This window comes from Pelobates fuscus, chromosome 12 (assembly GCF_036172605.1).
Source record: "Pelobates fuscus isolate aPelFus1 chromosome 12, aPelFus1.pri, whole genome shotgun sequence".
NCBI classification, from domain to species: Eukaryota; Metazoa; Chordata; class Amphibia; order Anura; family Pelobatidae; genus Pelobates; species Pelobates fuscus.
This window is the reverse complement of record NC_086328.1, coordinates 61,676,266-61,748,354: the sequence shown is the minus strand read 5'-3', so window position 1 is coordinate 61,748,354 and position 72,089 is coordinate 61,676,266.

Here is a 72,089-nt window from a genome sequence, read left to right as displayed (position 1 = left end):
GAGGGGTGCTGGGGAGAGGAGGGCTGCTGTGTGGGGGGTAGGTGTACTGTATGTGTGTGGGGGTAGGGGTACTGCTGGGGGGTAGGGGTGCTGTGTGTGGGGGGGCTAGGGGTGCTGTGTGTGGGAGGGTAGGGATACTGCTGGGGGGTAGGGGTGCTGTGTGTGTGGGGGGTAGGGGTCTTGCTGGGGGGTAGGGTGCTGTGTGTGTGGGGGTAAACGTTTAAATAAAAAAAAAGAATATTAAATTATCTTCTCCCCCTTCCTCTTACCTTTAATGAAGGAGGGGGGGACACAGTCATCCCTGGTGGTCCGGTGGTGGCAAGTACTGCTTCCGGTTCGGGAGGCAGGGGAGGGATCTTTGAAGCAGCTCCCCTGTCCTCCCGCGCGATGCTGTGTGGAGCGTTGCCATGGTAACGCGCGGCAATGCTCCACACAGCTTGCTCGCGGGAGGACAGGGGAGCTGCTTCAAAGATCCCTCCCCTGCCTCCCGAACCGGAAGCAGAGTAGGCGCCTGCCGTTTCAGGCAGGCAGGTGCCTACTCTACAGTGATGGCAATCACTGCACTAGGGCTTTTGAGTTGGGCATATTCACCATATATGGCCCATAGTGTCTTCGTCCTTTTTGCACCTCCAAGAATTGTAGGGACAATTTGGATATATGTGAGCCAATTTGGAGCTTACCAGATATCCTGTATAGAGGGGTTTCCTTTCAATTTGAGATGGGAGAAAAACAATGCATGGCCTCTGCGGCTAATAGAAGAGACTTTCCAGTTTTCCAATTAAAACTCATTATCTAGGTCTTTTTGCCAAGCTTCCATAAAGCTAGAATTGTATTTGGATGCATTTCATTTTACATTGTTATGCTATGAAAACATTCTTTTATTGGGACAAAGCTGAAGACATATCTTTTTGAAGGGAGAAAGTGGTTGATGTAGCCAATTGTGGTTGGCATTAATTTTGTTAGAAGCTAAAACGGATTTATTTTGTAGGTAAGAAAATGTCATGTTGTTTTCGAAATGGCATTGAGTCTGTAAGTCTGCAAAGGAGCATACGCTGTTTAATTGATTATAAGACACCCATGGTATAATTGATATACATGTGTGAGGCACTCTGATATCCACAGTTTATTTAAATTGGGTATTCCTATCCATAGGGAAGGTATTGCTGTGGCTTGTGGAAAAGGAGAAAAATTACATAGTGATGGGTTAACCATGTCCCAAACTTTAAGCATCTGAGTGGTGGATGGTAACATGTGTAAGTATGTTGATCTCATACTTTTAGGTAGCCACAATTAGGTGTACTACTCCCTTAGACGTCGACAAACAGGACTCAATATACACCCATTGTATAGATCTTATCAGTGATTTTAAGGAGGTAATGTGGCTCATATAATAAACTTTAAGATTCGGGAGTCCTAATCTACCTTGTCACTATTTTTTGTAAAATCGGCACCCCGTGGATTGCCTAGAAGAGCGCCTAGTGACATTTATACCTGTATAGTGAGCGGCAAAAATTATTCTATAAACTGCAAACATGAAGGTTGCTTCTGTCCCTGATGAAATCTGCTTTGACGAACGAAACACGTAGGGCGTATTTATTGCTGCTTATTTGTATTTATTTTGTTTGCTTGTTTATCATATCCTGGTCGATTTTCATCTGAGGATCTGGTGTCTATATCTGGTGATGTGATATGCTTGCAATATTTTATTTGAATATAAGTGCATTACTTTTATTAAAACATATGGCTATATAGTACTGCACAATTATTCATTTTCATGAATCCTGCATTAAAAATGAATTAAAACTCAGAAAGAGGAGGATACTCAATTTGAATGATAAGTCTACCATATCTACACTTTTGTGAGTGGAACATTGAAATATCCTAGTCCCTATAAACATACTTTATTGCCTTATGTCTGTTATTCTTTCTTTTGTAGATGCTGTGTTATTGGTATTCCAACTAATCAAATCAGTGCCCCAATGCAAGCTTTCAGCATGGCCGTCTGTAACGGACCGTTCGCTCACAAGGTGATAAAAACCATTTAGGCGATAATCCCCTTCCAGATAGACAAGCAGCTACTGCAAGTGATACTGGAGAAACTGACGGAAGCCAAGCACAGCGAGATGGACACAGGTTTCTTCAGGAAGGAAGAGATTCTTTATTCGATTCACCAACCGGGACTCAGAGGGACTAATGTCACCAAAATACAACAAGATCTGAGCCCCGAACAATAGTGTAAGTCTCTTATATAGGCATATAACTCCACCCATACTAAGCTCCACCCACACATACTCTTACCCAATCAATCGAACAAGGACTAACTTCCTGTTTCACCACATGGCTTGCCCAGCACAATGGAGGAGGGGAATACTATATCCTGTATCCTTGCACATGCTCCGTACACTACTGATTGTATCTTTGCCACGTGCAACCAACCGACCGATACACCAGTATATGCACGTACACATACCACGTGGTAATCTCGGCCTACTAAATTTATTTTTACCGAGATTCCACCACACAAGCACCAATCTCCCGAACTGCAAACTGTACGAATCTTCCAACTCCCGAACTGCACACACTTGAATTCCCCAATCTCCCGAACTGGAAACACACGAACCCTGGAATAGCTGAACAGGAAAAGCATACAATCCGCTTACACTCCTGGCAATCAGCATACAATCCAATTCCCCCAAAAACGAGACGACACTTCGGTTTGAGGGTCATGCAGAATCTGAGGTGCTGGCACACCCAGCCTGGTTTTTATTACAGTCTTTGCAAATACAGGACCGCCCACAGGGAGGTATAAAACAACCAATCACATCACAGTTACATCCCACATATTCCCTCCCCTTATCCTAAGAGGAAACTCAATTATACATACAGTTAAAACATACTTTTTACCCAACTTTCATAACTCTAAAACCATACATCATATTCACATAAAAATTACATATTCACAATCAATCCATTCAGGGGAACAACATATTAAAAAAATATCCTGGAGATAATTGAGAAGTAATTCAATTATCTCCCAGGACAGAGACCAGACTCCATTATGCACATGGTGAGCACAAAGCATTAAAATACTATAAAATACACAAAGTCACATTTTATACATAAAACACAGACATGTCACATAGCTGGGATCTGAGCGCACAAAACTACCGAATAGCGCTCAGATCCTATTCACACAGTTCAATTGCCATGGAGCCGAAGTCTTTAACTACACGAATGGGCTCCATGGCATAGCTATCTGGGTTAACACATTCACATAAAGTCGGGTCCATAGTCCAAAGGCAAAAGGCGGGCAAGCAGACCCTCACATATCTTTATTCAACAGCCTGATTTCCAAACTTTCAAGCCACAATACTGCTGTAAGAAAGTCTGATTCCCGCCCTCCCCTCCCCACCCCATGCTCATTATTACATTTATAGATTGTCTGTCACACCCACATTTTAGATAAGTAAAAAATAACAGGTATACACACTACCTCTTATTAGTACACTCCTGCACTTTCTTAACCCATCAAATTTAATATTTACCCTACATTCACCTGCTCTTGATATTCCAATTATTTCCAATTTACTTTTTCACAGTTTAGCAATGATCTGTCTTCTCCTCCTCTTTATTTCCTCGTTCTCCCTCAGTATAAAAATCTCTCCTTACACCCACTTCACTCACCCCCCCCAACCACTTTTACATGTGCCCCTCTCTGCTACACTCCCACCTTCTCTCATCTCATGCCTTGTACTAATTTTTCTACTCTCTCACTCCTACCCACAAATCGATCTCATTCTAACCCCATGCATACAAAACCCATTCACACCTCCTCTCTCCGTCTGCTTCTAGCGGCTGGTGATGCCTCTCCCAATCCAGGGCCCTTCACCTTTTCTCCACAATCCTCATCACAATACCATGCCCTTTACACTCACTTACCAACATTCAATGTGCACTCTGGAACGCCCGCTCCGTCTGCAGTAATTTAAAATCAACAGCCATACACGACTTTTTCATCTCAAACTCATTCACACTACTTGCATTTACAGAGCATGCTTTGTATTTTATGTGATTGTTTAAACTGCAGAATTTTCTCTGATGAAGTCCAAGTTGTTTGGACGAAACGCGTTAGATTGCAGTTATTTTTAAATTTTACCGATTGAATTTTTCAAGGCTATTTACTGCCTTTTGAATAAAGAAAAAAATTTTTTACACTTCAGTTGGCATTCTTCCATTTCCTGTGAAAGACAGAGCAACCTATCCGTGGAAGGCAAATACCATTTCAGCCCATTGTGGGCTTAAAGGCGCATTACCCTACACCATCTCGTGAGTGCAATCTTTGTGGGTTAAATCCAATTATTGTTAATGTACTTCACTATGTGCTATGTATTCTTTTTTTTCTAGTTATTCAGCTGTATCCCATTTTTGTCTATACCCATTGCATTTACAGAGACCTGGCTGTCCCCCTCTGACAGCACTACTCCTGCCTCTTTATGTTTTGGTGGGCTAGAACTCTCTCACACTCCCATACTCAACTGTAAAGGAGGTGGTGTAGGCATCCTTCTCTCCCCTCAATGTACCTTTCAACCAATAATAACTGCCCTGCCCTATCCTTTTCTTCTTTTGAAGTTCACACTGTCTGCCTATTTAAACCCACTCCTTTAAGAATTGCCCCCTTCCCTCCCCAGTCATCCTAGGCTATTCATTGAGCACTTTTCTTCATGGCTTCCCCACTTCCTCTCATCTAGCATTCCTTCCCTTATTCTTGGGAATCCCAATCAACAACCCCACCTGCACTGATGCCTCTTATCTGCTCTCTCTAAGCTCCTTCTTTGGTCTCACGCAATGGTCCAATTTAACAACCCATACAGCGGGAAACACTCTTGATCTCGCCTTCACCAATCTCTGTACCGCCTCTTATCTCTCCAATATTCATTTTCATCTATCTGACCACCATCTGCTGACTTTTGACATCGGCATACCCAATTGACACCACCGCCTGAACTTCAATCTCACAGAAACCTCCAATGTCTTGACCTAGAGCATTTCTCCACTAATCTCCAAACTCTCCTTTTATCTATCTCAAACCTCACCTGTCCTAGCTCTGCAACCTCCTTCTACAATTCCACCTTCTCCTCTCAACTAGATATCATGACACCTCCTACATTTAAACGCCCCCAACAAAAACCTTGGAACACCAAGCTGACTCAATACCTTAAAAAATGCTACAGAACTGCTGAATGCTGTTGGAGAAAGTCTCACTGTGCGTCTGACTTTCTCCACTATAAAATTATGCTGCGCTCATACAGCTTGGCTCTTTCCTCTGCAAAAGTAAATTACTTCAATACCCTCGTAAAAACACTCTCCCGCGGAACCAAACGACTATTTCACACATTTAACTCCCTATTGTTCCTCCTCCACCTACTAACTTGTTTGCCTCATTTTGCAACTCACTTCACTGACAAGATCTCTACAATCAGGGAAGAGATCTCTCGTCTTTCTTCTTCCCTTTACAATACTTCCCCTAAGCTCACTCTCTCTGCTGTTCTATGTTAATTCGCTACAGCAGAAGAGGTTTCTGCTCTGCTCTAGTCCTCCCGCCCGCCACCTGCTCCCTAGATCCAGTTCCCCTTCATCTCATCCGTACTTTGTCTTCTTCTCTTTCTCTACCTCTCACTAAAATTCTCTCTCTCTCTCCTCTGGCATATTTCCATCGCCCTTCAAACATGCAACTGTAATCCCAATTCTAAAGAAGCCCAACCTCGACCCTAACTACCGTCCTATATTGCTACTGCCTTTTGCGTCCAAGATCCTTGAAAGAGCTGTGTATGCGAGATTTACAGACTTTCTCAAGCCCAGCTATCTGTTAGACCCGCTTCAGTCTGGTTTCCGTGCTAAGCACTCTGTGGTACTGACCAAAGTATCCAATGATCTACTCGCTGCAAAATCTCATGGTCACTCATTGACTGACCTCTCCTTCATGCCTCATGTGCAGTCTATCACCAAATCCTGCCGCTTCCATCTCAAAAACATTCTGCGCATCCGACCCTACTTAATACCAGGTGCGACTAAGGTGCTGGTCCATTCCTATGCCCTTTCTCGCCTTGACTACTGTAATCCGCTTCTCAGTGGTCTTACGTACTCCTAACTTGCGCCGTTACAGTCTATAATGAATGCGGCGGCAAGGCTCGTGTTCCTGTCCCCCCGCACCTCCCACGCGTCACCCTTCTATCAGTCCCTACATTGGCTTCATTCAATTTAAAATTCTGGTTCTTGCTTTCAAATCTCTACATAATGCTGCTCCCACCTATCTATCCTCCCTAAAACACAAGTTTTTCCTGTCTAGGCCCTTACACTCTGCTGAAGACTTACATCTATTTTCTGTCCGTACTCCACGTCTAATGTTCACTTTCAATACTTCTCAAGGGCTGCACCGTTCCTGTGGAACTCACCCCTCCTCCATGAGATGCTCATCCAGTCTCCACTACTTAAAAAAAATCATTAAAAGGGCGGGGGCGGGCCCAGCCGCCGATCACACTGGTCGCACTAAACGTGAGCTCCGAGCAGAAACACGTTTACAAGCAATATTCCACTGCCAAATCAAGCTAAAAACCACTGAATTGGTGCAGCAGAGCATCGGTGATACCCCTGGATCCAACCGGGTGGAATTCCTAGCTCAGAGAAGTATCCTGAGACTACCCACGAGCTGGGGCCTACCTGCGGGCGCAAGCGTGGGAGAGGCGGCCGATCTCCCTGCAAGCAGTCCTGCGGGACCACGCTACGGTGCCTGAAACCTCCGTACCCACCCCCCCCCCCCCTGCCGGTGAGGGATATCCCGGCACAGCCAATCGACATACAAGCCCTACTGTGAGACGACTAGTGGAACCAAGAATCAAGAAATTCACCTGATCCTGAGCATCGCACGATACCACGGCCTGAGCTAAAATGGCGACAGTATCGCAGACTACGACAAATCAAGGCCTGCTGGAAAGCTTCGACCAGCGGCTTGAAGCAATCTTTAACGACTTTTGGAGGAAGCTGTGGCAAAGAGGAGCACAGGACGGGAGGAAGCGGCAGCAGACCGTCAGGTGCCGACCCTCGCCTCCCATCCACCCACACCGCGAGGCTGGCAGGACTCGGAGACCCGGATCAGCCCCCAGACCAAAGAGGCCGGGGAAAAAGCAGAGGGTACGCCCGAAAGCCACGTCCTGCCGGGTATTGCCCAACGCTCACCACTGCCTTCCAAGACCGAGAACCCAAAAAGGGACAACCCGGATACTCAACCCTTACCCTCAGCGGGGGCAATTACGAGCTCAAGCGGCGACAGCATCTTACCGAGGCCACGCTTGCAGTGGTGTAGGAGACCGGAGCAGTGGAGATCGCACAGAGGCTTCCGAGATCCCCCGGGACTGGTGGAGCGACCAAGTGAGGACTGTCCCAGACCTGTCTCCATACCCAACTCGGACAGACAGCAAAGGTATCGGGTGACAGCCGGCCAGAGGGGGTGTCTGGCACAAGCTACAGACTGGGCACTATGAGGCTTTCGGCTTCCCGTCTCTACGGCACAGTGTCACCCTGGCGCCCATCAACCATTGACTCTAGATGTTATATTGATGCCTGTCTTCCTTGCTCAATTTCTTTTATTTACCTTGCCATGCATGTCTCGAGTTGAGTGGATATACAGCAAGCTTTTTCCCAGTTTCAAGCTCACCAACGTGCTATATCGCTGCATTCCAGTTATACTAAAATTAAGCGTGTTCCACACACTCGACTAGGTGCTATAACCAGCACACCCAGTTAGCCACACGCCTTTCTACTCTGCTATATATATATATATAATAGCTGAAAATGTTAGTTCTTCAGTTTAGAGCAGGTTAATGCAATTGTGCTGTTATTTTATTTTAATGCCATGCCAGTACTCAAGAGCATAGTACCCTTATACTATCTCAGTCTATGCAAACCAGGGCCTTGGCCCCACATTATAGCCTGTTATGTCTTATCTACAATTACTCTTAAATTTTTAATTACTCAGATCTTACGCTTAGATCCAAAGTTAAGCTTGTTTTACTATACTAAAAAAGTGCAGCATACCCATATGTCATGTCTGTTGTATTTTCCTATTATGACTACCGCTGCCATCATGGCACCACACGCATGTATGTTAATCGATTGGAGGGGAACTGCTATACTGCGGAATTACCGTTCAGCGGCCATGCGTCAATGTATCTGACTCCTGCAGCATGTTGGTGGGCATCTGCCGCTGCGGATCCACACCAATTTGTAACCCCACGTCCGCCCCCGGTATTGACGACAGCGGTGTGCGTGTGACGTCACGTAAAGGACGAGCACGCACATTCTGGGGTCAAAGGCCTGGTACAGCCAATCGGATCTGAAGGAGGCTTATTTAAACTCATTTTGCATTTTCCTCATTGCCCTGTCATGGTTTTCCGAGAGTGTGTTCCTTTATTTCTGGTTATTGACTTTGGCTTCATTTGACTTCCCTGTATTCTGGTATCCCTGACTTTTGGCTTTCCCTTATCGTTGTGTCTCATTCTGTGTCCCCGACCTCTGCAAGTATTCTGACTATTCTCTGGTACGCTAAGTCCGGCCATTCTAAGGCCCGGTAAGACGTCACCTTCATAGCCCCTTGTCGTAGGAGCCTCTCTCCATAATCAGCCTGGGAGCCATGCAGCAGTTAACGGGGACCCACGTCCACAGAGATTGAACCCTTAGGTTCACTGATGACTGCCCGCAAGCCCTGTGGGGGCAGGTGCCACTGTGGGGAAGCAGAGTGGGGGACCGGGAGTATCATCCCCGGGGACATTGTATCTTACTACTCTGTACCCATTTCCTAATATTTCATCTGATGATTATTAATGTCTATTGTTAAATGTATATAGTTTGCTTTTTTTGGTGATACCCCGTCATGAGTACAGCAGACCCTAAACAGACTTCGGTCTAAGCCCACCCCCTCCGCTTCCCTCGCTGAAGCCACTTCTACTAACGTACACCAATATATCATAGGCACCCCGCACCGGAGGGCTTGCAGTAAGGCGATCCGCACAACATACCAAACGGTCCCATATGGACACAACATAGCTTGCGCAAGAAGCCCCACACCTTATCACAAGTGCAGACACTGTGCAACCCGCCCATCGGTTCTTGCCCTTGACGCCCTGCTCGCACGAGTGATGAGGCAGAGCTAACCCAAGATACCTGGGCACCTACCACGCACACAATGTTCCTGAAACTGTAACCTCCCTATTAATATGCAAACACCACTTATACAACTTAAACCGGGCTGCAGGGGTTGTGATGTCTGCTATATTAGGTCACACGTAAGTCATGTGATATATCCCTAGTATAGAAAAATGGTAAATTCATAGAGGCAATTATTATTTATGTGGCAAGTCAGTAGAGGAGATAAAACCAAAAAATTATATTTGGCTTGTTGTTTTCTGAAACACAAGGGAGTTGCTACTTATTGTGTCTATAGGTACACCTTAGCTCCGCCTCTGGGAAGGCCGTGATGAATCTAAAGGGTATATATCAAGTGATATTAAAAAGGTCTTTGTACTTGCTTGGGCCAAGATCTAATTTTGAGTGAGTCACCATTATTCTTGCCAGAGACCCCTTGGGCAGGAGTTGTACTTTGAAAACCTAAAAGTTAGTTATTAGGACTTCTGTATTTTATCCTTTTTGTTTTTATCTGTTGTTGGTGTAAATAATTTGTTTATCATATCATTTTATATGCACTGTGATTTTTTTTTGCTACCTTTGTCTGGTTTATGGAGTTCTGCCTTTGTCTGGTTAAGAATCACGTTACCTGAAAAGACTAATTAGTATTTTTGCAATTCCTTAAATATTGTGCTCAGTAATATTTTGTGGGTTTTATTATTGATTTACCCGGGGGAACAAGGCACATTTATAAATTGTCATGGTGGTGGCAGCATTAAAATAGTAATAGTTATATTATTATGTTTACGTGTAGAAGGTGCTAAAAGGGGGATTTTGTCATTATTTCCGGTGTAGTGCAGACAAATGGTGAACCTTAACCCTTTCACCACCACAACCACATCACGCACACTCTTCGAGTAGGGTGCGTTTGTGACATGTTAGGGGGCTATGCCATTCCAGGCAGGGGGTGTCCTACGTTATCTCCATGAAAACTTGCAATATCTCGCCTCTAGTGGCCATCATATGACAACTCCACACAGGATGACTCTTCTCCACTGACTAATTATTTAACTGGAAAATGTTACTTTGTACATACCAATACTCCTTTTCCCCATTTGCACCACACCTCTCGAAGATTAACATACTATCTCCTGGTCTGGGTAACTACCCATAGACCGAAATGACACTGTCCTTACTAGACCTGGCTACTCTAGAATAAGACCAGATACACCCCTTCGTGTTCCCTGTTACCACCACTCATGTACCACCCTCTTACCCCTCCCACCTGTTCTCTCTTCCCTCCCTCTCCACCCACCCCCAAAAACCGCCCCACCTACTTCACTCTTTACTCCTTTAGGACTGCCTCGGCACCCGAACATCAAGGACCTCCCATTGCACAGCATATATGGGTGCGGCCCACCCCTATAGGAACACACTAACCATCATGTCGTCTTTCCTGCTCTGCATATCGATCAACTATAAGGGCTTAAACAATATCTCCAAGAGGCATCAACTTCTACGATGGGCGAACAGAACTAGGGCACAAATTATTCTGCTCCAAGAAACCCACTTTACCCAGGCCAGACCTTTCCCTCTTCTGAGCTGGTATTACAACAAATACTTCTTGGCCAACTCACTGAGCAGTAAACAAAACGGTGTGGCAATCATGCTCCACAAATCATGCCCCCTGGAAAGAACTGCATCGGAACTGCAGGGATGCTATGTAACCATAGCAGGCAGGATCGGACCCCACAAATACGCCTTCACCTCCATCTATGCAACCAACACACCATCAAGCTCTTTCTGGCAGAACATACAAGCCCACCTCCTACTCTTTTGCTCACACCACCTAGTCGTAGGCGGAGATTACAATGCTACCCTATCCCACTTCACAGACAGGCACAGGGCCCAAGCACACCCACCTTGCCAACCCCCCCACAGCTAAAGCGGACAAACTCCTCTAAAAGTTAGTGTTCACACGCACCTGATAGATGCTTGGAGATCTCAACACCCTACTTCTCTAGATTGCACCTTCTATTCTCACTCTCACCAATCCCACTCTTATAGAGGCCTATTTTTAATCTCCCCTTCTTTGGCACCACTGCTCAAATCCACCTCCATTGGTTCCATTACTTTGTCGGACCATGCTGACAACCATACAGATCACGCTTCCCAACATGGCAGAAACCTGGTCTTGGCGCATTAATCCTATACTACTACACAACCCGGCGATGCGGGAATCCACATCCCAAGCCATCTCAGACCATGTTAATCTGAACAAAGACTCGGTATATATATCAGAGCGTCCTGTGGGCCGCTCACAAACTGGTCCTCAGGGGCACTTTGATTAGCTTAGCCTCACACAATAAAAAGCACTATCTAGAAAACCTTGAACGAACTTAAGCTGAGCTCCACACCCTAGAAACCAAACTTAAGCGCAACCCTTCTTCGGAGCTAAATGCACAAATAGCCAAATGCCAAAATAGCCAAATGCTCAGCTAAAGCACTCCAGTGGACAAAGCACTGGAGAATTATTATGAGAAATCCAATAAAGCAAACACACTGCTAGCCCACAAACTCAAACGCAGAGCAGACCACAAACACATCAAGAAAATCAAATCCCCAAAATTCAAGAACTACCTGAATGTATAGCCAAAATCTTTCAAGAGTATTTCTCCTCCCTCTACAACCACAGCCCACAAACACGCCTCAAACCTGAAGAGATCGCACATAAGATAGATGATTATCTGAAATCAATCAACTTACTGACTCTTTCCCCAGCAGGAGACAACAAATTAATCATCCCAAATACGCCAGAAGAAATAGTTAACCCATTTAAAACACTCAAACCAAACAAATGTCCTGGCCCGGACAAATTCTCGGGTCTCTATTACAAAACGTTCACATCCTGTCAGGGTACCTGTGGTCTCTACCTCCGAAAGAGGTAGAGACTTAGCTGTTCCTCCATCCAGACGGTCTGATGGCTCCCTTCCCCGCGGTCTATCCGGTCATGCTAGGCCGGCCGCGAGGGAGTGACTGCCTTTTACAGCATCTAGGCAGGAAGTAGTCATCAGGACACTCCCCCGGAACGACCTGTCAGTCAATTGCTGCAGGACCAATCAGGACGCCTCGGAGGCATGGTTACTGCTCTGAACAGGGTATTTAACAGAGCTTCTTTCATTAGCTCATTGCCCTGTCGTGGTTCTAGCTTGTTCTAGTCACTCAGTGCTTGTGTATTCTATTATCCCTTTTGGTTTTGACCCGGCTTGTTTACCTTACTCTGCTTATCTCTGTTACCCTTGATTCGGCTTGTCTCTCGCTTACCTGTCTTCTGTTACCCTCGACCTCGGCTTGTCTTTGACCATTCTATACTGTACTACTTACGTTAGTCCGGCCATTCTAAGGTCCGGTATACGTATCTGGCTACTGTTTGTACTCTGCGTGTTGGATCCCTGTCCCGATCCTGACACATCCATACTGATACCACACTTATGTAACCTTTTCAGTTCGCTCCTGGATAGTGAAACATTACCACACGACATGTTAAAGGCGGATATATGCCTCCTCCCCAAACCCGACAAGTCCCACCTGGAACCAGGTCACTACCACCCCATCTCACTGTTGAACATGGATATAAAAATATTTGCGAAACTAATGGCAGATCGAACTAAAACCAAACATCTCCAACAGATGTGTTAGTGGTGAAAATTGTGTATAGCTGCTCTGTACACTAATGTGGATTACCCTTTATTCCACATGCAATTAATATAGAAAAAAAGAGTATGGTATATAATTAATATATGAAAGGTTATTAAGGGATAATATTCAAGAATTCCTTGAGAAGTACATGGTTATCAGCAAAACTCAGCACGGTTTATGTCAAACTAACTTGATTGCGTTCTACGAAGAAGTAAGTAGAAGTATAGATCAGGGTGTTGCAGTGGATGTGATCTATTTGGATTTTGCCAAGGCATTTGATACAGTTCCACACAATAGATTAGTGTTCAAACTCAAGGAAATCGGTCTCGATGAAAATGCTAGTTCTTGGGTAGAACATTGGCTTAAAAACAGAGTACAAAGAGTTGTCATTAATGGTAAATTTTCAAGCTGGACAGAGGTGGCAAGTGGTGTCCCTCAGGGGTCTGTTCTGGGACCCCTTCTGCTTAACATGTTTATAAATGATCTTGAAGACAGCATTGTTTGCAGATGACACAAAACTCTGTAAAATAATACAATGTGAGCAAGATATTACTTTGCTGCAGAGTGATTTTGATAGACTGGAGGACTGGGCACTCAAATGGCAGATGAAATTTAATGTTGAAAAATGCAAAGTTATGCACTTCGGCGTAAAGAATACACAAGCAACGTATACCCTTAATGGAAGCGAATTACGGATAACAACACACGAAAAGGACTTGGGAATTGTTATAGACAACAAACTATGCAACAATGTGCAATGTCAATCAGCAGCGGACAAGGCCAGTAAGGTGTTGTCATGCATAAAAAAGGGTATTCATTCTCGGGACGAGAATATCATTTGCCTCTTTATAAATCACTGGTAAGACCACATATTGAATATTTTGGGCACCTGTTCTAAATATTAGAATATTATGGCACTAGAAAAGGCGGGCTACAAAATTAATAAAAGGAATGGAACATATCAGCTATGAAGGAAGGTTAACACATTTAAACCTATTTAGTTTAGAAAAACGTCGCCTGAGAGAGGATATGATAACATTATACAAATATATTCAGGGGCCAATACAAACCATTGTGTGGAAATCTATTCACAAACCGGACTTTACATAGGGCACGAGGTCATGCCTTTAGACTAGAAGAAAGAACATTTCATCTAAGGCAAAGGAAAGGTTTTTTTACTGTAAGAACAATAAGGATGTGGAATTCTCTGCATGAAGAAGTGGTTTTATCAGAGTCCATACAGATGTTCAAACAGCTACTTGATGCACATTTGCAAAAACAGAATATTCAATTATATAATTTTTCAACTATAGGGTAATAGCTTCTTGATCCAAGGATAAATCTGGCTGCCATTCTCGGGTCAAGAAGTGTCACGTCTAAACATTTGTTATGAAGGAACACAACTGCAGATTTCGTATAGTTTGAATATTTATTATAAAAAGTAAAAGGTATTGACTTTAATTCCAATTTACAGGTACTGTAGCTTTAAGTAATAAACGATAACTGAAGTCCACAATTATAGGCACTGTAGCTTTAAGTAGTAAACGATAACTGAAGTCCACAATTATATGCACTGTAGCTTTAAGTAGTAAACGATAACTGAATCAGATAGAGTCCTTTAGAAGTAGTAATTAATTAGGTGATAAGAAGTTACATTAGCGGTTCCATAGACTTTAACTGAAGTAAGATAGATGCAGTTAACTGAGACAAAGTATGAGTTGAAGTTAGCTGTAACGGGTTAGTTTTAACGAAGGACTTTGGAGACAGGAAATAACAGCTTTGAGATGCAACGCTTATCACAGAGGTTTTACTTAGCTTCCGGCACATAGAACACTGGTTCCCGAGATTTCCTCAGAGGCGGTTTATCCTGAATGGAGAGAGTTCAGCTTTAGTCGTGGATGAGGAAAGGTGAAGGGAACTTGAAGTCTTCCAGTCCGGTCCGGTAACAGAGGGCTTTCACAACGATGTTGCAGCCGGTTCGTGAGTACGGAACGTAGTTTAATAATCCAGCGTCGATCAGCTGGTGCGGTCAGATTAAATAGGGAGACCGTGTCATAAAGAGGTGTGGCTAAGCTCCGTGGAACCAGGAAGTAAGAGGATATCATAATTAAGGCATGACAAGAAGGATTCCTCCCCCCCCCCCTTCCCCCCAAGTTTGTTGCAAAATTGTAAGTGCTTCAAACTGAGTTTGTGTTGCCTTCTTTAGGATCAACAGCAAAAAACAAATATGAGGAAGGCTGAACTTGATGTACGCAAGTCTCTTTTCAGCCTACGTAACTATGTAACTACATGGGATAACAAATTAGGGTGCTGCTTAGTTGATGGCTTCACTAATTTGGTACCTTGATATGGTATTCCCCTACCAAGCTAGAGCACAGATTTAAAAAGTGATGCTGTTGTGCAGGACATAAAATGTGCTGTCCTCTGTGACTTTCAAAAGCACAGGCAGCACTTTTCAAACCCTACAATCTTTTGCTAAACAATATTCTTACTGTTGTGCAGGATGTGAAAAGTGCTGCCGTTGGTGGCTTTGAATACCATTGCATTGATGTGTCAGCACTTTTTCTCACCCTGCATATCAGTATGCTAAGTTTATATTTTTCATTTTTTTAAAAAACTATTTCTCGTACTGCTGTGCATGGCATGAAAATTGCTGCCATTGATGACTTTTTAAACCACTGTATTGTGTTGGAAGCAATTTTACCACATGACAGGAGGCTTCATATTTGCATATCTTTCTTTACTGAAAACTCCAGCAGCATAGAAACAGTAACAACCAATCAGAGAAAATATATGGTGCCCATAAAAGGCCCTGTCTATGACATCACTTCCTCTTTCTTTGCTGCTCCAGCCATCAACAGGTCAGAGTAATTTTACCTCTCTGGTTTATGTACTTATATTGTCTTTTTATTGTATTATTCCTGTTTTTTCTTATATTTATTATTGTATTATTATTACTGTTTTTTCTTATATATTTATTATTGTATTATTATTACTGTTTTTTTCTTATATTTACTATTGTGTTATTACTGTTTTTCCTTATTCACCCCTATCTACCTATACCTGTCCCCCTCCTGTTTTCACTTCTCAGTCGCCCTGTTGGTTTCTTGTGCCTCTGTTACTTTGTTTTTTTCGGGCTGCCGGTCCGCGGGCGTCACGGCTGTCCGTGCCGCGTTCGCCGCGCGGACCTGCCCTTACTGACACAGGGGGCTGGGTGGGGACGGGTGGAGGGTAGCTGGGGTTAAAATTTTCAGTTTGCCGCCCTTTTGTTCCCTTCCCGCTCGCAGCCGCGAGCGGGTAGCTCTCTCTTACCCACGCGGCTGGCGGCCATCTTGGTTCTCGCGGCAAAATCGCGAGACCCGCGACGGCCGCCTCTCCTCACACTCGGCGGTCGGGGAATCACCCGATCGCCGCAACGGAGTTGGGGGACCCCCCCTCAGGGACCCCCCCCCCCACCTCTGCTCAGTCTCAGGAAACCGGACAGCTGGGATGGCTTAGGTGACATGCTGTTTGCCTGCAAAGCAAACAGACAGCTATTCCAACTATATGAAACTTATAGTTATGAAACTCATAGTGTATATAACTTGAAAACGCAATGGTTCTAATTAGACTGTTTTCATGGCATTAGTGAAATTTTTCTTATATATATATATCAAGCAGGAATGGTGGCTCAGGAGATAAGCTGCCTGCATAAGCAAGCAGACAGTCAGTCCAACAAAGCACAAGTTCGAACCCCAGCATGGGCACCCATGGTAACTTAAATTTTTCCTGTTCCCATAACCAACAATATATAAGGACCTTTTATCAAATATTGGTAGATAACATTCTTTATCTATGTTAAATGTTATCAATTAGTTTAATAAGTGTCCTATTTTACCTATGTACCAGTTTATAGGGTACAAATTGAAGTTTGTGGTAGGCTTTACTCTCCATCCTGTGCAAGGTCAGTAGGTATGATCACATTCTGATGGTGGTCCTGTTTTTTATTGTTCGGTACAAGATAGCCAATGCAGGCACAATTGAGTTTTCTTTGGTATGAAGGCTGTACTATATACGATGTACATACCTTCACCGACATACTGCCTCGCTGGTCCCTGCAGGGACAGATGCAACATTATTTCCCCTCAGGGGATGAAATTCCGCTATACCCTTCAAAGGGAATATTATACTGATTGCCCGGCACAGGGTTATATTACATTACTGTACACAAGGGTGCAACATTTATGTGGGTGTCCTCTGGGTATTTTTTCATGGCACACCACCTGGGGTGACCCCCAAATATGCATGCAAGGGCGCTGACGGCCCATTTCAATTGATGTGGGTGTCCTCTGATTGCCACGGCACACCACCCGGGGTGAACCCCGAGGATATGCACAAGGGCCTGTATTGTCAAGAGATAAACGAATACAGCCCTGATTTCACTGACTACGTGCATATACAGCCCTCTCAATGCCTGTCAGTTTACTTTAAAGCAACAGTACCATGCTAGATACGGTGGACGGCAGGACCACTAAGGAAACTGAGTGTACTGCGTAGTACCCTTCACAGGGATACATATATATATATTTATGGTGCCTAGTGTACATATTGAATGTGGGTGTCCTCTGGGTTATTTTTACATGGCACACCACCTGGGATGACCCCCAGATATGCATGCAATACTCGCAAGGTACCAATAATTATAATGTGGGTGTCCTCTGGGTACTTTTTTCATGGCACACCACCTGGGGGACCCCCCAGATATGCATGCGAGGTCACTGACAGACCATTACCTTTGATGTGGGTGTCCTCTGGGTTTCCATGGCACACCACCTGGGATGTACCCAACCTAACAGTCGTGGGTCCTGCGGTGGCAGACCTTATGGAGACAGGCCCCACGCGCCTCTATAATCAGCCTGTATAATTTAATACCGTACATACAGCTCTGGCGTACATTTGTGGTGGACCCGGCTAACCTGACCGAAAAACCACTACCAGTCGGTCGCGCCTGCACCGCGGCTCCCAGTAGCCAGATTTAACTAATAGAGGTGACCCTTCTACACTTGGCACATGTATTCATACTCTCAAACAAACTAAACAGGCAATTCAAACCATTTTACCCGGGTGATCCCCAGTTCTACCTGGAGTCTAGTACCCCTTCATGTTGACCCTCAAACATTACTCCCACTGACCACCACTGTCTCCAAACAGGACGGGAATGAGTCATGGTGGACACTCTCAACCTTCCCAAGATTTCTAGGCGAGGACTAACGCCGCTGTATTGGCCTCAGTGGAGAAGTTTCTGTTATGGGCTCTGCCCCACACCGCTTGATGGAGGACACTTCCTCGAAGTATGTTAGGGACACCTGACTCTGTGACAGCGGCCGAGGCAGGGATAGCAATAGCGGCACTAAACCAGAGTGACCGAAGACTGACCGTTCCTGGATGAACACTATTGGCTGCACAACCCTCTGGGGATGAAAGTATGCGCACGCCTCAAGACCAAATACCCCAGACCACTGCTACCAGACAAAGTGGTAGTTGCGCCCGAGCTCAATAGATGGCGTACTATGCGCCGACAGACACAATCCTGTCAACAACACATTATGGGACATTATGGGACTTAGGAGCGACAAGAATTCGGCCCAAAAGCACAAGTCCTACTATTTGACGTAGTGTTCATGACAGAACTCAAGGTGCACGTCAATCTATTCATGTCTCCCCTTCGGGGAAAGATGTATTTGGGAGGACTGATCGGTAGCGGAACGAGCCGCCAGCCGCTTCTGGGCGATAGTTTCCAGATCGTATACACAGTCCTCATAGTTTTCTTACTCGCTTCTCTACTAGTGAGTCGACCTACATAGCTAACTGTTTCCAATTTTACGACCGGCAGCCTCTGTTTTACGGAATTGGGAGACGATTACCAAAGTCACCGGGGTTCTCCAGACACTACAAGACTATGACATAGAATTTCTTCCGCCTCCATTACGCATGCTGACGGAACTGGAACGCCTCGTGGAAGGGCGCAATCCAATATGCACCGGAGGGGAAGGCTTCCTCAACTAATGTTTTCCTGGTCAAGCAGAAGCCGGGAGGCTACAGCAATGGAACTCCTACGTGGTATACAAACACTTCAAGATGGAGGAAATTCATCTGCTACAAGACCTCCTAAGCGATAACGACTGGTTTACACATTTGGTAGTACACAAACAAAGATCGCTTCTCCATCTGAGTTGGGCCAATTCCTCGGTTTCGACATCGGCTTGGAGACCAACGTTCCGCGTCGGTTTAGGGCAAAGATCGCCTCTATAGGAATAGAGGTCAGACACACTCTACGGTTGGATACGATTCCTCTCAGGATAGTCGCCGGATTGCGGGATTCCTCTCCTCCTCTCCTCCTCCATACAAGCGATATTCCCTGGCCCACTACACTACAGGGCCATGCAACAGCTGATGGCGAGATACGTACGCACCGGCACTCTTGCGACCACTGGATCTCACTGTCAGCAGAAATGAGGACGGAATTTCGATGGTGATTACCTCACATGCAAACTTGAATTGGCCGAACGATCCTTGACTCTTCCTCCGGATGCGAAGCGGTGGACGTACCCTGCAAACGTGTCCCAACCGTTCTCCACAATAGCAAGGGTGCTCCGATACACACGTACCCACTAGATATCGCTCCTGCTCAGGACACCCCTCGGGCAGATCAACCGCGGTTCCCGGATCGCCTGGAGATGTCTCGCGAAGACCCTCTACTGCTCCCTGACTTTCCTCTACGTCCGACGGGACCGTGAGGGGAAGCTCATTCCCTTGTCAGGGAAGGACAACTGGCACTAGTGGCCTGGACGGTTTTTAGGGGCTCCTGGTCAGTCCACGACCTATTGCATCAACTGAATCCTATGGGGCTCGTAGGCTCCCGACTCCAGGAAATGCTATATTTCTGCCTGGTCGGCCTGGAGTGATTGGTGGGTGGAAAGGGATTCTGACCCCTTTACTGCACCTGTCACGCTGATCCTTACTATCTGTCACTCCTGGTCTCGTGGGGCGGTCACATCGATCCCTCAACGTGATCGGATCCGCCATATCGGTGGCGCACGTTCCGGTACAGGGCGGACCAGTAGGTCAAGATCCACGGGGTTGTCGACTACTACGGGGTGCCGAATTATCGAGACCCGGCACCCAAGTATTCACACCTCTGGCAGGTGGACGTGGTGCTGTGATTCCTTGAGGGAATAGCAGGACAATCCTTACTTGTCACGGAAACAACTTTCAGCCAAACTAGCCCTCTTGTTATGCCTCGTCTTATTTAGACGGGTGACGGACATTAGGGCTTTCGATATGAATGGTTTTCTCTATGACACCTGAGGGGATTACCTTTACCATATCGAGACGAACTAAGTCCAGTTCATCTTCGGTGTCATACCCATACTTTGTGTCAGACACCAAACTAGGTGTGGTCGGAACGCTAATGGAGTATACCGAAATCATTCCCCCTTCGTATTCATGCAACGGGTCTACTCCTGACTTCTTACGTGGAACCTCATGGAGAGGTGCCTACCGCTACACTGGCCAGATGGAGCCGCTGGCTATTGCACCTGGCGGGCGTCGAACCTTTTTCGGAGCCCACTCGGTCAAGGGAGCGGTGGCCCCACAAGTCCTTTTTTGGACGACGCTTCCCTAACCGACACTACACGATGCGCAGTTTGAGCGCGAGAGGGTACGCTTAGAACGCTCTGTTTCAGCAAACATCTCATACTTCCTTCACACTGGTCAATTCTAAGCTTTAAAAATGCAAATATGAAGCCTCCTGTCATGTGGTAAAATTGAAGATTATACTAGCTTTAGTGTACTAATAATCTTAATTTTAGTAATGACAGGAGGCGAATATTTCCCACCCTATAGGATCCCTCCCATGTTTTCTCGTGTTGAACAGAATATACACTTTATGTTCAGGAAGGTAAGTACGTTATGGTTGTATGTTTGCTACTTAGATATGTGGCTTGAGAGACTTGTATAGGTTGAATAATTAGACATGTACCTTGAATTATGTTGTATTTATAGATTCTTAAATATCATTGCTTTAGAATTAATATATATGGATATGTTACTCATTCTAGTATCCATTGGTATATCAGATTCTTAATGTTTATTGTATGCGGACAAGTTGTCACGCCAGAGTCCTTTCACCTTTTTCTTATTCTTACAGCGTGGACGTCTTCTCCTCAAGACAAAGACTCACCTCCCATAACTCTACATCACGGAACTACTGGAGTTGATTATTCTACTATGTTGTGGAACTGTTGAAGTAATATGGTTATGTTTATTGTTGCTATTTATTGTTTCGCTTCAAAGAAAGAGGAAGTGATGTCATAGACAGGGCCTTTTATGGGCACCATATATTTTCTCTGATTGGTTGTTACTGTTTCTATGCTGCTGGAGTTTTCAGTAAAGAAAGATATGCAAATATTCGCCTCCTGTCATTACTAAAATTAAGATTATTAGTACACTAAAGCTAGTATAATCTTCAATTTTCACATCCTACCCAAAAGTTTTTTTAAAGGATTTTCTTTAAGAATTGGAGAACACAGAAAAAATGAAGATGCAGAAATTGACATGCCTCTATAGAGACACAAAAGCAAGTCAATTACTTTATAAAGAGGCTTAGTAAGTATAAGCCTTTGTATAGATGAATAGGCAAACCCATAATCTTTCTATGCTTCTGTATAAATCTATGCATTTATACAGAGGAATAGGCAAACACATGCCCTTATGAAGAGTTATACAGAGGCATAGCAAGATCTTGCTATGCCTCTGTACAGTCAGGGCCGGCCTTAGGGGTGTGCAAGCTGTGCAGCCGCACAGGGCGCCATGGAGCAGCGGGTGCCCTGACAGCCAACACAGCTCGTACATGGCCAGCCGGAATGTAAAAATAAAATTTGCGGCAGGGGGCGGAGCTTCCCGTACCGTGGGGCAGAGCTTCCGCGTGACAGGGCGGAGCTAAAGGTGCTGGATAACTGCTGCAGGGGAAGCAGGAAGGAGTCCCTGCTTCCCCAACAAACAGTATCCAGGAGCTGCATTGCCTGTCTGCCTCCACAATGAACAGAGGTATCTATGTGTGATTGTCAGTGTGTGTGTGGCTGCCTGGGGCTGCCTGCGTGCGTGTGGCTGCCTGCGTGCGTGTGTGTGTGTGAGAGACTGCGTGTGTGTGTGTGAGAGACTGCGTGTGTGTGTGTGTGGCTGTCTGCGTGTGTGTGTGTGTGGCTGTCTGCCTGTGTGTGTGTGTGTGTGGCTGTCTGCCTGTGTGTGTGTGTGTGTGTGTGGCTGTCTGCCTGTGTGTGTGTGTGTGTGTGTGTTACTACTTGTACCTGTGTGTTTCTGCCTGACCCTGTTGATGTGACTGCCTGCGACTATGTGCATGTGGTGGATTTGACAGTGTATATGTATAAATGTGTGCATCTGACTGTGGGACTGTGTGCACGTAACCGTGCACATAACTCAGGCCTAAATGCATGTTTTTATCTGAATTAAATAACCATCACACACAGGCAATAAACCCAGCACAAATATCACATACAATTAATACACGCATATCACACACTGTTAATACACCCATTACAAGTATCACACACATCCAACACATAGCATACATATCACACACAGTCATCAGAACTATCACATACACAGACAACAAATACATTACATCATGTGTGAGTGTCTGCCTGTGACTGTCTGTGTTTGTGACCGTGTGCATGTGACTGTCTGCCTGTAATTGTATGTGTGACTGTCTGCTGTAATTGTGTGTGTGTGACTGTGTGCAAGTGACTATGTACCTGGGACTAGGGGGAGCTGATTGGAGGGGGGCCAAACACAGGATCCGCCCTCGGTGCCAAATGCCCTAGATACACCCCTTCCTCTGTATTTCTCTTCAGAAAGCTTGTCCATGCCTTTGGATAAAAGCTATGTTTCTGTGTTCTCCAATTTTTAAAGAAAGGGCAGCATAAATCATTTTAAAAACTGTTTTGCAGGGCATATAAATTGCTAGCACAACAATACAGTGGTTTTAATGGTCACCAATGGCAGCACTTTTTACGCCTTGCACAGCAGAATGAAAAGAAAAATATATGATTTAAAAGAAAAGGGAGATTACAAACTTTTAGCAAACTGATGTCCATGGTGTGAACAGCGCTGGAGTTTTCAGTCCTGCACAACAATTTTTTTTTCTCAAAACAGTTAGAATTGTTGTTGTTTTTTTAGCAACAGTTGTGCAGGGTATATTAAATGTTGCCACATCAATACAGTGGGTTTCAAACCCACCGAGGGCAGCACTTTTCACAACATCATTTAAAAATACAACCTATTTGTCCAAAAAACAAATAAAATCTTTTAGCAAACTGATGTGCAGGGTGTGAAAAGTGATGCTTTGCCAGTAGTGATTTTAAAAGTCAACAAAGGCAGCACTTTTCATGTCCTGCACAATATAATTAATTAATAGAAATCGTGTACCAAATAACCGTGATTAGTGTGCCTCTAATTACTTTGTGTATATTTTTAAAGTAGCCGCTTCACACTCTAGGGGGGAGTCTCCCTCACCCCCTATAACCAAACAGTGAAAAAAAAAAGTTTATATATGATTGGATAAACACCTCTCTGTGGGCATATATTAAAGTGGAGCGCTCGAGTGATATATATGATAATATTAGTTACATATTGATACCGGAGAAACTGACGGAAGCGAAGCACAGAGAGATGGACACAGGTTTCTTCAGGAAGGAAGAGATTCTTTATTGGATCACCGATCGGGACTCAGAGGGACTAGCGTCACCAAAATACAACAAGTTCTGAGCCCCGGACAATAGTGCAGGCTCCTTATATAGGCACATAACTCCTCCCATATTAAGCTCCACCCGCACATTCTCTTGACCAATCAATACAAATAAGAATTAACTTCCTGCTTGACCGCATGGCTTGTCCAGCACAGTGGAGGAGGGGAATACTACATCCTGTATTCTTGCACATGCTCCGTACACTACTGATCGTATCTTGCCTCGTGCAACCAACTGATCGATACGTCAGCATATTCACGTACACATGCCACGTGGTAATCTCGGCCTACTAAATTTATTTTTACCGAGATTCCACCACATTCCCCCCTTTGATGCCTCTTGATATTTCACAATTACTTGAGGCATCACTTAACCTTGGTTTGCATACACCGCAAGTTACCCTGAACCAGACCAGACTTAACTTATGATGTGAATCTTCAACGCTCATCTTCCTGCATTGGTTCTCCCTGATCTAGAGCCTCATATTTATAAATTGCCATTATCTGTGCAGCAGCCTTCCTCTCTGCTATATTTTCTATCAGGCTTTGCACAGACCTAACTACTAAGGGTATAAGACACGGCAGGAGTAGACACAAGATTAAAATCAGTAGGACTCCACCTACCACTGCCTTAAGCCCTCCAAACCACTCATACCAGCTACCAAACCAACTACTTGGATTATACCCTTTCCATACCTGAGTAGGCACATGCGCTAGTTTAACCATATGGCTAGTAAGCTCAGCTATTGCTTGCCCTTCGTCATCTATTTGAAGACAGCAATTGCTCAGGTTAAACTTCCCACATACACCTCCCTCTACTGCCAAAAGGTAATCCAAGGCTAATCTATTTTGGTAGACTGCTGTCCTCATCCTGGTATTATGCTTCGCTAGAAGATTGAGCGCTTGTGATGTCTCGTTAGTAATAATCTTAACCACCGCCTGTAATCTTATAATACGGTTGAGCATATAAATAGGGGTTCTATAACCAAAGGTACCATCTTCTGCCCACGTGGCTGGCCCATAATAATCTATGATACGCTGGGGAGGCCATTCATTATCTTCCCAGGCACCTATCTCTATGGGTCCCCTTTTCTTCCTATGATTCACATCATACACTTTAACACCTAAAGTCTCACCTGTTTCAATCGGTAACAAGAAGAAGGATGGTTTGAGCATACCCAACACACATGCCCCTTCCCAGTCCTGTGGCAACTCCGAATAGGCTTTATTACCACAGATCCAGTACAAATTTGCTGGGGCTCTCCAGGTAGATGTGATGGATAAATCAAACCACACATCCTTTAAATTGGCGTATCTAGCAAACGGGTTAGATGGTTCTGAGACATTTGAAGCCGACCACCAAGTTGTATTCTTTGTATCATCATCATAAGCTTTTTGCCCTAGACAAGTTAATTCTCCTACAGAAGTATTATACATTATTCCTTTCCTTGCTATGCAAACATAACCTATGATGGAGGTCTTTAATCTCCACTCAGATTTACCTCTAACACTCATATGATAATCGGCTTGTGTAGATATTAGTTGGTCAACTGCCTCAGAACCGGACATTACCTCCTTTGCTTCCCAAGGCCATTGGTCTCCCATGTTAGTACCTCCACACACATAGCAGTTGGTAACATTAAGACTACCGGCAATACTTTCAGCTAAATCAATGAACAGGTTTTTAGCATTATGGGGGATCTTATTATCTATACTCATCTCTTCATAAAAGGAATGGTATACTTGATGAGTTTGGGAGGATACCGTATCAGTCTCTATCCCTATAAACAATACTGTCCCAGGATCTAAACCCGTCCCGTATATTTGAAACCCAAATAAATTGCCATATTTGTCTAAGAACTTATCGGGGTTATTTATAAGTATATGGACTGGGTTGCATTCCATAGACTTACAATATGGGCTGGTAGGCAACTTAGTCACTATCATGTCCTTATCTACTGTCTGTCCCCAGGTTGCCCACCCCACACAAGACCAATATGGGCAAAAGTTATAGTCTCTATTTGGGCATCTAGGACTCACATATTTATTTTTACTACTGGGACAAATATATTTATCATTAGACTCATACGTCCTCTCCCATCTAAGATCCCCACATACATTCCACGGCTTTCTACCACTTGATATCGCCTTACACGCATCAAATAGCAGAACACCCGAAGAATGTACGGATTCTAACACCGTCTTATTAATTAGGGTCCCCTGAGGATCTCCATTCCTGAGAGTCAACCAAATTGTACGGGGTTGATACTCTGGACTGAAGCACTTAGGTTCTCCTATTCCTAAATGGCACACACTATAGTCTATATTTAGGTATCTACATCTCGATACATCTCCTTTACACTCGTATTGTGAATGCCAAATTAGGGTTTGGGAAATATGGTTACCTGTTCTTGTAGTCTTAATGCATACCTCACAGCTAGGAGTGTCGGTACCTCTACCTTCCTGAATATAAAAATACACATAAATAAACATTATCATCAACACATCTTTCGCCGTCATCCTCAGTCTTCGTCCGTGCGAAGGCACCTCAGCTTCCAGGATGTAAGGGCTGCAGGGAATGGAGTTCTGCTCGTCTTCACAGGAGTCCCTTCGAGACTTTCCCTGGCTTATATACTATACGTCGGTGGGCGGACAGGCTTTATTATGGCCTTCTCACTCACGCACCAAATCCCTAAAATAATAAAATGTTGTAATCCACACAAGTTCCTCGTTACTCCGACTGAATCGTGCGTTTTAACCGGATCTTGCAGGGATTCTCTGGATCTGCTGTAACTTGCCAAGAATCGACTGCTGCTGGTTTAACCCTGGAGTGATGTATCCACGGAGTCACTTCGGCTACTTTTATCGCTGTAGGGGTAGACAAAAGAACAACATAAGGACCTCTCCACTTGGGCCCTAACGGTACATTATTCCACTCTTTAATCCACACTTGATCTCCTGGATGATAACTATGAACTGGGGGATAAATATTCACAGGTAATCTATCTTGTACCCATTTCTGTACCTCCTCCATAGTCTTACCCAACTCTACAACCTGCTGCCGGGTAATTCCTTCTCCCAACTGACTCAAGTCCCCCCTTAAGTTACCAAGTACTACTTCTACCCAGCCTGAATAGGTGCACACAATTACCAGCAGGTAACGATGTCCACCCGATTTAGGCATCACTGTAAAGTCAATTTGTAAATCGGACATGGGGAGTCCCCCCATAAACTGGACTCCTGGTGGTCTTTCGGCTCCCACACTGCTTCCAATAGTTGTAGGATTTCAGCTGCGTACTTGATTTCTTTGCCTTCTGAATTCAGTAGTCCTCTTTCTTTATACAAAGCTCCGTGGGCATGAGTGGTTAAAAACGCATATTTGGAGTCCGTGTAGATGTTCACTCTTAAACCTTCAGCCAATTGTAATGCTCGTGTCAGTGCTATCAATTCTGCCTTTTGTGCTGATGTTCCTTTCGCCAGTGGCCGAGCTTCTATCACCTTGTCTATTGTTGTTACTGCATATCCTGCATAGCGGAGCCCTTCTTTCACATAACTACTGCCGTCGGTATAATATTGAACATCGGGGTTCTGGATGGGAAAATCACGAAGATCTGGTCTACTTGAGAATACTTCATCCATTACTTCCAAACAATCATGTTGACTTTCAGTAGGTTGTGGCAAAAGGGTAGCTGGATTTAAGGTGTTTACAGTCTCTAAATGCACTCTTGGGTTTTCACACAACATTGCTTGATACTTAGTCATACGGCTGTTACTAAACCAATGATTTCCTTTGTAATCCAACAACGTCTGTACTGCATGTGGGACTCGTACATAAAGTTCTTGACCCAGAGTGAGTTTATCAGCTTCAGCTACTAGCAGGGCGGCTGCAGCTACGGCTCTTAGACAAGGTGGAAGTCCGCTGGCCACTGCATCCAATTGCTTAGACATGTAGGCAACAGGTCTTTGCCATGATCCCAAGTACTGTGTCAATACTCCCACAGCCATTCTTCTTTGCTCATGTACATACAGGTAGAATGGTCGTGTATGATCAGGTAGACCTAATGCCGGGGCACTCATCAAAGCCTTCTTCACGTCTTCAAATGCCGTTTGCTGTTCTTGAGTCCATAAGAAGGGGTCGTGCTCTGTACCTTTGATAGCTGCGTACAGAGGTTTTGCCAGTATCGCGTAGCTGGGAATCCATATCCTACAGAAGCCTGCTGCCCCCAAGAATTCTCGCACTTGTCTTCTATTCTTGGGTATCGGTATTTGGCACACAGCTTCTTTTCTCTCTGGCCCCATAATTCTTTGACCTTCAGAGATATGGAATCCCAGATATTTGACAGTTGGCAAACACAACTGAGCCTTCTTTCTAGACACCTTGTATCCTGCCTTCCAGAGAATGTGTAGTAGATCGTGCGTTGCTTGCTGACATATTTCTTTTGTAACTGCTGCTATCAACAAGTCATCTACATACTGTAACAATACACACTCTCCTGGGATGGACTCGAAATCCAGTAGATCTTGACTTAGAGCTGAACCAAATAGGGTAGGTGAATTTTTAAACCCTTGGGGCAGTCTTGTCCAGGTCATTTGGCGTTTTGAGCCCGTTACAGCGTTCTCCCATTGGAAAGCGAAAATACATTGACTTTCTGTGGCAATTCGGAGGCAAAAGAAGGCATCTTTGAGGTCTAAGACTGTAAAGTAAGTAGCCCCGCCCGGAATTAAAGCAAGCAGGTTATATGGATTGGGTACAACTGGATGTATACTAACAACCGCATCATTGACTGCTCTCAAGTCCTGCACAGGTCGATACTCATCTGTACCGGGCTTTTGAACAGGCAGCAATGGGGTGTTCCAGGGGGAAGTACAGAATTTTAGGATACCATACCGTATGAACTTATCCAGATAAGATTGGATGTTCTTCTTAGCCTTCTGCGGGATGTGGTATTGTCTTAGGCTTACTGGATAAACCCCAAGTTTTAATTCAATTTTAATAGGTGGAATATTGCGGGCCAGTCCTGGTGGGTTGTTCTCTGCCCAAACTCCTGGTATGTTGAATAATGACTCATCACTCCTAGGGTTTTGGCTAGTCAACGCTGTATAAAGTCGCCACTCTTCTTCCTTTGGTACAGATAATGTCATAATACCTGAAGGTCCATTAAACTTTAAGGATGTTGTTCCATTTGGTAGGAACGTAATCTGCGCTTGTAATTTAGATAGCATATCACGTCCCAGCAATTGGACTGGACATTCAGGCATGTAAAGGAATTGATGTTTTACTACGTGGCCTCCCAATGTACAGAGTCGACTTTTAAGAACCGGTTTTTCAGCACTTCTTCCAGTTGCTCCTATTACAGTAATAGTCCTTCCAGATGGAGGAGCAACTAGATTAGTCACCACTGAATGTTCAGCACCAGTGTCGATCATGAACGCACTCCTTTTTCCCCCTATTGATACATCGACCATAGGCTCCGCTCGACCAAGGGGGATGGAGCCCGGTCGGTATCAATAGTCCTCCATGACCGTGTCAGCCAATCCTACAAAGTCCCTGCCTTCTCTATCGCGGGACCTTTGCGCTGCTGGGAAATACCTATCTTCCCTAACACTTCCTCTGTTCCCATTGCTCCCTCTATTACCATTACTCCCTCCGGGGCCTCCTCTACCTCTCGCTCTGCCTCTAAAGTTTCCATAACCTGTCCTAGGTCTGTCTCTCTCACACTGTTCTCTTCGAGGACACTCATTTCTCCAATGCCCTTCTTCCCTACTGATTTCTACTTAGAGGTTCCTCATTCCACTTACTATCGCCTCTATCTGGGCCCCGTCTATCTACGCCTGCGATCGCTACCGCTAGCATGTTTGCCTTTCTACGCATCTTGCGCTCTTCCTCTTTCTTACTTTCTGTTTCCCTATTCATATACACCTTATTCGCTACCTCCATTAGTTGGGTGATAGACATACCTGCAAACCCTTCTAACTTCTGTAGCTTGCGCTTAATATCTCCGTAAGCTTGGCTGACAAAGGCGGAGTTCACCATTCGGGAATTATCTGCGTCTTCTGGATTAAAGGGGGTATACAAGCGGTATGCCTCCAATAATCGGTCCTAAAAGACACTGGGCGCTTCATCACTTTTCTGAATCACCTCAACTGTCTTCGACATATTAATGGCTTTCTTTCCTCCAGCTTTCATGCCAGCAATTATAGCGTCTCTATAGGCTCTGAGTTGAACCATATCAGCACCGTTTACATTCCAATCGGGATCGGTGTTGGGATAATGTGTTGCGGCCCATGCTGATGGATTGGCTTGATTCAAAGTACGGGCTTTATCCTCTAGTGCTTTAATGGCCGCTTGATTAATTCTTGTCCTTTCCTCATTGTTAAACAAAGTCATTAATAACTGCTGGCAATCAGCCCATGTCGGGTTATGTGTCTGTACTATTGAGGTGAACAGATCAGTCATAGCTTGTGGTTTCTCAGTATACGAGGAATTGTGGGTCTTCCAATTTAAGAGATCGGTTGTCGTGAACGGGACATATACGAAGACTGGGTCAGCATGTGCCATTTGGCCTGCGGCATCGATATAGGCTGGCCCGGGATTCAGACGAAGAGGCATCTGATAATGTTTTAATTGTTGGGTACCGGTCAGTTGTCGGGTTTGTATGGGGCTACGTGGAGGGGCGTCAGTTATGGGTTCCAGTCGGGCATAAGGATGTGGGAGCTTGGTTTTGGGAAAAATTAGTAAATAAAACACTTCGAGCCGAGCTAGAAGAAGCTTGACCGGAAGTCTGAAGTGGCGCCAAATCAGGATATTCGGATCTAATGGGGGTTGGCTCTGATTCCGGAAGGGGAGATTTAGTACGAGAGGGGGTGGATTCTGTACTGGAGGAGGAAGCGGAAGTGGATGAGGGCAATGAGGGAAGGGTTGCAGGACTTCCTGCATTTGCGTCACTTCCTCTTAACGGAAAGTAAGGGGGCGGCAAAGGGATCTCGGACTCAGGGGGCGTGTCCAAAATGGGCCTAACACCAGTCCTAGTGGACAAACAAGTCCTAGCCACCATGAGGCGACATTGCTCCTCGTGGCATGTCTGAAGCCATTTTGGCGAGTCATTTACGGCCTGTCTCCAACAATCAATATAAGGAAACTGGCCGTAAAGTTCAGGCCTACCCGATACAGCCACGTGTAAGCGCTGTACCAGAGTTGGATCCAAACTGCCACGTGGCGGCCATGCCGCAACCAAAGTAGGCCACTCCCTAGTACACAAAGTGACCAAACGTACAGGAGACATTTTAACCCCAAAATCACAGGTTTTAAATCCCTTTTTAAAATTCTTCACCATACAACCTAAGGGATCCGGAATCGTTGACTGCGACGCGCCCATACTTATCAATGGAGCGTCGTTGACAACGAATACTATGCACGCGTACTATTCAACAATCACACCCGTTTCCTCTGGCAACAGCACCACGTGGTACGGTTACCAAGTGAAACGTATACAATAACACAATAAACACTCAGGGAATTCCCGTACACACACAGCTGTTACACCAGTCACTAGATAATCAATATTATGCCCTTTGGCGAAACTATACAGTCACCCACGCTATAATTCTCTATATACGAATTACCCGTCTATAACACACCCCAGTAACATCGTCTTTTACAAATAGCGGTTACAGTACGGTTAGCACAGGTCAAAGCACAAGTTAAGGTCACAATACAATTATTAGTGGTTATGGTGTTAAACATGCAATGGACGACAATGATTAGTACTTATATACAGTGTCAGTAAATATACAGGGTTATGGTACCGTGCACTATAATACAGCAACACACTATTAACACTCTCGCTAGACGGCTGAGCTCGCGCTATCTAACAAGATATACACTTTACTAAACAATCTTTATCACATTTACAATTCCCAACTAAACTATTGGCCAGTACCTTGAATGGACTACCAAAAACAATCTACATACGTTTTGGTTAGCCACACTGCCCAAGCACCACATATAGCGAGCTAGAGGACCGAATTTACACAGACGCCTCTTAGTCGATTACTATCAAAAATCTAGTGGGTTCCAAATTTACACGCCTTCCCACTTAGCCAAGATAGGTTGAGAGCTAGCGAACCGAATTTACACAGACGCCGCTTAGTCTCCCGGTCCCTCCGACCATGCGAACAAAATATACACCCTAGAACGCTAGTCTAGACAAGACACCGGTGTCCGGCTAGGGCTATTTACACCAGAGCCCCGCCTGACTAACAAAATCAAACGGTCTGACTAAAGAGCGTTCGATCGAGCGGTGCGCCTTCGCTCCTTCCCTCCGACAGAGGGGGCAGATTCCATACACAATTCAAACCCCTGATGGGCCTACCGCACAATCGGTATACCCCTAGTGGGTCTGCCGTCTAAAACAGCAGTTGTCTTACCTCCTCGTTCCTGAACCTGAGTTCACACTCATCGACGGGGACACCCCAGCACTTCTTACGTAGAGGCCGATGATCTCCTGGACAACAGACCAGTGGCGCCGAGACGAAGGGAGGTCCACGCAGAAGTTCAGGGGTGCAGCCGTAGAGAACGTGGGCAAAGATAGACCGTCTCACGCCTCTGCCTCTCAGCTACCGTTGAACGATGAGCTTCCCGGCCAATGCACCAAATGATACCGGAGAAACTGACGGAAGCGAAGCACAGAGAGATGGACACAGGTTTCTTCAGGAAGGAAGAGATTCTTTATTGGATCACCGATCGGGACTCAGAGGGACTAGCGTCACCAAAATACAACAAGTTCTGAGCCCCGGACAATAGTGCAGGCTCCTTATATAGGCACATAACTCCTCCCATATTAAGCTCCACCCGCACATTCTCTTGACCAATCAATACAAATAAGAATTAACTTCCTGCTTGACCGCATGGCTTGTCCAGCACAGTGGAGGAGGGGAATACTACATCCTGTATTCTTGCACATGCTCCGTACACTACTGATCGTATCTTGCCTCGTGCAACCAACTGATCGATACGTCAGCATATGCACGTACACATGCCACGTGGTAATCTCGGCCTACTAAATTTATTTTTACCGAGATTCCACCACAATATAATGTGGGTATAGCATGTAATTCATATGAAAAGAGAGATAAACAGGGGGAAAATCACATAGTATAATACTGTAAGATAAAATTTTCAAATGGTTGTAAATAAGTTAGTTCAACTCACATAGATTAGAGGCATATTAGGACAGGCTCAAATCGCATTCATTTCTGTGCCGTCTGGTGGCACTTTACCCTTTAGTCTTACAGGAAATGGTCATTTTATAGAGCCCTTATAGCCTGGCTCTAGGTACAATCACTTAGGTGCCTGTGTAGGGGACTCCTTGGTTAGAGGTTGCAGTGAAGGTAGCCAAAATGGACTAAAAAAGTACTTTTATTATAATAAATAAAATAATAAAATTCAGCTAAAATGCTTAAAATACATATAAATAAATTAAAATATATATAAAATAATCAAAGTAATGTCCACATTAGCTCCTTCACCGAAAATCGTTTCTCCCAAATCTCTGGGCTTCCTCAGTAGGTCTGTTCACTTTCCTGCTTCCTTCTATCCATTATATACCGTATTGCCTCATCCCATTGGTCCATTTGAATCTTAATTGTCCAGTCTGGATAGTCATATCATTATTTAATCAATTACTCAAGCGGGAAATGTAAACGGCGCTTACCTCCCAGTCACTTCCGGTTCACCTGCGGCCATGTTGCTTGAGGGCATCTGGAGGCAATGCTCCTTACCGGAAGTGACGTTTCGGCTACAGCCGCATGTTACATTACTTCTGCATTCACTCCCACTACCCGCCGGGAAATGTAGTCCAACGTGTCTCTCCTGGTGGTATAACACAATCACTCGCACGGAGGGAAAAAAAATGGAGGGCTAAAAGAAAAATATATATGAGAATTCACTAATAACCATCTTCATATTAAAACCTCGTAATGGATCATACATAATGTTAAAGTATAAATACATTAACCCCCTAAGTGTGGCTTCAAACTCCTATCTTCCTCACCATATTAATATCCTGTATAATAAAACAACATATATACTCCATTTTCCCTCATGGTAATACATGCACACATATATTAATTATAGTCTTATGTAAAATGAGTATTCCTATCATAAGGTAGTAATCTAATAGTGACATATCATTCATCAAAGAAAATGACATAATTCAAAGTCATTATTATGACCTGTTGGGAGCAGGGTTTCTAAATTGCAAATCCAGCGCATCTCGCACTGTCCCATGTTTCTAGTTAGATCTTCACCCCTCCAGTTGGTCCTGATTAATTGTAGTCCTATAAAATCCAAATCCGTAGGGTCCTGGTTGTGTTTTTCTTTAAAATGGGCTGATAGAGTGTGTTTGGTAAAACCGTTCCTAATGTTTCTCACATGCTCTTGTATCCTAGTTTTAAGGGTCCTTGCTGGCGCTGCTCTACCTACATATCCCATGCCACAGGAGCATGTGATGAGATAGATCACTTTTTTAGAGTGGCATGTTAGATCTGATATTTTTCTGTTATGTCTGAAGGTTTACTAAATTCCCTGTAGTATCTCCTTTTGTTCTTGGTGCTACTACAGGCAATACATGACCCGCACCCATAAAATCCTGGTGGTTCCTTAAAGTATTGACTCTCCTACAAGGTCTAATGTGGCTGTGCGTTAGGTTTCTCTTCAGATTAGGGACCCCTTTAAAAAATATTAGAGATTTTTCTGGGAGTAATTCGTTAAGTGCTTTGTCTTCTCGTAGTAACAGCCAATATTTGCTTACTATTTTCTAAAATGTTGCTTCTACAGTTAAAATCACAAATCAAGGCTACTTTGTTCTCTTCATTCTGATTTTTCTGATTATACTCGAAGAGGGATGATCTATCGATTTACATTGTTTCTTCGTATGCGTTCTTAAAGATTTTTTCCCTGTAGCCTTTATCTCTAAAATCATTTAAGATCTTCTGTGCTAGTTCTTTAAAGAGAGCATCCTCCGTACAGTTCCTCTTTATTCTTAATAGCTGTGATTTGGAGACATTCTGTAACCATGGGGATAGGTGACAGCTATTTTCACCTATATAACTGTTTACTTCAACAGGTTTAAAATATGTACAGATTTTGATAGCATTTCCTTCTGTATAGATGTTCAGATCCAGAAAATTCACCAATGTCTTACTATACTCACTTGTAAGAGTTATACCCCAACTGGTCGAGTTTAAAAAGAAGTTTTCAAAGAAGCTTCATCTCCTCTCCAGATAAAAAATATATCATCAATGTAACGGTGATATAGCACCAGATTCGCCGTCCAACCCTCTTTCCCATATATGAAAGTGTGTTCCCAATGGGACATGAAAAGTTTGGCATAACTCGGGGCGAACCTGGTGCCCATCGCCATTCCACAAGTCTGTAGGTAAAATTGGTCCTTAAACCAAAAATAATTGTTAGTTAAAATCCATAAAATCCCTTCTAAGATAAAATCCACTTGTTCCTGAGGAAACATTTTAAAATGATTTAAAAAATATTTCACTTTACAGCCTCTCCCATGTGATATGTTGGTATAGAGGGAGCTGACATCTGATGTGACAAGGAAAAAGTCTTCCTCTCAATCCTTTAAATTGTTTAAAATCACCATGGAGTCCTTAAGATGACTGGGGCATTTCTGGACCAGAGGTTGTAGACATTTGTCTACTTGAGATTGACCCAATACCAGAAACTATAGGTCTCCCTGGCGGATTCTCCTTATTCCATAAATCCTGAACTGGTAGGGGGTACTTAAGAACTGGGCTGGGAACCCCTGGAATAAAACATGGAGATACATACATTCTGGATTGTTGGTATGCCATGAAGACTGTTTGGAAACCACTGCTTTAGGATGCAGTGCAACAAGGCAATGTGGGTAGAGTGGAATTGGAGCTTCTGCAAGGTTTGTTTCTTCTTGGTGAACTCCATGGCTAGGTAGAGACCCTGTCGACCATGACATTGATATCTTGTCATAGTCTTATGAAACCATCATCAACATTTTATCTAACATGGTATGCTCATGGGTGAAGACAAATTTAGTAGATAGATTTTTAAAATTATCTTGCCAATCCGAGGAAGATGATGGAGGAGTAGAGTAAGAGGCATTGATGAAATTGTATTAGAATGTTTGTTAAATTATGTTAGAGAGGGTGGCATGTTTTTTTTTTTTTTATCAGTCTAGCTTTACATCTTTATAGGACTCGAGAATGAGTTCCAGGTTTGATTAGAAAAACTGGTCACCAATGTTGTAGTACGCAGAATGACCTCAGGAGAACAAAACAAGGATCAATACATTAAATAGATCAATGCATTAAGTAGACAAAAAGGAGGCACTTAACGAAAAAAATACAACAAAGAGAAAACAACGGGTTTGCCCAACCAAAAGCAGAACAGTAATTGGGCAGAAAAAAGAACCCATGTGAGACAGGCACTCCATTAAACCTCTCAATGTTAGTTAAGGAGGTGTTATGAGTGTGGAGCCATCTGAGGGTTGGGAGAAGGAACATATACGGCCACTTAAGGTTCATTTGGGCCAGTGCTCAAGGCAGTCAGCTAGGACGCAGAAGGGATAGGATGATCACAGCATCTAAGGGAGATGGGTATGGGGCCATCAGACTCCACAGAGAATAAGCACTATTGCAGCATCCCCCAAAAAAGTGCCAGAGGTAAAAAGGCATCAGTAAGGCAAAAATAGCCTAGGTCAAGAGAGGGAATTCCTGCAAACATGTTCCAGTAATTTTTTCGCCCCCTTCTTTTTTATTTGTGTGTCTTTGAGATGAATAGTTCATACACATTACACAATGTTCCTAATGATATCTCAGAAATGCAAAAGATAAAGAGACCCACTGGAACTTTGAGATTTTAATAAAGAGGAAACCTTAATTATAGTCATCTCCATTGCTGGTGTGTACAGAATTTACATAAATTACTCAATACCGAATCATCATCACTTAACTTACACCTGTGTTTCTGATCATCATGAAAGTTTGGGTGAGACAACAGTTTTTCATACCTCTGGAATGCAAAACATCATAGTTTCCATTACACTCCCAGCCACTCATACATAATTATACCCAGATAATTTCTGGCTTCAAAGATTTCATTCTTGCGTCAGTATGAGTTTTAAACTCGGTAAATAAATTCTTAAAAATAAAGTTAAGATGCTAATTGAATTTGAAGCTAAGAAACTGTACATGTGCATATTTTATAATATAATTAACAAAGCACCTACATCTGACATCAGTAATGTGATCATATATAACCTGCTACTGACATGCTGTTATGCAGTATCATTTTCCTTAGAATGCACTACATTATTATACAAAACAAAACTAAGGTGCATAACTTTAAATATCATTCATGAGTATTCCCACTCTTATAAAAAAAGTGCACTATGCCTTTAAGGTGAGAAAGGGTAGTGCAAAAAAACACAATGCACTCAAACAGTAAAAGTGTAAAATACTAGTGTACATTCACTTATAAACTTCATACAAATAAATAATAAAGTGCTAAATGTGAACACACTTAACTCTCTTTTGACTAATTTAGATTGGCTAATGGCTGTCCGAGTGTGGATTTTACAAGATGTAAAAACAGTTCAGTTTTATGTTGGAGACTATGCTGCACCTTATTTTCCCCTGAGAAAGTCTTTTATCAGATGAAACGCGTAAAGCCTAATGATTTGCGCTTCACGTTTTATTGCTTTTTATTTGTGTGTTATTTCCCTATTTATTTATTTTAATATCTTGATCCCTCATACACATCTATTTGGAGAGGAAGACTACCAGCTTAGTGATATTTGCACCTTTTTTTCCAGATCCTCTTATGTTGTTGATGGTCTTTTTAACTCCTCACATCTTGTAAGTGTATCATAATAAAGCAGTGTGTTTTATATTTAAAAGTATATCACTATGGTTTTTATAAAAAAAAATTTCCTGGGGGGCCTTTGTATAATCGTTCGTAGATATATTCTATGTGGTTATATGTTAAGGAATCCTTTTTTTCAAATTTGTTCTTTATTGGTTTTCATCGCATAGTTCAGGGGGTACAGAAAAAAGAGAGGTATGGGGAATCATGTTATGTCACTGCAGTTAACAACATTCTCAGCATTCCATGACAGTAGTGATATTAAGTACATCATAACATGAGTAGTACAATAATAATATAACACAATATGGACAGTAATGGCATCAACGTAAACCACTAGGTTATTTGTCCATTGGGTAGTCATTCAGTACATTCTTGGGTTGGCAAGCTATTGTCGAAAAACCTGCTCACTGCCGAGATACATTGGGAATGATCATTTGCATTGTCGCGTATCTTATCTGTTGTGACTCGTGTATATGTACCAAAGGACTGGGATATCAGGTGTAGCGCTCTAATGGTAGTGGATATATAGAAATAATCAAGGGAAACCTTGCTGTACCTTGATAGGTCATATACACTTATGGGTAGTCCCAATGTTTTCAGGTTAACCTTAAACAAAAAACACAAATATACAGAACATAGTGGAACCTGTATACAGAGTGTAAATGAAAATAAAGTGCGTCGATCACTAACTCACACTTTTTTGAGCTATCACACTAGCTCAGGTATATGCGCCGTAGGGTCCGTAGAGGCGACCCTCGCCCTCCTTTAGGTCCAAGTTTTCTCCAGGTGCAGTGTCCTAGGTAATAGGTATAGAAGGGAACATATAGCGTAGTACAGTCTGTGTGTATAGGGTGTATATTATAAGGTAATGCTTATATACTCACAAACCCTGAGCCAATATGCCACAGGCATGTTATAAATTCTTTAATCGGATATTCTTGCCCTTCATTACATATGAATTTTTTTATGTGCCTTTTTTATTTTCAGTTCTTTTACAGGCTAAGCACATCCCACACCAAAAAAAACTTTTTCTGTGTTTAAGAAAGTCATACTTGTATTGGGTTTGTCTTTTATAAAGGTGGAAGTTAAAGACTTCTTTAAATTATTGACTCCTCTATGTATAAATCGGGGTTTCTCCGGGAAAAAGGTCTTTAAAGCTGGATCTTGGAGGAGGATGTGCCAGTATTTTGACACAGTCTTTCTTATTCTATAATTATTAGAGCTATAACTACATATAAACGGAATTTCATTATTAGCATGTTCCTCTTTCTCTTTATATTGTAAGATGCTCCTCCAAGATCCAGCTCTAAAGACCTTTCTCCTGGAGAAACCCCGCTTTATACATAGAGGAGTCAATAATTTAAAGAAGTCTTTAACTTCCAGCTTTTTTTGGTTGTGGGATGTGCTTAGCCTGTAAAAGAACTGAAAATAAAAAAAGGCACATAAAAAAATTCATATGTAATGAAGGGCAAGAATATCCGATTAAAGAATTTATAACATGCCATTCTAAAAACCTTATCTACCTTATACAATGCCCATGTGGGCTAAATTATATAGGTAAGACCATAAGAGCTTTACACTTAAGAATAGAAGAACATGGTCAAAATATCAGTAAAGGTTTTGAAAAACACAGCGTGTCATTACACTATAAAACCCATCATAATTGTGAGATAAAAGGTACAATGTTTTGGGGAATTAATAAGATATCGAAAGATTGGAGAGGAGATAATTTTAATTTAAAACTCAGTAAATTTGAAATGGAATGGATTTTTAAATGAAACAGCCTTATCCCTAACGGTCTAAATTCAGATTTTGAAATGTGCCATTTTTTAATTGATTAGTTTTATTAACTCCTCCCATTATTCCTTTTTTACATAGTGAGTTCATTTTTTATGGTATTAGTTTGTCTTTAAAAGCCTCTTTATTTTATTTGTCTTATATATATACATTCCTTAACTACAACCCCCTTTCTAGACTTATTTGTTCTGGGGTCTATTTATTACACTTGGAGTTTTTCTATATATAGGTTTGCTCCTATACATTTTTTATGCACTTATATTCATTTGGTCTCACATGCCATATCTATATCCTTTTATGTTTCCACCTAGTATGAAAATCCACTAGGGTTTTTGTATATATTGTACATTTTTATATTCTTAGATATTGCCTGTCCCCTTTTGCCTTTTTTTCTTCTTCATTATAGATGAAGTTATGAGCTACACATGTTATAAATATATATATGTTATTCAAGTACTAGTGTTATATGAGCTAGTGCATCAATATTAGATGAATAACTGCCTTCTTTGATGTATTTTTATAAATTTTCCGAGGACTATATCTACTAATATGGCATAGGACAATTCTAATACGGCCATATAGGTGGAACGCACTGTGGAACGCACCGTTGAACGCATGATGCAAATGGAGCCGAAACCGGAAGTGATCATACCCGGAAGTAGCCAAATGAAGAGGAGGCTTGAAACGCAGGGCATCTCCGTTTCCATGGAGATTGCCCGCGAAAAATACAAGCCGGAAGCCTACAATTAACAGGATATATAAGCAGGAAGGAGTCCTCAATGTCTTTTGAACATTTTTCCAGCTGAGGAACCCAATTTGGTGAGCAGACAGAATTGCTTTTGGACTATAGCCACAAGTGTTATTTTATCTGTATACTATTTCTAAAGTTACATGTTATATTTTAATTTTTTACATAATAAATTACATATATATATTTTTTACACTTACGGCTTTTATTCCTATCTGCTTTTATAAAGAAGGAATGTGGTCCTTAACCACATACACCTTATGAAGCGAGCCAATATATTGGCTCAGGGTTTGTGAGTATATAAGCATTACCTCATAATATACACCCTATACACACAGACTGTACTACGCTATATGTTCCCTCCTATACCTATTACCTAGGACACTGCATCTGGAGAAAACTTGGACCTAAAGGAGGGCGAGGGTCGCCTCTACGGACCCTAAGGCGCATATACCTGAGCTAGTGTGATAGCTCAAAAAAGTGTGAGTTAGTGATCGACGCACTTTATTTTCATTTACACTCTGTATACAGGTTACACTATGTTCTGTATATTTGTGTTTTTTGTTTAAGGTTAACCTGAAAACATTGGGACTACCCATAAGTGTATATGACCTATCAAGGTACAGCAAGGTTTCCCTTGATTATTTCTATATATCCACTACCATTAGAGCGCTACACCTGATATCCCTTTCTTTTCCACTATCTCTGATAGAAAGATAAGCACGGTGGTATAGCAGCTCACGAAAATATTTTTGGTACTATCCAGATTGTAATCTATATACATAAGCGCTTGTACTTCCCATTCTATATGTACCAAAGGACTATTCGTTATGGGTAGGGGTCTATTAACTGTGGTGAAACAGGGGATATAAATGGGAGGGGGAGCGAGTGTACTTAAGGTAGATGTTTGGTTGACTTGTGTTACTATGTGGAGGTATACGTCTTTAGTAGTGTTTCTCCTGATTCCTATCTATGCCTTGTCGTTTCCCATACAGTCATTCTGTCTCCCAAATTCTTTGTCCCATATTTTACAAGTCTCCTCGAATGGAGGTAATTTGTTTGCTAGGTTAATGGACATCTTTTCATATGTATAGAATTGGTGGGTTTTGTCTATCAGTTGAGGCCTGGAGGGGCATTCAGTGGTCTTCCACATTTGCGCTAGGAGATTCCTGGCGGCCAGGAATATTAGTGCCGTAATTTGCTTTTCGCCTGGGTTTAATTGAGTAGGTAGTAGGAGCATCAGGCATGTAGTTGCGGTCATCGGAGAAGTTGGGATTGTTAATGTGTCTAGAATAGAGCGTGTTGTGTTCCACAGTGGTTGGATAGCCTTGTATGACCACCACACGTGTAGTAGTGAGCCTACCTCTGATCCGCATCTCCAACAGGTGGATGATGCATTAGGAAATATGTGCTGGAGTCTCTGGGGTACATAAGTTTCCTGTGGGCTTCTATGTGGGAAAAACAACGTGTCCATTTGGATAGACCATTTAGTGCTTGTAACCATTCCCTATCAGTTAGAGTTACGCCACAGTCTGTTTCCCATAGTGCCTTGTGTGGCTGGGATGTAAGTGGCGTGGACTCCTGCCATGCTTTATAGCACAATGTTAATGCTTTTGGCTTGGTCGGTGTTGACCAAAATCTGTCTATAACCAGGCGAGAGTTGATACGGTCTTGCGTTTGAGTGCCATGTGTGGGCAATGCGCGGGCTGTAATGATGCTTTTAAGTTGTAGGTAGGAAAATATGGCCCGATTCGGTAGAGTCCATTTGGTTTGCAAATCAGGAAACAGGATATCTCTCTGTCGTCCGTCAGGTGGGATATGTGCGTTAGACCTGCCGTTAACCAATCTGTTAGTGGTATGTCCCTGGAGACAGCTTTTAGGGCCGACAGGGGAGCTCTAGAATGGAATGCGTGATCATGGCCTAGGGTGTGGAAAAAATGATCCCACACCTCCACCATGTACTGGGTAGTCGGGAAGAGGGTGAGTCTTTGTTTTCTGAGTCGTTTAGGTGTCCACATATAGTCAATGAGTTATGTCTGAGCCTTGGGCTCTTTCCATGTCCGTCCATTGCACAAGGTTGGGTTGGGCATGTAACAGGATACCCGCCGCTAGGACTGTGGCTCTGTGGTAATGCCAGATGTTGGGCAGTCCCACGCCGCCAAGTGTGGGTGCAGTCTGGAGAAGAGCCAGTGAGACTCTGGGTTTTTTACACCCCCATATAAAGGAGCCGCAGAGTTTTTGTAGGGCTTTACAGAATAGTTTGGATATCCTCAGTGGGAGCAACCTAAATACATAAAGGATGCGTGGGAATAGCATAATTTTATTGTCATTTATTTTTCTAGTCATGATAGTAGTACGTGTTTCCACTTGTTCATCTCTTGTTTACATTGTGTTATTAGAGGGTTGTAATTCAGTTTGATTATGGTTGGTATCGCCGTAGCTATTTTAACCCCCAGGTATGTAAGGGAGGCCGTCCTCCAGTCAAATTGGTATGAGTTATGTAATGTGTGTATTAATGTATTAATGTCTTTGGTAGGTTCATTGGTAGTGCCTGGGTCTTGTCCCGGTTCAGTCTATAATGGGAGATTTCGCCAAATCCCTCTAGTAGTTTCATTAAGGGGGTAAGGAATGGTTGGGGTTGGAGAGAGCAACAAATACGTCGTCCGCAAAAAGTGCTAGGCAGTAAGATTTGTTTTGTATTGTAATGCCGTGTATATTTGGATGTGTTCGTATCTTATGGGCCAGGGGTTCCAGTGATAAAATATACAGGAGAGGTGAGAGTGGGCAACCCTGCCGGGTCCCGTTGGAGATTTGAAATGGTGCAGAGACAAATCCGCCATGAGATACTTTTGCCGTAGGGGCACTGTAAAGGCCCATAATGGTTCTTATAACAGCATCTGGGAAGTGGTATTTCTCCAACACCTTAGTCATGTATGCCCAGTTTAGCCTATCGAAGGCCTTTTCTGCGTCCAGCGCAAGAAAAAGGCCTTCCTGACCACTCTTCTCTAGCGTGGATACAATATTCAGGATTTTCCTAGTATTGTCGGAACCCTGTCGTCCTCTCACAAATTCTGATTGGTCATTATGTATCAGTTTATGGAGGATAGGGGCAAGCCTGTTGCTAATGAGTTTTGCATATATTTTGGCATCACCATTCAACAGTGAGATGGGTCTGAAATTCTTACACTGAGTTGGGACTTTACCTGGCTTGGGAAGAGTAGAAATATGTGCTACCAACATCTCTTTTGGGAGAGCACCATTCTCGGCACTGTGATTGAGGGTTTTAAGTAGATATAGGGATATGATGGTAGAGAAGGTTTGATAATATGCGTTAGAAAGGCCATCAGGGCCTGGGGATTTATGGGCTGGGAGGTGCGAAATAACCTCCGAGAGTTCTTCTGGGGAGAAGGGTCATGTTAAGCTATGCTGGTCCTCCGCTGTCAACCTGGGTAGCTGTACGTCACTCAAGAGTTTGTCAATTGTCACAGACGTAGGGATATTTGTTTTAGAATTATCTTTAAGATTATACAACTCCTAGTAATATTTTGCAAACTGTGTGACAATTTCTTGCAGATCTAAAATATGTTTCCCTTTCCCAACATCTAGGTGGGCAATCCTGTAGGCGACTGTTTTGTGTTTGATTTGGGTAGCCAGTTTGGCGCCCGCTCTGTTGCCGTTGGCAAAAAAGTTATATTTGGCTCTTCTCAGCATAAAAGTGTTTTTTTTCAATTCTATGTCTCTAAGACGTGATTGTAGTTTTAACAGGTGTTCGTGTGTGGTGGTGGTTGGGTCTCTTTTATTGGAGTGTGTCCACTGTGCAATCTAGGCCATGAGTGCGCTGTATTCGTCTGTTCTTAATTTTTTCGCATGGCTAGCATGTTTTATGAAACTCCCTCGGATACAGGCTTTATGGGCTAACCAGATCTGGTCGGTGGAGGAGTCGTCAGTGACGTTCTCATTGAAATAATTTTTTAAGTCGGTAGAGATTTGATCCACCACGTTAGGGTTCGCTAACAAGGTGTCGTATAGCCTCCATGTGCCTGTGCCTTTGTTGGGGAAAGGTTCTTTAGCCGTCAACGTGATGGGAGCATGATCCAACCACGAGATAAGCCCTATAGTGGATTCCTCTATATTGGGTAAATATGTGGCAGGAATTAAGGAAAACGCAACGTCTCCACTGATCAGAGTGGAGACACCTCTCTTTTTCGTCATGAAACAAGTATGGAAGTCGTGGGGATATTCTTTGGAGTTAAATCTTGGTCTGCCCCACCAAGTGAAGTGCGTCTCCTGGAAGAATGCCACCTGTGCCTTATGCCTTTTGGCCTCGGTGATAGCTAGTCGTCTTTTTTTTTTTTTTAATTCTTTATTTTTCTTGTGCATAGATTGACAACAAGCGTGTAGAGCCACAACAGCATCTACAAGCAATTCCATAACATTGTACAGTGTGGCATTTTAGACGGCACATTTTTTATATTATATGAAGATAGCAAGCTCTTAAACAACGTTTTTGTGGTAAAACATGCTAAGCTAGACGTGCATAAAACAGATCTAGTTATGAGATGCATATAATTGATTAACTGCGTTTTTAACTATAATTATCGCTTAGCAATCATAAAGTATAATAAGAAAATAATTTTTGCTGTTGATAAATGCGTTAAGACAATATGCATAGGAATATACAGACCCATAGTGTTGAAAAGGGTAAACAAAGCAATCAGATTCGTTGTTGGTGTCAGCAGTGCAATTGTTCCATTGCAGCGTTTGAACTGGTTTGTGGTCTAATTCCTGCGCCTAAACTTCTGCACCTTGGAGAACTAACTGGTACTGTATATGTTGCTTGTTAGTGTCATGTGGTCTAAAACCCTTGGGACCGAGAGCATCACAAGCAGAGAAAGTTAAGAGTTCCCTCCAGTAGACCACTTCTAGCCCTTAACCAAACATTAATCGGCTATAAGTCGTGAACGCGTGCGAATTATTGTGCACAGAAACCAGTACAGGGTTAAAACATGCATTAGTGTCTATGCTAGGCAAGATTTGGTTTTATAGCTTTAGTTAGGTGCCTTGCAATGAGAGGATTGGGCAATACAGCCTGCACATTCACTGGTTCTACAAAACTACAAAGGGTTTATCAAATAAATTGCAAAATTAGGGCACAACAGTGGAAGTGAGAAAAGTCATTGAACAAAATATACCACTTAAAGCTAAGGAGGATCCTGTGACCCCTTAATGAGACGATTCACCAAAACTGTGCTTAGGTACACATAGCTAGCATCAGTTCTCGGCTGTTTTCCCTGCAGCTTGCTGTGTCGTTGGGTTAATAAAGGGAGATGGGTTCCAGAGGAGTCCTGCTTGCAGCCATTGTGGGATTGTGTAAGTCCCGGGTGAGAGGGAGCTCTAATGTGGGAGGCTGCGTATCCCAGGCCTCATGTCCCAGAAAGTCCCCTTTAACCTATGCCTTCAGGGGTGTCTGTTCAGCTATGTGTTTCGTAAGAGGGCTCACCCTTCTCAACTGTGCAGTCCGAGTGTTGCATACGTGCTTCTCCACCAGCTTGGTTGTTGGCAGCTTTCAGGGCTCTCTGGAATACTTGCTGTACGGCCCCTGCTCGGGTAGGTGAGTAGGTTCGTGAAGGTTCTCATAGGTTGTTATTCTTTGGTTGCTGGCTTTGGTGGGGCTGGCTTCGTCTTGTGCGGGGTAATAACTGTTGGAGATCGTCTCCGCTTGTGTGTCCCTGTCGGCAGGAGAGGACGTTGTTTTCGGCGCCACGTTTTGGTGCGCTTAATCTGGGTGGGCGAACCAGTCGGACAGGAGCGGTACGATGGTGTCATGGGCGAGTTTTCGACCGGGACTTGTGTAGTGCACAGACGGTCATATAATTTCTCCCAGAACGCTGCAAATGTGGCCTCTAGCCGCACCAGGATGTCCGTCTCGTGTGTGATCTCGAGTAACCCGCTTGTGTTCTCCGCCATATTGGAGTAGGCCTGCCTCTGTCGGGGCTGCTGCCCCAGCCTCCAGGGGGGCCCACCTGGGACCGGGATGACCCCCGCCGGTCCATAGGGGGGGGAACGAGGACCCTCTATCAGGGTTAAAGTCGTTGAAGGCGACAGGGGAGCGGCCGTCTCCCCCGCGCCTGTCATGCTGGTAGGCCTTGAGGAGCATTTTGGTGGATCCCATTTTTTGTGCCACATGACTGGTATCCCCAGGTAGCTCCCGGCGTCACCGTTCCGTTAAGTGTATGTTTGAGGGGATTGTGGTATTGTGTGGGTTCGTGGCACCGGAGATTCGCCCCTAGGAGCTGGAGCACCTCTTTTCTGCGACCTCTCGGCTCAGCGGTCAGGTCCCGCCCCCCCTAGCTAGTCGTCTTTTAGTAGGGGAGTCAAGCCCCTTAGTGTTCAAATATAGAAGTTTTAGGGGCATGGAGTTGGATTAGTGTATGCTCAGTTGAGCGCAGACTCATGGGCCCTTTGGACCATGGAGGTAGCCCTAGGCGATGTGTTATCGTCTGTCTGGACAGCACTATCGCTTGTTTTAATTTCAACCAGTATTGTGAAATCTTAAGGTAGATAAATAGTACACTCGTAAGGATGGGGTTAACTGGGGATAAACTATATACATGTTTCCGTTTGTCACCTAGGGTAACGTAAGACCGCTCATGGCAACGGATAGGTTCGGCCAGAAGACGGCCTTGGGCTTGTTCCATAAGCGCGGTGTGCTTAGAATAGTAAATCTTGCGGGGTGGGGGGAAGACGAGCAGGAGCTCATCCGCATGCGGCATGTTATAATGTAAATTAAATCGGCCGCTGTATAAATGAGCGTAGCATATAGTGATACAGAGAATAACCAACATTAAACATTTTGAACACATACGTTACATTATACTGATTCAAGATATCAGTTGCAGAACCGATTTCTCAATTCGTCTGGTCTATGAGGGTCGGTCAGGTCGTAGAGATGCTAGGGTCTGTAGATCTGTTAGCGGCTTTACGGTTTTGTGCCCAGTCTTTAGCCAGGGATTTCAGAGCCTTGGTGTCCGCCATTTGCTTCGTCTCATTTTGTAGAAGCGGTATTTGCCAGTCCTGAAATAGTTTCTTGCCTTCTGTGAGATCATGTATCGGCCTGTCCACTCCGTTCCGCTTAACAAGTAATTTGGTGGGGAAGCCCCACTTGTAGGGAATGTTGGCATTCCTCAAGGCTTCTGTGAGAGGGGCGAAGGTTCGGCGTTTTGTTAGTGTAGCGGAGGAAAGGTCTGTGAAGAGTTTGAGGTGTTGATATGGTTCAGGCCATTGTGTCATGGTCCTGGAGGACTGCATGATTCTATCTTTTATGTGATAGAAGTGGACCCTGGTGATTACGTCCCTCGTTGTATCTTTCGGTAAATGTTTGGGTTTGGGGAGTCTATGTGTTCTGTCCAGGGTTAAGTCCAGGTTGTTCAGAGATGGTAAGAGTTTTTGGAAAAGTCTTGTACATACCGGGTGAGGTCTGCATTCGTCACCGATTGAGGAATGCGCCTTATTCGGACATTATTCCGCCGGTTTCTGTCCTCATGGTCTCCAAGGAGTGCAGTTTTTGTTTCAGTGTGGTGTAGGCCTCAGCTACTGAATTGTGCGCATCGATCAGCTCGTCCGTGCAGTCTTCTAGGCGTGCTGTTCTTTCGCCAATATTCTGTATGTCGGCTTTGATTTCCGCCGTCATTTGTAGGAGATCGGCCTTAAATGAGGTTTTAAGTTCCAGCATTATGTTTCTCACCGAGAGTTCAGTCGCTGGGTTAGAGAGACTGTCTCCTTCGGCATAGTTCCCTCCTGTGTCAGAGCCTTGTGTTGGGGATTGCGACCTGTCGGCGCCATCTTGTTCTCCCAAGTCCGAGGTCTCTTGTTTCTTCAAGTGTGAGTGCAGGGTTTTTTGTTTAAATTTTTTGATGGATTTTGTCGCCATCACGCCAGGTAGCTGTTCCGCTCGATAAACGGGGTGATTTTCTTTGTTTTCGACGATTATTACACGCTGTAATAGCCACCACGCGGGAGAGTCTCTGTCCTACACGTCTGCTCCCATGCGCTGTCAGGACACGCCCCCTAAGGAATCCTTTTTATCTACAAATTGTGTAATTTGAAAAGGGGTAATTACCATTTTTAAATGTTATGTGTGTACAGCACGTGCACTGCACTTTATAGTTAAATGTGCTAGTTGAGTATTGTATATTTCATGCATCCACTATACTTAATTTATTTAACTCTTTAGTGACCAGACCGCTTTTCTTACCGTTTGGGACCAGGGCTGTTTTTACATTTCCGCAGTGTTTGTTTTTAGCTGTAATTGTTCTCTTACTCATTTACTGCACCCACACATATTATATACTGTTCTTCTCGCCATTAACCCCTTAAGGACCAAACTTCTGGAATAAAAGGGAATCATGACGTGCCACACACGTCATGTGTCCTTAAGGGGTTAAATGGTCTTTCTACCAAAAGATACCATTATTTTCATCATATCATATAATTTACTATAACAAAAATGATGATGAAAATATTTAAAAACACACAATTTTGCTAACTTTGACCCCCAAAATCTGTTATGCATCTACAACCGTCAAAAAACACCCATAAAAAATAGAGTTTAGAAATACCCAATGTTCTTAGCTTTTTTTTTTTGCAAGTTATAGGGCAATAAGTACAAGAAGCACTTTGCTATTTTCAAACCCTTTTTTTTCAAAATTAACATTAAGTTCATTGTAACACTGATGTCTCTCAGGAATCCCTAATTAACCCTTCACATGTATATATTTTTTTAAAAGAAGACAACCTAATGTATTGGGGTATTTTTGACTCTTTTCATGCAACCATTTTATCACCAATCCCCAAAAAATAAATTATAATGGGTGATTTTTTTATTTTTACACACATAGCAATTTAAGAATACATGAACTTTAAGGGTTACTGCCAAAGAACATGCCAATATGTGTTCAGCAACATCAACATCTCCTGAGTACAGTGATACCACACATGTATATGTGTCGGGTTCTCTGGGGGTTAAAAGACCTTATTTGGAGGGTGCGCATTCCAGTTTTACAACTTGAAATTTTCACAGCTGGTCATCATGCACCCATGTCAAATTTGGGACATTTGTGAAGCCGGACAATGTAATTTACCCCCAGTAAACCATATATTTTTGAAAAGTAGACACCCTAGGGTATTTCAAATGGTGGTATTTTAACACTTTCCATGCACAAATTCTACCACCAGTCTTTGTCAAATTTTTAGGCATGGATTCTCAGATCCTGTTATGTGTTACTGACAAAGAACACCCCAATATGTGTTCAGCAACATCTCCTGAGTACAACAGTACATGTTTTATGGGTTTTTTGCAAACTTAAAGGGGTCAAATGTAGGGCTTTCCCCTTTTCCATGTTTGCACACTGAAATTTGCCAGATTGGTTTGCTGGGCCTATGTTGCCCTTGAGACCATATAGCAGCCCAGGAATTAAAATTAACCCCATCATGACATACCATTTGTAAAAGTAGACAACCATGGGTATTCAAAATGGGGTATGTCTAGTCTTTTGTAGTAGCCACTGAGCCACAAACGCTTGCCTAAGTTCATATTTGTTTTTAAAAAATTTTTACACAAAAACTGCACTTTTACTGGTGATTTCATCTTCGTGATAAGTTTTACTGTGAAGTCTTCTGAGTATAACAATACCCCTTATGTACAGGTTTTATGGTGTTTTGCAAAGTTACACAGTAAATATAGGGCTTGCCCAATTCAGTTTGCCAGATTGGTTTGCTGGGTCTGTGTTGCCTTTTGAGACCATATGGTAGCCCAGGAATTTGAAATAACCCCATCATCATGGCATACCATTTTCAAATGTAAACAACCCAAGGTATTCAAAATGCAGTATTTTGTAGTAGCTACTTAGTCAGAAACTCTGGCCAAAGTTAGCGGTTTTATTTGTTTTTTTATAAATGTTTTATTTATTTATATTATATATACGTCTGTGTATATATATATATATATATAAACAAAATACCAAAGCCAGGCACTCCTCCGTGTTTATAATTTAGGTATTCTGAGCCTAGGTGCAATCCCGCGTTATATATATCAAAAGGTAGTAAAGGGAGCACACTAGGTCTTGTAAATTGTGCAAAAAGTATTTATTGCATTCAAAAGGAATACAACGCTGTGGTACAGCAAATCAACGTTTCGACCCTGCTGGGTCTTTATCAAGATCACAGTGCAAAACATAAAGTACTGACAATTTATACATAAACATATGTGGAACTTACCAATTAGGATGATCGGACAGCCTGTAGACTGAAACCCGGAAGTGAGGAACCACCACGTGATAGTGTGCGTATGACGTGTTACGTATTGCGTAGATAGCGTAGTTGCTAGGTGTTTACGTCAAAAGAGTGAAAATTGTGTTACATGTTACGTAAATGGCGTGGTCACCGAGTAACTACGTCCAAGAGTTAAAAACAAACGCCCGGACAGGGCAAATTGAAAATACAGAGGCTACAACAGCCTGCCAGATTGTATACATGAAGCCCTTAAGCCCCTTTCATGAAAATCCCCTAATGTGCATCAATGTGTGTATTAAGATAAAGTGCCGTGAATAAGTGAAAAAAGTACATAGAAAAACTTACAGTGCGTAAACCGTGTACAAATCTACACATAAGAGGTTGGGAGCGGGGCTGGACCATATGGCAAACAATAAAATAGTAAGTATTATTGTATCATCTACCCCTATGAGGTATATTGGCTTTCTACTAGCTGCCCCAGAAGGGGTATATGAGTTAGTCTTAGTTGCTATGCCAAACTGCAGGTATTGAGCTGGGGAAAAGGTGGATAACTAGATATTAGTCTTATCATATATATACACGGATAGAGATATATCTACATAAAAAATTGATCAATAAAGAAATTGATACATAAACAAATTAATAAATAAATTTATATCTGATCCTCTCCCTGACTATCTAAACTGGCCCACTGCGTTAGGGGCGTGTATTGCCTATACACATTAGACTCCATTTAAAAATATATATAACTAATGAGAATCAAGTTCTACTAATTAAGGTGTTGGTGGCAAGAGGAAAATTGGGTGCGATCTTTTCTTTATGGACTAATAGGTAGTTCCATGCAATGAGGAGTGGGTAATATCGCTTGTTTTAACAAGTGGGCACTGTACTATAAGGTTGCAGCGATGATTTTTATCGTACTGTATACTATAATGTGTAAACATAATATAGATTATAGCAATGAAGGTTCTGTTTCAAAGGAACATAGACAATGCAAGGTGTTCATTCAGTCCATTCGGAGTCACTGTGTTAAGATGATGAATCCAGTAGGCCTCGCGTTGTAGAAGTAGCTTGGATCTGTCACCTCCTCTCGGTTGTACCGGGACGTGGTCAATGGCGATGAATCGTAGTAAGGGTAGATGATGGTTGTTAGCTAGGAAATGTTTGGCAACGGGTTTTTCGGTTCGTTTATCTCTAAATGCCGTCATTATTCCTGACCGGTGTCCCCTGATCCGGTCCCTCAGAGTCATATCGGTTTTGCCAACATACGAGAGTCCACAGGGGCATGTGATCATGTATATGACATGTGTGGTCATGCACGTAATATAGTGTTTGATTGCCATTCTTTTGCCACTGTGGGGATGAGCGAATGTTGATCCCGTAAGCATATGGCTGCAGGTAACACATCCGCTACATTTAAAGCAGCCTTTTTTATGAATGAGCGGTGGTTTGGCATAGCAATGCCGAGGGTCGTTTCGAACCAATAGGTCCCTTAGATTTCGGCCCCGTCTATAGCTGATCATAGGACTCTGTTTAAATTTTTTAGGAAGGTTGTGATCCGCATGGAGTATGTTCCAGTTTTTAAATATAGATCTTTTGAGTGATGCAGTTGCGGTGTTGTAAGTTAAAGGAAGAAACAGTCTGTCCTTGGTGTTGGATTTAGTAGTTTTAACTTGTTTGGATTTGCTTCGAGCTTTATCTAATGCAGTATCCAATATTCTGGGATGGAATCCCCTTGCTAGGAAGCGGTCACGAACTTCGTGCAGTTGCTCTTCACACTTACTTGGGTCGCTGTTAAATCGTAGCACCCTTAGAAACTGTGATATGGGTAAAGAGTCCTTGATGTGTTGAGGATGGAAACTGGTAGCTGATAGGAGAGTGTTACGGTCAGTCACCTTTCTGTATAGGGTGAACCCCAGCCGATCCTCTTCCTTAAAGATCGAGACATCTAGAAATTCAATGTTGGTATTATGCCAACTAAGTGTCAGCGTTACTGGTATTGGTAGACTATTGATATTCTCCACCATTTCCTCAAGTGTAGTCGTAGTCCCTTTCCAGATCATGAAGATATCGTCAACATATCTTAAGTACTTAATTATCTGATGTTGGTATATAGGGAGAATGTACGTATTTTCAAACCAGTACATGAATCCATTGGCATATGCCGGTGCCATGGCCGCCCCCATGGCCGTGCCGGAGGTCTGTAGATAGAAGTGCTCCTCGAATTTAAAGTAGTTGCAGGTTAGAGCAATATCGAGCCATTCCATTAAGTATGGGATCGGAGGACCTTGGTATGCTTCATCTTGCTGTAAAATTTCACTGATGGCTTCCATACCTTCCTTCTTTGGTATTATCGTATAAAGGCTTTTGACGTCCATGGTGGCTAGAATGGTATCTGTGTTGGTTAACTCTATGTTTTCTATCTGACTAATGAAGTGCTGGGTGTCCAGTAAACATGTCGGTAGCTTCCTTATGCTGCTGTTGATGTGAAAGTCTATGAATTGAGCAATGGGCTCTATTAACCCTTCTTTTGCTGACACAATCGGTCTGCCCGGTGGACGATCAGCATCTTTGTGTATTTTTGGTAGGGTGTACATCACCGGATGTTTGGGATGTTTCACAAATAAAAATTCAGCAGTGCGTTCATCCAGGTAGCGGTGTGCTAATCCTTCCTCAATCACGGATGTGATCCTTTTCTGGAATTTTGAGACTGGATCAAACGTGAGTTTTAAGTATGTTGATTCCTCCTGTAGTTGTTGTAAAATTTCGGTTCTATAATCATCATAGGCTTGGATTACCACAGCACCACCCTTGTCCGCTGGTCTAATTATTATATTGGGATCCTGCATTAGATCTTTAAGTGCCGTGTGTTCCTCTGGTGACAGATTATCACGATGGGCAGGTGGTATGATACATGGCGTTGTGGTTTCATGGCGTATCGTTTGCATGAAGGTTTTGATTGAAGGGTTCGGTGTATATATGTCTTTTTTGTTCCGTGTAGGGAACCTGTATGTTTTGGTTGTAGGTGTCTCTTTTATTATCTCATTGCTGTAGAGGGTTCTTTGAAGTTTGTACAAATCGATTGCCATCTCAAATGGTTTCGGATGGGTAACTGGTATAAATGTAAGCCCTTTTTGTAGAACCGAAAGATGGTTATGATCCAATACTTTCTGGGATAAATTAAATATCGGTATTATCTCCGTTGTCTGGGAGGTTTTCCCATGTTGCCTGTATTTCTTGTGACCCTTTTGTCCACGTCTGGGGTGTCTCTTGCGTCTCTTCCATCCCGTCTGCTGGTATTGTATGCTCGTGGTGGATCGTTTAAATGTTCTCCCGTTTTTAAAAAAGTCACCTGTTTCGCAGATTGTTGATCGGTGTGAGTGTCGCCCTCAGAGGCAGATTCTCCTGAACTGACATCTACAGTTTGTAATGAAGGCTTCCTAATGCGTGTGCGGAATCGTGGAGGTGGGTTGCGCGTGTTGGAGTCTGAGCCGCTGAGCCAGCGGTACACCTGGTGGAACTTATAGTCATGATTTACCTTTTCCAGTTTTACTTTCTTGAAGCGAATCAGCTCATCTTGGTATCTTTGTATATCGTCCTGGAGTTTTAGCATAAAATCTGTAGATGGTATGGATTGTAAAGCGCTTACATGTGCAAGTTCAAAATCCTGTATCGACTTTTTAACTTGTACCAATTCTGTTCCAACCTCCTCAATAACGATCACCAGCCAGTCTAAGGAACATTTATTAGAAATGTTCATCCACTTTTTGCAGAACTCAGGGTTTTGTCTCCCTATAGTGGGAGCGTTTTTAATGCGGAAGCCCCTCGGGATCCGCTTAGATCTGTAATAGTCCGATAGGAACACACCGTGCAGGTCAAGGTCCACCTCTCGTTTTTTAAGTCTGGATAGATCATTGTAAAGATCTTTTGCTGTGTGTCTATGTGGTAGATCTTGTGAGCTGCGTGGCCATAGTACAGATTGAGCCTTTTCATCCGTAATAGATAGTGTTTCTGCTACCTCCGTTAAAGCCCCAGCTCTTTGTAAGAAATCCTCCATATTGAAACGATCTTGATGGCTATGTCCAAATCACCGTTTAGATAATAAATCCAATTTTAATCGTGGGGGTGCTCAAGCAAGTGCTCCGCCAGCACTTCCATATATAAACAAAATACCAAAGCCAGGCACTCCTCCGTGTTTATAATTTAGGTATTCTGAGCCTAGGTGCAATCCCGCGTTATATATATCAAAAGGTAGTAAAGGGAGCACACTAGGTCTTGTAAATTGTGCAAAAAGTATTTATTGCATTCAAAAGGAATACAACGCTGTGGTACAGCAAATCAACGTTTCGACCCTGCTGGGTCTTTATCAAGATCACAGTGCAAAACATAAAGTACTGACAATTTATACATAAACATATGTGGAACTTACCAATTAGGATGATCGGACAGCCTGTAGACTGAAACCCGGAAGTGAGGAACCACCACGTGATAGTGTGCGTATGACGTGTTACGTATTGCGTAGATAGCGTAGTTGCTAGGTGTTTACGTCAAAAGAGTGAAAATTGTGTTACATGTTACGTAAATGGCGTGGTCACCGAGTAACTACGTCCAAGAGTTAAAAACAAACGCCCGGACAGGGCAAATTGAAAATACAGAGGCTACAACAGCCTGCCAGATTGTATACATGAAGCCCTTAAGCCCCTTTCATGAAAATCCCCTAATGTGCATCAATGTGTGTATTAAGATAAAGTGCCGTGAATAAGTGAAAAAAGTACATAGAAAAACTTACAGTGCGTAAACCGTGTACAAATCTACACATAAGAGGTTGGGAGCGGGGCTGGACCATATGGCAAACAATAAAATAGTAAGTATTATTGTATCATCTACCCCTATGAGGTATATTGGCTTTCTACTAGCTGCCCCAGAAGGGGTATATGAGTTAGTCTTAGTTGCTATGCCAAACTGCAGGTATTGAGCTGGGGAAAAGGTGGATAACTAGATATTAGTCTTATCATATATATACACGGATAGAGATATACCTATTAGTCCATAAAGAAAAGATCGCACCCAATTTTCCTCTTGCCACCAACACCTTAATTAGTAGAACTTGATTCTCATTAGTTATATATATTTTTAAATGGAGTCTAATGTGTATAGGCAATACACGCCCCTAACGCAGTGGGCCAGTTTAGATAGTCAGGGAGAGGATCAGATATAAATTTATTTATTAATTTGTTTATGTATCAATTTCTTTATTGATCAATTTTTTATGTAGATATATCTCTATCCGTGTATATATATGATAAGACTAATATCTAGTTATCCACCTTTTCCCCAGCTCAATACCTGCAGTTTGGCATAGCAACTAAGACTAACTCATATACCCCTTCTGGGGCAGCTAGTAGAAAGCCAATATACCTCATAGGGGTAGATGATACAATAATACTTACTATTTTATTGTTTGCCATATGGTCCAGCCCCGCTCCCAACCTCTTATGTGTAGATTTGTACACGGTTTACGCACTGTAAGTTTTTCTATGTACTTTTTTCACTTATTCACGGCACTTTATCTTAATACACACATTGATGCACATTAGGGGATTTTCATGAAAGGGGCTTAAGGGCTTCATGTATACAATCTGGCAGGCTGTTGTAGCCTCTGTATTTTCAATTTGCCCTGTCCGGGCGTTTGTTTTTAACTCTTGGACGTAGTTACTCGGTGACCACGCCATTTACGTAACATGTAACACAATTTTCACTCTTTTGACGTAAACACCTAGCAACTACGCTATCTACGCAATACGTAACACGTCATACGCACACTATCACGTGGTGGTTCCTCACTTCCGGGTTTCAGTCTACAGGCTGTCCGATCATCCTAATTGGTAAGTTCCACATATGTTTATGTATAAATTGTCAGTACTTTATGTTTTGCACTGTGATCTTGATAAAGACCCAGCAGGGTCGAAACGTTGATTTGCTGTACCACAGCGTTGTATTCCTTTTGAATGCAATAAATACTTTTTGCACAATTTACAAGACCTAGTGTGCTCCCTTTACTACCTTTTGATATATATATATATATATATATATATATATATATATATATACATACAGTGGGACCTCGGTTTACAAACTCCTTGGTTAACATAATTTTCGGTTTACAAATGAAAATCCATTGAAAATAATGCCTCGGTTTACAATTTTTTTCCGCAATACATAGCAGGTTTCCCCAGGATGCATGGCACCTGGGAGGTTTATAGCACCGGCCACTGCATGCTGGAGCCGGTGGGTAGCACGGGGCATCGAGTGTGGAGGTGTTAGAGCGGCTTTTTCATCAAGTTTTTGAGCCATTCTGGAAATTGTTTGCAGTTGTTTTGGGACTTTTTGGTGCATTTCTCAAGCTGTGGAAAGGTAGGGAGCTGAGCTTCGTTGTTTGCATGCCTTTTATTGTGTGTTCTGCATTGTTGGTTGGGTTCCATGCCAGCTCATTTTGACTTTGCATTGCATTCCTATGGGAAACCGCGTTTCGATTTACAAATGTTTCGCAATAAGAAACGTCCAAGAGAATGCATTAATTTCGTAAACCGAGGTCCCACTGTATATACACACACATATACATATAATTTGTGTGTATGTAATACATATTGCGGCGATGTGATCATAGTGATCATATGGCCCTGGAAGGCCAGGGTGGCTGGAGCTGCTGCAGGGGGACTACTGGGGTCTCCGGCAGTCCTCCCCAACCGTGATCACCGTGGATCGCCGGTCCAAGTAAGTCCAGGGCTCCTATTTGCTGCGGATAAACTAGGTACGTCCGTGGTCCTTAATGACCGTGTTTTGTCGGACATACCTACTACGTCCACGATCGTTAAGGGGATATGTATTTATAACATCATTCTACATTTATTTTGATTTAAATATATATGTATATTAATATCAAAATACAGTTAGAACAAATTTAAGCCGGTATATAATTTTTTTTTTAAATTAAAATTTTATTCTTTTACTTTCAATTTATTTATTGATTATTCTTATTTTATATATATATGTGATGTGATGTATTGATCCTGAGGAAAGCCACAGACGGGGGCTGAAACGTCGATCAGTGTTTTAATGAATATACAATAAAGGAAATTTTTTCTTCAAAGAAAATGAGTACAAGCCAGTTACTATTTATACTATATATATATATATATATATATAGATAGATAGTGAAGGGAGCACACTAGGTCTTAAAAATCGTGCAAAAGTATTTATTGCATTCAAAAAGAATACAACGCTGTGGTACAACAAATCAACGTTTCGACCCTGCTGGGTCTTTATCAAGATCGTGTGATCTTGATAAAGACCCAGCAGGGTAGAAACGTTGATTTGTTGTACCACAGCGTTGTATTCTTTTTGAATGCAATAAATACTTTTGCACGATTTTTAAGACCTAGTGTGCTCCCTTCACTATCTATCTATATATATAACGCGGGATTGCACCTGGGCCCATAATACTTTGAAAACTAGAAGTACGGAGGAGTGCCTGGCTTTGGTATTTTGTCTATATATATATATATATATACAAATCCAGAGAACCCCAGCACTCCAACTTCAATAATGGAAAAATTTACCTGGTGCTCTGGTGGCTAAATAATACAAGATACAAAATTACCGGCACTCAAGGATTGACAGTACTTCAAATCTTCATTTATTTCGAAGACAAAAATCGACGTTTCAGCTCCTCACAGGAGCTTTCATCAGGACACAAAATATCAAAACACTGAAAACACTCTTATATAGGACAAACAATTACTACTAATGGGTACTTACCATCAGGTGCACTGCATTTGCGCTCGCCGCTGGAACCGCCGAGACCGCCTTCACAGACAACCATACTTCCGGGTTCGCGGTCATATGACCCCCTAGGACGTGTCAATTAACCAGGCTATGTACGTTGCTGGGGCAACACCAATGAACAATCTCAGGTGGTTGCTCCCAAAGTACCAGCGCCGGCGAGGACCAAATTTCTTTATGACACTTAATGTTGTCATGGCGACCAGGACGCGTTTCCGGCGGGCGTGCCAAAATGCATAGAATCTAAACGGAAAACCTACAAGACACATATCTGCATATAAATGTATATACATATGAAAAAATTGTGTATGAGTAGTGGTGAGAAATGGGAAATGTTAATAAACAGTAAAGAGTGCATATAAATTCGCAAAAACAGCAGACATGAAACTTATGTAAAATATCAAAGTGATGTGTCTAGTATGTTGAAGTGATAAGTGGGAGGAGGCCCAAAGGCTGTAGAAATGTGAACAATATGTGTGTGAAGATAATCTTACTCCTAAGTGATAATACTAAATCTGAATATGTGAATAAGATACATATATAGTGCTCGGTAATTGCGCACCTGGAGTAAGTCCCTTAGATACATACTTGTTACATATAACATTAAGTAAGGGTAATATGGAATTAAAAGAATAGTCAGCAGTACTGGAGCATAAGAAAAAGACGGAAAACACAAAATAAAAATGGGATCATCAGAAAAGGAGGTGGACATAAAGATATTGAAATGAAAATGTGAAAATAAACAATAATGAATAATGAAAAAAAATGAAAATAAAATCAAAATAACAAGTAAAGAGTAAGGAAAAAATAATAATAGTAAATTAAAAATGAATAAATATAAAATAAAAATAAAAATAAAAAAAATAAATAATAAAAAAAATAACGAATAAACAAATAAACAAATAAAGAATAAAAGATAAGAAAAAATAAATAAAAAATAAAAATAAATAAAAAATAAAAAATAAAAAAATAAACATAAAAAATAAAAAATATCTAAAAAATAAAAATAAAAAATAAATAAATAAATAAAAATAAAAGTAAACATGAAAATAAAATGAAATGATAAAATAAAGAATAAATAATAAAAAAGTAAAAATGAGGAATGAAAAATAAAATGAGTCAGGATGAGAGTAATAACGAATAGAGTAATAAACAATAGTAATATGCGAATGGAAAAAATAAAGAAATAGCAAAATGACGGATGTGGAGGTAAACAATCCCATGACATGTAAATATTTATAGTGAAGGTCAAGGCTCAGATCCTTATAGGAAAGAAACAAATGAGCATTTCTCATTGAGGCCTCGAGGTGCTAGGGTTCCTAACTGGCAAATCCAGTAGGTCTCTCTTTGTAATAAGAGCCTAGCTCTATCACCCTGTAGCGAAAGCCACTTCGCCACTGTGGTTTGGAGGGGGCTGCTTGCCCGCCTCTTACCCTGTGACTACGGTCCCTGGGCGATTTGGCCCTTTATGCACGGTATTTGGGCATACTGTGGGTTATTGGGCTGCCCGAGGATTATGGGCCCTCTCATCAGCCCATACGAAACTTAAACCCCATGGCGTTTGAACTGTGTTTGTGGCATCTAAACGCTGTTTGGATATGTTGAGCGCTCAGATCCAAGCCATCTGGGGATGGGTTGAATGTGGGGGTTCTGTTTAGTATAACAGGAGTTATGTATTTTTATGTCTTTTGGTGGTTGCTGGTAACATGTGCTTAATGGAGGCTGTGTTTGTCCCTGGATATAATTAAATCAGCTTCTCCATTGTCTCCAGGATAGAGGATTCTGGGGAACTAGTTTGAGCTTCTAAAAACCATGCTTCCAGAAGGTCAAATGCACATTTGTACTAACTTTTGAACCCCTGGTCCAATTCGTATGATTTTTGAGTATGTTGTTCCCCCGAATGGATTGATTGTGTATATGTATTTTTATGCGAATGTGATGTATATTTTGGGAGTTATGAATGTTGTGTAAAAACTGTATTTTCCCTACCTAGGATAATTGTATTTCCTGTGTGTACAGATAATTAGTTTACAGGTAGAGGGGAGGGCTATGTGTGGGATGTAACTATTGTGTGATTGGTTAATGTACGTTACTGTGTGTCCCTCCCCTTCATGGGAGCACCTAATAAAAAGGGCTGCAAGCTAGCAGCCAGAGAGTTCCTGTTTTACCCTCAAAGTGATGTGTCGTCTCATTATTGGGGGGAAGGATTTATTGCATGCTGTTCCAGTTGACTGCTAGGAGTACAAGCCTATTCGTATGGTTCCTATTCAATGGTCTACAGCATTCAAATGCTTGGGAGAATTTAAAAGGTTTCTCGGATTCGGTGATTGTGGTGTCTGCCAGAGTGCTTGGAGTTCTCAGGAAGCACTAGGAGCATCCATTAACGGAGGTACTCAGTCGGGGTGCCAGGTGATCCGTTACATTGGTGGCAAGCGGTGGGATGGCGTCCTAGTGCGAGGAGAAGCAGCTCAGAGACACCGGTAACGTGTGGAGTTGTGCAGCGTCCCTATCTTCAGCAACATAATGGAACCAGCAGTGGCTACAGCAAGCATGGCGTATAGCTACTCCGTACTAGAGTTTGGCACGATGGTAGGGTTGCGCCTGAAGTTTTACGGACCCAATCCAGAGGAGAAATACGTGCGGTTCGTGTGGGACATGGTGACCCGGTACCTACAACACAGGGCGTTGAGGGAAGGCCGGTGGGCACGTTGGGAGAAACTCCAGCCACAGGTAGAGTGGGACGAGGAAGAAACCGAGGTGGCCGGTGGAGATGGGACCGAGGTCTCTCTACCGGCCCTACAGGGATGCTGGGCACCCGGCCCAGATCCCCAGCGGCAGTATGTTTTACAGGGAGGGGAGACAGTTGGTCTCACTCCCCAGCGGCAGAATGTGTTATTGGAGGAAGAGACAACCGGTCTCCCTCCCCAACAGCAACCAGAGGTACCCGAGGTAGAGGACCTCATAGACTGGTCCTGGGAGGACCCCCTGCAGGCAGGTGGAGATGGGACCGAGATCTCTCCACCGGCCCTACAGGGATGCTGGGCAACCGGCCCAGATCCCCAACTAGAGCTGGAGTTACAGAAAGTGGAGAGCATCGACCTCCCCCCCCAGCAGCAGCCGGAGTACCAGGGGGAGGTAAGTGATATTTCTCCTCCCCAGTCAACTCCTTTGTTCCCTGACCCCCCAGCAGAAGAGCTGGCAACTGGGCAGAGCGCCGCTGGCCTCTGTCCTTCCTTTTTTCCTTACCCTGAGACTACCCCAGCTCTGACCCCGGAGCAGAGCACATCGGGCATCTGGCCCCCAAGTACTCACAGCCATTTGCCCAGCAAGGCCGAGGGTGCCACAGTTTCACCCCACAACTTGGGACCTACAGGCCAGTATGACTTATTGTTGGGGGGCTATTCTGTGAATTCTTTATTGTGGGGGGGCTACACTGCTAAATTTGTTTTGTGGGTTAGACCCTCTGTGAACTATGTACCGTGGGTGGGCCATTCTGTGAATTCTTTATTGTGGGGGGGGCTACACTGCTAAATTTGTTTTGTGGGTGGGCTACTCTGCTAATTTTGTTTTATGGGTGGGCTGCCCGACTAATCTAGGTACTGACCGGCAGAAGGTCAGGTACCTGGTTAGTCTACCCCCGAATGGGAAGATATGTAGCGAAAGCCACTTCGCCACTGTGGTTTGGAGGGGGCTGCTTGCCCGCCTCTTACCCTGTGACTACGGTCCCTGGGCGATTTGGCCCTTTATGCACGGTATTTGGGCATACTGGGGGTTATTGGGCTGCCCCAGGATTATGGGCCCTCTCATCAGCCCATACGAAACTTAAACCCCATGGCGTTTGAACTGTGTTTGTGGCATCTAAACGCTGTTTGGATATGTTGAGCGCTCAGATCCAAGCCATCTGGGGATGGGTTGAATGTGGGGGTTCTGTTTAGTATAACAGGAGTTATGTATTTTTATGTCTTTTGGTGGTTGCTGGTAACATGTGCTTAATGGAGGCTGTGTTTGTCCCTGGATATAATTAAATCAGCTTCTCCATTGTCTCCAGGATAGAGGATTCTGGGAAACTAGTTTGAGCTTCTAAAAACCATGCTTCCAGAAGGTCAAATGCACATTTGTACTAACTTTTGAACCCCTGGTCCAATTCGTATGATTTTTGAGTATGTTGTTCCCCCGAATGGATTGATTGTGTATATGTATTTTTATGCGAATGTGATGTATATTTTGGGAGTTATGAATGTTGTGTAAAAACTGTATTTTCCCTACCTAGGATAATTGTATTTCCTGTGTGTACAGATAATTAGTTTACAGGTAGAGGGGAGGGCTATGTGTGGGATGTAACTATTGTGTGATTGGTTAATGTACGTTACTGTGTGTCCCTCCCCTTCATGGGAGCACCTAATAAAAAGGGCTGCAAGCTAGCAGCCAGAGAGTTCCTGTTTTACCCTCAAAGTGATGTGTCGTCTCATTATTGGGGGGAAGGATTTATTGCATGCTGTTCCAGTTGACTGCTAGGAGTACAAGCCTATTCGTATGGTTCCTATTCAATGGTCTACAGCATTCAAATGCTTGGGAGAATTTAAAAGGTTTCTCGGATTCGGTGATTGTGGTGTCTGCCAGAGTGCTTGGAGTTCTCAGGAAGCACTAGGAGCATCCATTAACGGAGGTACTCAGTCGGGGTGCCAGGTGATCCGTTACACACCCCCTCTGGCAGACAATGGAACATGTTCAATTGCAACGCATCTGAGTGAAGCTAGTTGATGCTTAAGTTCTAGAAAATGTCTGGCCACTGGTTTGTCCGATTTGCCATCACGGATACTAGACCTGTGGCCTCTTATTCTTTCACAGAGTGCGGTTTCATTTTATTTTCATGTTTACTTTTATTTTTATTTATATTTTTATTTTTTAGATATTTTTTATTTTTTATGTTTATTTTTTATTTTTTTATTATTTATTTTTATTTTTTATTTTTTATTTCTTATCTTTTATTCTTTATTTGTTTATTTGTTTATTCGTTATTTTTTTATTTTTATTTTATTTTTTATTTTTATTTTTATTTTATATTTATTCATTTTTAATTTACTATTATTATTTTTTCCTTACTCTTTACTTGTTATTTTGATTTTATTTTCATTTTTTTTTCATTATTCATTATTGTTTATTTTCACATTTTCATTTCAATATCTTTATGTCCACCTCCTTTTCTGATGATCCCATTTTTATTTTGTGTTTTCCGTCTTTTTCTTATGCTCCAGTACTGCTGACTATTCTTTTAATTCCATATTAACCTTACTTAATGTTATATGTAACAAGTATGTATCTAAGGGACTTACCCCAGGTGCGCAATTACCGAGCACTATATATGTATCTTATTCACATATTCAGATTTAGTATTATCACTTAGGAGTAAGATTATCTTCACACACATATTGTTCACATTTCTGCAGCCTTTGGGCCTCCCCCCACTTATCACTTCAACATACTAGACACATCACTTTGATATTTTACACAAGTTTCATGTCTGCTGTGCGAATTTATATGCACTCTTTACTGTTTATTAACATTTCCCATTTCTCACCACTACTCATACACAATTTTTTCATATGTATATACATTTATATGCAGATATGTGTCTTGTAGGTTTTCCGTTTAGATTCTATGCGTTTTGGCACGCCCGCCGGAAACGCGTCCTGGTCGCCATGACAACATTAAGTGTCATAAAGAAATTTGGTCCTCGCCGGCGCTGGTACTTTGGGAGCAACCACCTGAGATTGTTCATTGGTGTTGCCCCAGCAACGTACATAGCCTGGTTAATTGACACGTCCTAGGGGGTCACATGACCGCGAACCCGGAAGTATGGTTGTCTGTGAAGGCGGTCTCGGCGGTTCCGGCGGCGAGCGCAAATGCAGTGCACCTGGTGGTAAGTACCCATTAGTAGTAATTGTTTGTCCTATATAAGAGTGTTTTCAGTGTTTTGATATTTTGTGTCCTGATGAAAGCTCCTGTGAGGAGCTGAAACGTCGATTTTTGTCTTCGAAATAAATGAAGATTTGAAGTACTGTCAATCCTTGAGTGCCGGTAATTTTGTATCTTATATATATATATATATATATATATAAAATAAACATTATTCAAAGTGTATTTTAATATTAATATATATATACATATTTATATAGAATAATATTAAAATACACTTTTAGTAATGATTTATGTATGTGTATGTTAATATAAAAGTACTTAGATCATAAATATATATATGTAATTTTATTAACTTTTTATTAACTTTTAAAACTTTTTTGCAGGCATTAGGGGGGCTGCCTGAGAGCTCAGACAGGCCCCCTGCAGGCACTGCACAAGCAGGAGCACCCTGCGATCACATGGCACAGGAGAGCCGGATCAGGCAGAGGGGGTCTGTCTGAGCTTCCAGGCAGACTGCGATTAATGTAGACCAACACAATGTTATGCACTTTGGGGTAAAGAATGCACAAGCAACTTACACCTTAAATGGCAGTGAAATAGGGATGAAACCACATGAGATGGATTTGGGAATAGTTACAGACAACAAATTCGGCAGCAATATGCAATGACAATCAGCAGTTGCTAAGGCCAGTAAGGTTTTGTCATGTGTAAATAGGGGCATAAATTCTCAAGATAAAAATATAATTTTGCCTTTAAAAATTGCTGGTAAGACCACACCTTGAATATGCTGTGCAATTTTGAGCACCTGTTCTAAAGAAGGATATCATGGCACTAAAAAAAGTGCAGAGACGGGCTACAAAATTGATAGAAAGGAATGGAGCATTTTAGTTATGAAAATATAAATCTCTATAGTTTGAAAAAACATCGCCTAAGACGGGATATGATAACATTATACAAACAAATACATTTTCAGAATCAGCATACTCCAAATACAAACATATGTCAAAATCATCCATATTGGTCCATTGGTTCAAAAGATAGATCGAAGTCCTTTGTGACCAAATGAAGCATGGCTTTTCTGCCCAAAACCAGTAATCCAATTATCTCCAAGGACAGAGGCAAAACTCCATTAGCAACATGGTAGCAAAATACAGTAAAATACAATAAAATACACAAGTTTACATTTATAACATAAAATACAAACATGCAACATATCCCCAGATAGCTTAGGTCTGAGTGCACATTATTACTGAATGGCGCTCAGACCACACACATACAGTTCAATTGCCATGGAGCCAAAGTCTTTTATTACACGAATAGGCTCCATGGCATAGCTATCTGGGTTAAATGAGTTAATTCAGTAAATACGAGAATCTACCGAACGCCAGGGCAGAAATACATGAATAGACCTTTCTGCATAGGAAAATAAAGTATTTAAATGCCGGTCCGTAGTCAAAAGGCAGCAGGCAGGCAACCAGGCTCCTCCAATGCACAGTGGCGAGATTGGTCTCGTCACAACATACACTTACAGACACACACAAATTATTATTAAATGTCCACCCAGCCTCCCTACCTGCAGAGCTGGCATGGATCTGTCCCTGGGGTCCAGTGGGGCTTCAGTCCAGCGGGTGGCAGAGTTCCTGCTGGCATCAGCAGAGGGCGCGTGAGGGAGAAGAGAGATCACAGCTCCCTCGCCTTGTCAGACAGGAACTCTACCACCCGTTAGGTGGCCAGCGGGCCTCTTCTAGGGCCCCCCTATGACATGGGGAACACAGAGGGGGTGGCATCTAAGAGGCCCGCAGTCACAGGGCTTGTGGCTATGGCCGGGCCCCCCTGCAGTGAGGGGCCTGGTCGCAGCTGCGACCCCTTCGACCGTGGTAGGTACGCCACTGCCCTGACACCAATCTTATACTACAACTACACAAGGAGCTTACCTGTATTGTCTGCCAAGTTGCTGTAGCTCATTAGCGTCCAAGTGCTCTGCAGGAGAGGGCAAGAAAACATCACTTCCCAACCCCCACTTCTTCCCCCTCACACATTGAGCACCGCACAGGGGGAGGAGATCCATTCAGAACTAAGCGCTAGATAATTTGTTGGCGCTATATAAATATAATAATAATAATTGCTGCCTGGTCTCACTGAGAATGGGGAAAGTGGAAAGGAGAGTTGAAAGTAGGTAGGATCACTTACAGTGCAATAGATTGCTGGAGCCCAGCAAACTATTGCTGTAATATATGATTAATTAAATTTTCTGGTTTTCTGGAGCATGACTGTGCAGCCGGGCCCTTGACTGTGTCGGGCCCTAAGTCCATGACCGATTTGTCCAGGTGGTCAGTCTGCCTCTGAAGTCATCTGAAATACTTTCCCCTAAATCTCTTTTCACAGATGTTGAGGTTAGGACTGTATGCTATACACTGCCCTTGGTTTTTACACCCAAGATACATTACTTTGCACTTATCCACATTAAATGTGTGTTGCCACAGCTCTGACCAAAATCTTTGCCATTTGGCTTATTCATACTGAAACATCAACCCTCTTGCAAATCTTTGAATTATCAGAAGAAAGACATACCTTACCATCAAGACTTTCTGCAATATCACTAATAAAAATATTGAAGAAACTGGGTATAAGTACAGATCCCTGAGGTACCCCACTGATAACAAGACATTGCTTCAGATATATTCCATTGACTACAATCTGCCTGTCAATCAGCCACTGCCTAACCCATTAAACAATATTGGAGGAAGGCCTCAGTGAAAAGGCCTGGGTGAGTGTTCCTGTAAGTTTAACCCTCAAGGCAAAACACTGATATTTTGCAGAAAAGTAAAACTCTGTCATCTGTGCTGCAGCTTGTAGGAAGGCATTGGATGCAATGCTTTCCTATGAGTAGCATTGGATCACTGCGCATCGTGTCTTCAATGAGGAGCATTGGGTTGGACTATCGCTGGAAGAAGTCACTTCTCCACAATGATGTTGTGAGAGGTTTTATATCACTAAGTATATTTCTTTTCCACCTTTTTTTTTACAGTTTTGCAATATTAGTTTTAATATGGTGTTAGGTATGATCTCTATTATATTATTATTGTATGAGTATAAGAAATATCTTTTTAGTATGATTGTTATTTTATGCCTTAATTTCCTATTTACTAAAACATATCTCCTTTCTTATCTTTTATATATTTTTTTATGCATATATTAATTGTATTTTATATTGAGTGCTGTTGGATTTTATATGTATGGACAACTATGGACAGATCTCTGGTAGAATTTCAATACCAACATCCGCTATTCACCTGGAAGTGAGTCACCATATCAAGTGGAACGCAAGTTGAAACGCATAGAACGTTTCCTGCGTCCCCGGAAGTACGTCACATGTCTGATCGAAAACGAGGTATGAGACGCAATCAGCAATCTCAGATGGATCTACACGAAGTTGCTGGTTGATTGGATATCAGGACGGCGCGAATTTCGGATATTTAAACTTGGCAGTAGGAGATTTCAGCACAGTCCCTTCGGATTCCCCTGAGGAAGTCTGCGATAGGATGAAACGCGTAAGGCTTTGGGACTATACATAGTTTGTATTGCTTTGTTTAGCTTTTGCTTTTATTTTTTACACTTCTTTTCCTGTGAACCACTACCTCGTGTTGGACAGCAGGAGTTTGTTGATGTGCCTTACATGAACTTTTATCTCGTGAGTTTAACCTGAATAAAGTGTTTTTTGGTTTTTAAAAATACTACACTATGTTTTTCTCCCTTTTCCATTTTTCCTTATGTATTCAATAAGCGAAAGGATGCAGCAAGAAGGACGTGTACACTAATATCTTACAAGTGGCATTGTGGTTGATGAAAGATACATCAGGCCTGATTTGCTAAACTGCAACCTGAGAATTTTCTGTTAAATGCCCCAGGGAAGATGTTAGTGTTTGCAATCTACATTGCTGAGGTTCTGCAAAACATGGTATGGGTCCCTGGGGCGGAGTATTTGGAGAGTAGGGTGGGCCAATGCTCCAACAGCACTAGTTGCTGTGTAACAAACCACAATTTAGATCTGACTTAAGAGTTAACTAATTGACACTCACCTGTAGCTAGTCAATTAGTAGACAGGCCTTTAAGTGAAGAGGGCAGCCTGCTGCAGAGTGAGGGAGAAAAAGACAGCTAGGAGAGTGAATGACAACTGTGTTCATTGCAAAGACATTTCTTTTGTTTGGAAAATTGGTAAGTGGGAAAGCCACCCAATTGCAGATAGCAATTTCCTGTCTAGTAAGAGCTCAAGTAAGAGCAAGGGATTTTGTTTGTTTTTGTTATTATTTAAAGCACCTGTTTTCTTATTGAATAAAAAAAGGAAAACCGAGCTGACTGTGTCCTGGACTTTATATACCCTAGAAGGCGGTGGTTACTGCAAGATCTGTGACAACCCTACCTGTAAAAGAGGTGGTTTGTTACAGTACATACATTCATTGTTTTGGTGAAAGACAATATTACACTATTTTGTGTTTCTTGTTTGTAATTATTTTAGATTGTATTGCTACATATATGATACAGAAGATAAGAGGCATCTTTTCACAAACTATTTCTTTAAAGGGTAAATTGCTTTTACTAATTTCACCATCATGTGTGGTGCACACCTTGTTGAATTATTAGTACTTTTTTCCCCACCATATCTTGGTTTTATTATATATATATATATATATATATATATATATATATATATATATATAAACACTATAGCATTCCTAACGCTGTAGTGTTCCTTTAATCGAAATTAATGTTTTACAGACTGTAATATTGTTGGCAGCCAGCATTTAGCCTAGAGCCTCCAAGTCCCCCTCCTACCTTGCTCTGTGTTCCAGGCACTGGCAACCTTTGCTCAGCTCTGTCAGCACTAGATAAGCGGAGTCCAGGGAACAGGTAAATGTGGAGGTGATTTGTCACTCCTCAAGTTACAACATCCAAAGCTGTGACTCAGAAAATTCCTCTAAACGTAATAATAGCAGAGACTGGAAAGAAGGAATGCAAAGTGCAAAAAAGAAACAGTCACTTCCTTAGTCAGTTTCTGTTTATAAAACTAACTATGTGCAGGGACAGAAAAGGTAAAATTTTACCACTCACCAGTCAGCAAGACACATTGTGCCAACTGAAAAGGAAGGGAGAGAGGTCAACAAGTTAGAAAGGACAAAACTAGAAAGGACAAAAACTGAGGAGAGGCAAAATCCTATGCTTGTAATCTCAAGTGGTCCTGGCCCTTATTAATAGCTATGATTACCTGGCAAGTAAGAAATTAATATCCTAATCTTCAGGCACCTAAATCTATGCAGTCAGTTCAGAATGCTGTAAAGTTAGCTTACCAACTGCATTAGAAAAAAAAAATCAAGGGCGGGACTACAAATTTGTGAAGGGTGGAAATACCACAGCATTCTTTGACGTGCTGTTAAAAGGCAGATCTTAATAAGAAGGGAAAGACTACGGCTCAAACAAGCTCTATACTTCAAGAATTTGCTGTTACCAAAACTGAACAGAACATGACAACGAGTAAATTCAGGAGAGCATGCTCTGTACGGATACCCCGTTCTCCAAAACCAGCTGTATTCTTGGATACTTATGATAGACTGGAAGACACAGAATGTCAAGGTGACCTTACTGGTCTTCGTGAAACCCCTGGAAACAGGGACAGTACATTTTTTTCATGGGATGTCCCTTTAATCACAGATGCACCCAAGCTCCAGTACTGCAGAAAAAAGTGGTGTTCCAAAAGTTTGAGGCTTCCAAAGACACGAGTAACTGAAACAGTTTCTTCTGACAGTCAACCACAGGTGGTGTCTGAAAAGGACGGCTATTGTACGGATTCTTGGCAAGAGCCTGTAATATCTACAATCAATACACAAACGCAGTGGAATGACTCTCAGAAACGTGAAGAAGTGGAAAATGAAGGAGAAAAGCAGAAGGGAAATAAGATAAAAAACTACAAAAAGGTAAGAATACTGTTTATAAAGTGGGACTAATACATAATTAACACCAACTAAATATACATATCTTACGTGATATCCTTTTAAAATTATGTTTTTCAAGCATTGTGCAGCAATATAGCACTTTCAAAATGGCAATGGTTAATCTTTTAACCCCTTAAGGACTGAGCCAAATGTACACGTTGTGATCAAAACAAAACCTGGAATTTGACTATATATCTGTCCAACCGTAACTCACCTCTTTCATATTAAGTGCACCCACACTTATTATTTATAATTTTATTCAGGAGAAATGGGGCTTTCATGTAACATCAAATATTTATCTATGAAACATAATTTAATATGAATAAAACATTAAAAAAAATGGGAGACAAGACATTTTGTTTTTTTAGTTCTACATGACATTTTAACTGTGAATGTCATAATACTGTTTGCTTTTACTGCAATAAAATCCACATATTTGTATTCAACGATGTTACATAATTCAGTTTTTTCACATTGAAATTCGCCAGGTTGGACGTTGCCTTTGAGACCGTATGGTAGCCCAGGAATAACAATTACCCCCATGATGTCATACCATTTTCAATAGTAGACAAGCCAAGGTATTGCAAATGGGGTATGTCCAGTCTTTTTATTAGCCACTTGGTCACAAACACTGGCCAAAGTTAGTGTTATTTGTTTGTGTGTGAAAAATTGAAAAAAAACCTAATTTGAACGCCAATTTTGGCCAGTATTTGTGACTTAGTGGCTTCTAAAAAAGTCTGGACATACCCCGTTTGCAATACATTGGATTGTCTACTATTGCAAATGGTATGCCATCATGGGGCTAATTCTCATCCCTGGGTTATCATACGCTCTTAAAGGCAACGTAACCAATCTGGCAAATTTCAATGTGAAAAAACTGAAACGCAAGCCTTATATTTGACTCTGTAACTTTTGAAAACACCACAAAAACCTGTACACAGGGGATACTGCTATACTTGGGAGACTTCACTGAACACAAATATTAGTGTTCCAAAACAGTAAAACGTATTACAACAATTATATCATCAGTGAAAGTGCCGTTTGTGTGTGAAAAATGCAAAAAACTTCACTTTCACTGACAATATCATCGCTGTGATATGTTTTACTGTTTTGAAACACTAATATTTGTGTTCAGTAAAGTCTCCAAAGTAAAAAAAATACCCCCATGTACAGGTTTTAAGGTGTTATGGTAAGTTACTGGGTTAAATACAGTGCTAGCAAATTAAATTCTCTGGACTTTCGACCTGGGTTGTCAGGTAGGTCCTTTAAATTGCAATCAATAAAATTACTTAATTATGTAAAAATATTACATAAATATGCACATAGAATGAAAATATATATACATATTTATATATTTGAAGTCTACGTGTATATTTATGAAATTATTTATGTAATTATGTATATATATATATATATATAAATATATACCGTATATACTCGAGTATAAGACGAGTTTTTCAGCACATTTTTTGTGCTGAAAAACACTCACTCGTCTTATACTTGAGTCAGTTGTCTGTATTATGGCAATTTTCATTGCCATAATACAGACAAGGACCGGGGGCTGTCAGGAAGCTGTAACTTACCTTCACTGCAGCTCCTGTCAGCTCCCTTCTCTCTCCTCCATCCATGCAGCTCCCAGGTCAGCTTCCTCTGCAACTCTCGCGAGACCCGCGGGGTCAGAGCATTGCCACGGGTTACCGTGGCAACACTCCACGCGGACGCGAGAGTTGCAGAGGAAGCTGATCTGGGAGCTGCACGGACGGAGGAGAGAGAAGGGAGCTGACAGGAGCTGTGGTGAAGGTAAGTTACAGCTTCCTGCCAGCCCCCCTCCTACAGCCCATCCACTGGACCACCAGGGAGTGAGAGCCCCCATCCCTGGCCAGCTAACAAGCAGGGAGGGGGGATGAA